The sequence below is a fragment of the Daucus carota genome, chromosome 3, assembly GCF_001625215.2.
Source record: "Daucus carota subsp. sativus chromosome 3, DH1 v3.0, whole genome shotgun sequence".
Taxonomy (NCBI): domain Eukaryota; kingdom Viridiplantae; phylum Streptophyta; class Magnoliopsida; order Apiales; family Apiaceae; genus Daucus; species Daucus carota.
Genome location: NC_030383.2, coordinates 1,541,442 through 1,595,712, shown reverse-complemented (window position 1 = coordinate 1,595,712; position 54,271 = coordinate 1,541,442). Strand labels below are relative to the sequence as shown.

The 54,271-nt window shown below is 34.2% G+C and overlaps 6 protein-coding genes and 1 pseudogene across 10 annotated transcripts; 4 read left to right on the top strand and 3 right to left on the bottom strand.

Annotated features, from left to right (window-relative positions):
• Window positions 1–260: 260 nt before the first annotated feature.
• LOC108214425 (DNA topoisomerase 1) lies at window positions 261–7,453 on the top strand. The gene is made up of 16 exons (XM_017386415.2): window positions 261–477; window positions 1,208–2,376; window positions 2,462–2,656; window positions 3,109–3,189; window positions 3,432–3,491; window positions 3,632–3,726; window positions 3,828–3,984; window positions 4,086–4,211; window positions 4,511–4,591; window positions 4,886–4,976; window positions 5,065–5,198; window positions 5,962–6,030; window positions 6,108–6,197; window positions 6,537–6,640; window positions 6,728–6,896; window positions 7,131–7,453. Exons 2-16 carry the CDS (start codon window positions 1,210–1,212, stop codon window positions 7,197–7,199), a joined length of 2,688 nt encoding a protein of 895 aa, XP_017241904.1. The 5' UTR covers window positions 261–477; window positions 1,208–1,209; the 3' UTR covers window positions 7,200–7,453.
• A 7,658-nt stretch (window positions 7,454–15,111) lies between these two features.
• On the top strand, window positions 15,112–17,194 carry LOC108211855 (WUSCHEL-related homeobox 4). Its single transcript, XM_017383564.2, has 3 exons — window positions 15,112–15,617; window positions 16,276–16,554; window positions 16,837–17,194. The coding sequence occupies exons 1-3, from the start codon at window positions 15,354–15,356 to the stop codon at window positions 17,014–17,016; spliced, it is 723 nt and encodes a 240-aa protein (XP_017239053.1). The 5' UTR covers window positions 15,112–15,353; the 3' UTR covers window positions 17,017–17,194.
• A 4,519-nt stretch (window positions 17,195–21,713) lies between these two features.
• LOC108213289 (polyadenylate-binding protein 8) lies at window positions 21,714–28,668 on the top strand. Of its 4 annotated transcripts, none has more exons than XM_017385068.2 (9): window positions 21,714–22,188; window positions 23,519–23,637; window positions 23,988–24,644; window positions 24,784–24,861; window positions 24,934–25,023; window positions 26,773–26,910; window positions 27,623–27,790; window positions 27,882–28,082; window positions 28,164–28,668. In XM_017385068.2, exons 1-9 carry the CDS (start codon window positions 21,924–21,926, stop codon window positions 28,398–28,400), a joined length of 1,953 nt encoding a protein of 650 aa, XP_017240557.1. In that variant the 5' UTR covers window positions 21,714–21,923; the 3' UTR covers window positions 28,401–28,668. The 4 variants fall into 4 exon arrangements, with proteins under 4 accessions (XP_017240557.1, XP_063946863.1, XP_063946862.1 ...); XM_064090793.1 differs by lacking the exon at window positions 21,714–22,188 and adding an exon at window positions 23,176–23,306; XM_064090792.1 differs by lacking the exon at window positions 21,714–22,188 and adding an exon at window positions 23,350–23,439.
• A 1,398-nt stretch (window positions 28,669–30,066) lies between these two features.
• Window positions 30,067–31,615, bottom strand: LOC108211841 (uncharacterized acetyltransferase At3g50280). The gene has a single exon (XM_017383548.2). The coding sequence runs from the start codon at window positions 31,561–31,563 to the stop codon at window positions 30,193–30,195; it is 1,371 nt and encodes a 456-aa protein (XP_017239037.1). The 5' UTR covers window positions 31,564–31,615; the 3' UTR covers window positions 30,067–30,192.
• A 1,789-nt stretch (window positions 31,616–33,404) lies between these two features.
• Window positions 33,405–35,978, bottom strand: LOC108212013 (subtilisin-like protease SBT3). Its single transcript, XM_017383744.2, has one exon. The coding sequence runs from the start codon at window positions 35,929–35,931 to the stop codon at window positions 33,652–33,654; it is 2,280 nt and encodes a 759-aa protein (XP_017239233.1). The 5' UTR covers window positions 35,932–35,978; the 3' UTR covers window positions 33,405–33,651.
• Window positions 35,979–37,870: 1,892 nt separating this feature from the next.
• Window positions 37,871–42,253, top strand: LOC108213981 (pentatricopeptide repeat-containing protein At1g63330-like; annotated as a pseudogene).
• Window positions 42,254–44,017: 1,764 nt separating this feature from the next.
• Window positions 44,018–49,405, bottom strand: LOC108211896 (protein argonaute 4). Of its 2 annotated transcripts, XM_017383609.2 has the most exons (22): window positions 49,250–49,405; window positions 48,904–49,109; window positions 48,593–48,817; window positions 48,447–48,523; window positions 48,267–48,364; window positions 48,097–48,194; window positions 47,815–47,986; window positions 47,607–47,714; window positions 47,423–47,530; window positions 47,235–47,297; window positions 47,049–47,162; window positions 46,793–46,958; window positions 46,600–46,712; window positions 46,356–46,493; window positions 45,812–45,942; window positions 45,631–45,696; window positions 45,381–45,444; window positions 45,193–45,304; window positions 45,034–45,107; window positions 44,665–44,759; window positions 44,539–44,570; window positions 44,018–44,425 (listed from the first exon to the last, which is right to left on the bottom strand). In XM_017383609.2, the coding sequence occupies exons 1-22, from the start codon at window positions 49,400–49,402 to the stop codon at window positions 44,265–44,267; spliced, it is 2,574 nt and encodes an 857-aa protein (XP_017239098.1). In that variant the 5' UTR covers window positions 49,403–49,405; the 3' UTR covers window positions 44,018–44,264. The 2 variants fall into 2 exon arrangements, with proteins under 2 accessions (XP_017239098.1, XP_063944940.1); XM_064088870.1 differs by having other exon boundaries at window positions 48,447–48,817.
• Between the last annotated feature and the right edge of the window lie 4,866 nt (window positions 49,406–54,271).

Here is a 54,271-nt window from a genome sequence, read left to right as displayed (position 1 = left end):
GTAATAGTTGGCACAAAATATTTGAAGAGATTTTGTGTTTCTTAAGTTTATATAAAACAAACAAACTACATAATCGTAATTTTTATCGTACTACGACATGATATGGTTATGAACGTTTAACTCAAATTTATTTTTCAGATAATTTCACTTTATTTCCATGGTTACTTTTCATGTTTGTAACTCGAAGTCTCGAACCATAAATAAGCGATATCGTATTTTATCGTAAATAAATAAGAGTCCGTTAGTCGTTAAAAAACAGCAAAAAGTAAATGTAAATTAGGTTAGAAGAGTAAGAAAAAAGGGGCATTTATCCAACAAATTTCTCGATTTCAACCCGGTGAATCCAAACACACCAACACTGCTCGTAACGTCCCATCTATTAGCCCTAGCTCTGCTTGCCCCACCCCAATCTCCCCGCCGGCGTTGCTTCTTCACACACATCGTCTCTCTCCCTCTCAATCTCTCTGTCTCTCTCTGGTACTCATCGTCTCTCTCTCTCTCTCTCTCTCTCTCTCTCTCTCTCTCCCTCTCCCTCTCTGTTTGTCTCTCTTTTAATTAGCTGAATTGATGATCGATTAGTGTTGAATTGATTAATCCGTGTTGATTTTGATGACGTTGCAGCGCAATTGTGCTGTAATTGTGTGTTTTGGTGTGGAGGTGATTTCGGTTTCGGATCAATTGTAACATGCTACTGTAAAATTAAATTAGAATAGATTGACGTGGCTATTGATTATGCAGTTGTAGTAGTGATTATGTTTAGGTCTTTTGCTATGCAGTGTTGCGATTTAATGGTGGTGTTGTGCTGTTAATTGTAATTATATGATTTATTATATTTTAAGTTGCATCGATTATTTGCCATGTGGAGAATGTGGTTTTTAATTGCTTAAATTTTTTGATGTTATGTCATATGTGCTTATAGTGTGTTTACATTGTATATTTCAGTGAAGCAACATGGTATCGAATGTTTGCTTCCTTAAAGTTTCTTAATTGTTTAAGCGGAAATATAGGCTTGTAGTCACGGTGAACATCTGGTTGGATTGATTTCTTCTTGTTCTATATACTAAACACTACTTTGTAGGAATTGTACCTAGAGTAGCGAGTATATATTTGTAGCTATAAAGATTGGGATGTAGGCATCCTCAACTCTGTGTATATTATGGAAAGTGATGTTTAGAACTGAATGTCTGTTTTGGTTGGTGACAAACAGAAATGGAGCATGGATCTGATAGCGAGGATGATAAGCCCTTAATATTTAAGAGGAGTAACACGTCAGTAAAGCAAAACCAGGCCAAGCCAGATGTCAAAAAATCATCAGTGCAGAAGCCTGATGGCAAGTCGGGGAGACCAATATCTGATGTACGGTCTACCAATGGTCATGATTCTAATGTTCAAAAAGGTAAAACAGTTCCCTCCACCAAGGGATCACCTGTTGTATCGCCATTGGCCAGCCCAAAAGCATCGGTTTCATCGTCCAAGGCATCACAAGTGAAGCCGCCTGTGGGAAGTACAAAAGCATCGACTTCTGGGGCTGACCAATCCAGACAAAATTCTCAGCAGAACAGAACTGCTATTGTTAAAGCAGAGAGGCCATCTGGAATACCTAAGGAGGAACCAGACAGTGGCTCTGAGGATTCAGATGATGATAAACCATTAAATTCTAGACTCCCGGTTGGAGGATCCAAGGGAAGCATTTCTGAGGTGAACAGAAGGCCCAGCAGTTCTGGTCCTGCTGCGTTAGCAAAAGACCTAGGAATAAAGGAGGAAGATTCGGAGGATGATATACCATTATCACATAAATTTAAACAGAAGTCAAATGCCGGGGAATCTAGCAATGCATATGATTCTGATGAGGGCAAACCTTTTGCATCAAAACCTCGGCAAAATGGTACAAATGTCAAAGATAATGTTAAAAATCCCTCTACTGCAATAAATAAAAGACCCTCTGCTGAAGTCAAATGTTCAGGCCAGTCTCCAGTGAAAAAGGCGAAGCATACAGCTGCATCTACACCAGTTAACGGTAAGAAAGTAACAGTCAAAGCAGAACCGAAAAAAGAAGCTGATGACAGTGACGATGATAATGCTACTATCAGCCAGAGAGTCAAGAAGCCAGCCACCCCAATCAGTAAAGCATCCGATAAAAAGAAATCAGCAGTCTCTGTTTCTTCTTCACTTAATAAAGTTAATAAGAATTCTAAAAAAATCACTAAAAGCACTCAATTTTCGAAGTCTTTGAAGGTCCCCCCTGGCTCTGGTGAAGGTCAGAAATGGACAACCTTAGTTCATAACGGTGTCATTTTCCCTCCTCCGTACAAGCCGCACGGGGTTAAGATGCTGTACAAAGGAAAGCCAGTTGACCTAACTCCTGAACAAGAGGAGGTGAACCTCCATAATTTTCTTTCATGATCCAGTTACTGCATCCTTTGTGTATGTTACTTAAAAGCTGCATACTTATCATTTACAGGTTGCAACAATGATTGCTGTTATGCAAGATACTGAATACATGACAAAACCTGTGTTCAGAGAGAATGTCATGAATGACTGGAAAAAAATACTCGGAAGAAACCACATAATTAAGAATCTGGATGACTGTGATTTCACCCCAATCTATGAGTGGCATCAGACTGAAAAGGAGAAGAAGAAACAAATGAGTGCAGAAGTGAGTGCATTTTCTGCATGTTTTCTAATTTTTAGCTTGAAAATGTTACTTATTAGTTGAAATACCCCATATATGGCAAAGTCATTCTTCAAGAGCCTTGGTTTTACCTGAAGTAGAACATATCCTTGATTCATCTTTTTATTAAAATATTAATAGGTATCATAGATATTCTTGTCCAAGAAACTTTTTTTTCATCTGGACTGCGTAAACATAACTGGTATTTGTAGTAATGGTATCTGTGGAGAGATGCTGCAGCATTCATAGAGCGTGAAATGCAGTCTGCTTTCTAGTGAAATAATTTGTTGCTGTATCATTACGAGATTATCAGAGAATATTTTTTGGGGGAGTTCTTAAACAATAGTTGCTGTTTATCATGTGTTCTTATACCAACAAGGAGCAGTGTTTGGTAATTCATTTTATTCATGTATTGATGAAGAGGTTCGTTTGTGCAGGAGAAGAAAGCAGTGAAAGAAGAGAAGCTGAAACAAGAGGAAAAGTACATGTGGGCGGTCGTTGATGGTGTCAAGGAAAAGGTTACCTAGCTTGGGTGTCTTGTATTATTGTGCAGTGTGTAGTATTTAAGTTTATGCATTAAGTTTCAATAAAAAGTCTGTTGACAGATCTTTAAAACTGTCTACATTTTAGTTCTAATCTTAGAGGAAGGAATCACCCCATTCTCCCATCATATGTTCTTGCATCAGGAAAGGAGTAGCATCATACTGTTAAATAAGAGCCAAATGCCTTGTCTGATACAACTACTTGGACTTGAGTGCAGGTTGGGAATTTTAGAGTTGAACCACCGGGGTTGTTTAGAGGCCGTGGAGAGCATCCAAAGGTTTCTGGCATTATGATTTACCCACTAAGAATATAAGCAGATCAGCATACATACAATATCATGATATAATTTATTCCTTTGGTATTCATGCCTTATTTTCATTATTTACTTATTAAAACACTGAATTATTTTTTTTCCAGATGGGAAAATTGAAAAAGCGTATATCCCCAAGTGACATTACTATAAATATCGGAAAAGATGCTCCAATACCAGAATGCCCAATTCCTGGAGAGAGGTTCCGCCTCTTCTATTATTTATTTGTTTTTCCCCATTGCATCAGAAGCCACTTCAGTGATGTATTTTTTCGTGTAATGTTGCTACTTTGTCGTTTAACAGCTGGAAAGAAGTTAGGCATGATAATACTGTTACTTGGTTAGCCTATTGGAATGATCCAATCAATGGAAAAGAGTTTAAATACGTGTTCCTAGCAGCTAGCAGTTCCTTAAAAGGACAAAGTGACAAGGAAAAATATGAGAAAGCAAGGAAGTTAAAGGTATATTAAACAACTTTTTGATGCAAATTTTTGACAAGCTAGCGTCTACCTGGGTTGGATGAGCTAATCGCCAAACCTAATTTTATATTTGACTTCTCCAGGGGTATATTGAGGGCATTAGAACAGCTTACACTAAAGATTTTTCTAGTAAAGATGTTACAAAGCGACAAATAGCAGTGGCAACTTATCTGATTGATAAACTAGCTCTGAGGGCAGGAAATGAGAAGGTATAATGAATATGATTGTACATACCTGAATTTCTCTCCACTTCCTATTTACCTACAATTACTTTGGCAAATATGATTTTGGGTAACCGTAAAAGTTCTGCTAACTAACTGACAAGGCTTTTTTGAGGACATAATTTCAAGAGAAAATATCTTGGTCCTGAATCACTTTGAGCAAATATTGCAATATACTTAATAGTTAATACATAGTAATTAATTCACCAAAACTTGCTCGCCGCAAGTTATGTTTATATAAAAAATATCAATCTACAAGAATTATACCAGTGTTTGGGGTTCTGCAGGATGATGACGAGGCTGATACTGTTGGTTGTTGTACATTAAAAGTAGAAAATGTTGAACCAAGCCCTCCAAATATTTTGAAGGTAAATGGTTTCTATCCGCTATTACTGTTTTTTGAGTATATACTATTTACTAAATTTAGTGTATCGATACAGCTTCAAAACAGTAAAAAAGGACTCATAGTTTTAGGGAATGTATCTATATCTCTATGTATAATTATGTATTGGGGTTTTGTAGTATCAAAAAGCTAAGCTTCATGTTATATGAGAGTGGATTCGATTTAACAGAATTTCTTTGATCTTTTACAAGCTTTGACAAACTTCTCAGCTCCTTAAACTTGATACATGTTGTCACTAAATATTCCTTTGATGTTCCAGCTTGACTTTCTTGGTAAAGATTCTATTAGATACCAGAACGAGGTCGAGGTTGAAATCCCTGTGTTTAAGGCAATTCAACAGTTCAGAAGTGGTCAGTTCACTGCCTACTTATTGGGACAAAAGTTGTTGATATTTTTTCTTTTCTCAGGATTGCTGATTATCTCATAATGTTGTATCAGGGAAAAAAGGTAGTGATAATCTTTTCGACAAGCTCGACACATCTAAACTGAATGCCCATCTAAAGGAATTGATGCCCGGTCTTTCTGCAAAAGTCTTCCGTACATATAATGCATCCATAACATTAGATGAGATGGTAAGATGCATCTACAATTTACCGAGCCGAGAATCTGGCAGTCTTTACTCTTTACTTTATGTTGCAGATTCTTCTGCAGTCATGCACGATATTTTTGAAAGTTTTCTTTCGTGATCTTTATATTAAAGTGTCCATGTTAGCTGCACATTGTTCTGAAGAAGTACAATTTCTGTAGGGTGGGGAAAATTGAAGTGTCAAAGGAAAATCCTAATGAGGGAAGGATTAAAATATTATGATAGGTGATGGTGGTTGGCGTAAACTGCTAATAGGAAATGCAAATGAGCAAACTTCATGTGCGAATGAATTGATCATAACAGGATATGTGGAATGGAATGAGCTGAGTTCAAATGCTTGAAATATCAACAAAATGACCTAGTAATTCATACTAATATTCCCGTAACTGAAGACAACCAGAGTCTATAGGATTGAGGTTGTGCTTTTCTGAGAATTGTTTAGGCTATAAAGCTTAAGTTGCTTCAGAATTTTAAGCAGTGTGTGATATTACGGGATGTCATACAATGTAGTATATATGGTACTAAACTAGGGGGTAAAACTCATGAAAATTTTATGCAGTGGGCTTTTTTTATAAGAGTCATCATTAACTTGTGAAACTTCTTTACATGCTAATTAATAAATATTATTTTTGTGTAATATGCAAGCAGCTAAGTTTTCATGTATCTTCCGAGAAGATACACAAACTTCAAGTCTTTAGACATATATAAATTTTTGTCTATCTCATGATCTCTTCCCCACCCTGTAACAGTTAAACAAGGAAACAAAAGGCGGAGATGTTTCTCAGAAGGTTGCTGTTTACCAGCATGCCAATAAAGAGGTAAAGGGTGGTTGCAATTTTTTATATGCAATATCTTAATGCTTTGTCAAGCTTCATGTCGTCATGCTTGGTTGCAGGTAGCAATTATTTGCAATCATCAACGTAGTGTCTCAAAGTCCCATAGTACACAAATGATGAGGTTGGATGAGAAGATAAACGAGCTAAAGGTAAGAACCTTTTTATATATCAATTTATCTGCATGACTTACCTTCAAAAATTATGAAAGCAATGTAGCTACCCAATAGTATGTGCTCTCTACCTCGGCTTGATTTCATGATACCGTGTCACTTCAAGAGTTGGTGGTAGTTTGACTTCCCATCTAGTTTCATCTTCATGATGTATGAGAACACTTCTGTCATCTTCTGTTCGTGCATGTTTTTATATTGATGAGTTTAATCATATTACCTATGTACCATATAAAGTAATAGTAAAAATTAAATTACAAGCTGATTATTGTCCCCTTATCATATTCTTTAAGTGGTCAACTGACTTGTTCTTGTTCTCAGAATCTTATTGAAGAGCTGAAAACTGATTTAAGTAGGGCAAAGAAAGGGAAGCCACCACTAAAAGGTTCTGATGGGAAGACAAAGAGGAACATGAATCCAGAAGCGTAAGGGCATTGGTCGTTATATCACGTGCAAACTGGCTTTGTTAGATGATATTACTTAGTTGCTAACAAAAAAACAAAAAACTGCAGGATAGAGAAGAAGATCGCTCAAACCAATGTAAAGATTGAAAAAATGGAGCGAGATAAGGAAACCAAGGAGGATTTGAAAACTGTGGCGTTGGGTACATCAAAAATAAATTATCTTGATCCTAGGATTACCGTAGCTTGGTGCAAGCGGTATGAAGTTCCCATTGAGAAGGTAAAGTTGCTGAAATAAATGTGAATGAACATCTTTAATATTTCATGCACTAGAGTTTTTTTTTCCCTTGCCTGTGAGTGTCAATACATACGTACACACACTTTCAGATCACTGGTCTGTGCTGTGGGCAACTGGGTGTTCCTTACCTATCTTGCATTATAATGTTTTCTTGGTAGTGCTCCTTTCTAAATCAATTGCTCTGGCTGTTCTGTTTTATGCTCAATTTCAATGCAGATGTTCAACAAGTCTCTTCTGGCAAAGTTTGCTTGGGCAATGGATGTTGAGCCGAGCTTCAGATTCTAACTCTGTGCCGACTCAGAACCCCAACCTTTCCTCTTTGACCCCGTTTCCCCCTTATTTTCCATTTTAGTTATACATTTTTTTTAATACATATATTTAACTGCGGAAACTTCGTGTTGTATTGAGTAATCTGAATCAATATGGCGAGTTGCCTCCCTGTATCCGTTTATTTAGATTGCTCAATGTGTAAAAGCAGCTCTGAAGAATTGTCTAATAACAAAGTACTACTTGTAATGACATACAGGGCTATTACCTAATTCCGGAGGACTCATATTTTAGCTGTTCTACTAATATATTAACCGAGGTGCAACTCATCCCAATTCGAAAGCGAATGTAGTTAAGTGTAGAAATAAGGTAATGAGGTTGGTGCCATTCAATATTGGGACCACAAACTACATTGTTTTAACTGCTTGGATGTGGTCTTGGTGATGGTTAATCGATTGTCTGAGTAGTTGCTGGTAAAGAGTTGTATAGTTTGGTTGGTTGTAGCTTGCAAAGGTATGGTTAATTTTCCGAGTGTAGTTTGCTGGTGAAGAGTTGGAGTGGTGTAATTTTTCAAGTGCAGTTTGATGGTGAAGAGTTGGAGTGGCGGTAGAATGAAATGAAATGCGTGTGTTTTAGTGAAGATGGGTTAAACGTATAAGATATTGTAAATTATAGTAGGGCTGAGCATTCGGTTCGGTTAACCGAATACCGAACTGAAATTACCGAAATATTTCGGTTTTAATTCAGTTATGATTTTTAGTGTATTTCGGTTTTTTACCGAATTAACCGAAAAAACCGAAAAACCGAAATATTTAAAATAAATATATATTATATTATATACATAAATGTTTGTGTTTCTATACATCTTAATACTATCTTATATGATATACTTATATTTTATAACTCAGTTCAATTAAAAGTTAAAACACCCCAGCTCGCTCACCAGTGTCCATACCAGACCTCACTCTTTCGAGGAAATGGTTCATTTTAGAGAAACGTTTCTAACTTTCGAGCAACTTTTTTGGTAAATGAAATATCTGATAATCATAAAATTAAATAAATATCAAAAAATTAGAAAAGTTTTTTTTAATAAAAAAAATGCAACAAAAGAATATAATTTAAAATAATATTTCTTAATATTAAATAAATACCATAAATTTCTGCTTACTAATTGGAGCCTTAGTTTTATATTTAGAAACATAACATTTGTAATATCATTAATAGATAATATAATTGTGTTCTATGTGTAATTTATTTTATTATATAAGACAAAATACAATAAGAATGCTCGGGAACTTCTTTTGTAAATATTATTAAAATAATGATGTCTAGCGAATTATAACAATATTTTGTATATCATAAATTTGGATTAATAGTTTGTAGAGAAAAAGAAAGTGCTAAAGATGAATGATAGATAATTACATTGATATATTTGAAGTAAGAGATGATATGTGATTCTAAAAATAAGTTAAGAAATTTTCAGGAGGATTTCGATTGTGTTGGTTATAATGGTTGTCTAAATTAGATTTTTAAGACATTATATAAAATTTATTGAATGCGTAAGAAATTTTGTATTTATGGTATTAATATATTGATTGAATCTATTTTAAAAATAGTATATTATTAATATTTCAAGTAGTTATAAATAAAATATATTATTTTAATATGATAATTGATTAGGTGAAATTTGCTACAAATATGTAGTGGTTCGACAAATATACATACACAGGATTACAAGAGTATGGCTAAATTTATAAATAATGGAAAGTATAGCGTGACATTTTCATGTGATTATCTATTATTTTTTATTTTTGATATGCCAACTCATTTTTGGCTAAGAATTTTTGATGGTTGGAGAATAATATTTTGTAGGAAAATTGTTGGAAATGCTGTAATTAATTCACATCATTTTACTTAAATCAATCAATGATGTTATAACTTATGACATATAATCATTAACCTTCATTTTTCCCAGTTCTCCCAAACTACTTACATTTTGAATTCTTACTTTTCATATGCACACTTTCAACCTCTTTCAGATTCACCCAATATTACCAAGATTAACATGGATACACATAGCTAGTGGGAAAGGACAAAGTAAAAGCAAAGGGAAAGTGATACTCTAGTTAGACTTTGAGAAGGGTCAAGATTGAGATTTTAGTTGAGTTTGTGCTAACACTACCAAAAGTTAAGAAGAATAATAAAGCATGCAAGAAAAAAAGCAAAGAAAAAGACAGAATATTTATGAGTAAAAAGGTTGTTAGTATCATGATCATCAATCACATTCATTCACCATTTTTTCTTGTTACTGTCATCCATTTCACTTCTTCCGAGAAAACAAATCACTTTCCCTCCAAATTTGCACTCACTTGCCCTAGCAAGAAAATTGACAAATTTATCACCACCACTTTATGTTCCTGTTTCTTGTAGAAAATGAAAGGTAAAAGATGGTGTTTGATTCAATCAAGATCTTCTTGCTTTACTGATGCTTTTCATAGCTTAGTTATTATCAAGACAGATAATGTAATTGTTTTTCGGGGTACCAAGTTAAATTCAGAAAGATTTTTTTTTTTTTTTTTTTGATTTTGTGAAAATATTTTTACGAAAAATAGTAAGTGTTTCGGTCCGAGACGAATTTAGTACACAAATATCTAATTAAGATTTTTTTTTGATATGAGTTTATATTTTATTTAATTCAACTATATTTTTTCTCAAATGTACATCTAATCAATTTTAAAATATAACCTTCTGTTTTCTAAAATAATAAATAAATAAATAATTTTTAATATTTAATCAAAAATTGGTAAACTTGACTTTTAGAAAATTAAAAAATATAACCTGGGACGGATGTAATACACGGATTTAACTTAAATTGCATAAACCAATGACGAATTTAAATTTGGACACAACAAATATGAAATCATTGTACCTTAAGAATGTCCATTCCCCAGTATCATTTTTTCACCCCGGTTTCGAAGCTAAAAAGGGCTTCCCCAAAACACACACTAATCTGTTTATCGCCATTACTGTGTGTTATTAAGACATGTTTGGGAATTAAGTTCATGGGGGAGCCCTTTTAAAAGATAAAATGAATCTTAAAAGTAGAATTTGTTCCCACTATAATTTGTTTCCCATGTCTAACATAGCTCCATAATCTAACGATGCAAGTATACATAGTAGTATTTGCCAAGAACAATTCGAATATGCAAGTGAGGTTCATAAAGTTTTCGCCGGAAAATGATTAGTTGCAATTTGCAAATAAGTGCACACTCGCTTAATATATCTACTTAAAATTATTATTGAACGTACAAGAAAAAGATGAGATGCGGCTGGTAAATGCATAAACTCTGATCATGGGGCATGTGTGGCGTTCCGTATAGGATTTATATCTAATACAATATGTTTTTACGGTGTGTGTACTAACAAATTTTGTTGATGAAAATTTTTGTCCATATAAGAGTAATCAGTATTAATAAAGCTGAAATCAATAAAATCTCACGATTTAAATAAAATGTGATTGTTAGTGTGTCCGTCAGACGATCACTAAAAAATCCATTACACATATTTTTAGTAAGTCCTGTCACCAAACTTAACCTCAGTTCTACAGATCGGTCGTTATTAATCTTTGGATGACGTCAATCAAGAGTTTTACAAAATCGATCATTATTAGTCAATGAATTATAACAATTAAGATTTTCAAAAATATATCAAGATTATATACTTCATCTGTCTCATTTTATAAGAATCTCTTTCTTTTTTTGATATTCCTAGTAAAACGATTTTTTCATTTATGACATCGATTTAAGATTATTCTATCTCACGTCCCGTGTGTGCATTTGGAGCCTGGAAATGAGGAGTTCCATAAAATTCATAAAATGAAACCGCGAGGCTCACTCACTCACCTGCGCAATACAAAAGCGAGCACATCTCACTATAAAGAACGTAGACAACTGAAAAGTGTGGAGATGTACGTAGTTATATATCAGCAGCTTTTGTATACATCAGAATGTATGCAAACAATCTGTGGCTGTTCGTTGCTGAAACATGCTGCTGCCTGATTTTATAGTAGTGGTGTTATATCACAACAATTATATAAAATCAGGTGGTAGGATGGTCCATTCACACGTACAAATGATGATAAATTTCTTTGTTTTAATTATGACTTCCCACCGATTGTTCCACTCTTGTGGGTTCCATCTCCTTTCACTTCAATACATTCCTCTTCGTTTTTCTTTTGCGAGTAGCTGTTCCTTTATTCTCGGCCTAGATAAGAAGAGCTCGTCAATATTAGGTTCGGCTCATCGGCTGAATTTTATATTTTACATTTTTTTTGAATTTTACTAGAGATTAATTAAAGTATCGGAAAAAAGATTTATGAACTGTTAATCATTAACTGTAAGTGGATTGGATTAGCTTTTTTAGTTAGGTGTTACAATAACTGTTTTGTTTAGGGGATTAAAAATCATTTTCTTTTATACGTATGAAATTATTCCATAAATAGCTGGTTACATACCTAATTTTTTATTGAAAAACTTTTCATAGCATTTTTAGTATCTCATATAGACACATACCTAATCTCTTGTTGAAAAACTTCTCATAATTTTTCAATCCGTTAACTACTAAAAATCAAAAGTAGATAATTTTCTTGATCAAATCTATGATAAGATCGATCTCTGATTTCTGTTCGAATCTCTAACTTTTCAATATAGTCTATAATTTTTGTAATGAACAATATTAAATTTGGTTGTTAATTTTAATGATTTTTCTAACAATATAGACTTATATATATCTTATAAGTGAATATTTATTTTAATATTTTTGGGGAGAGGGAGTCTTCCACTTCTGTGAGGACTGAATTGATTGGAGCGTGGTAAATTTCAAGGCCGACATTTCATAATTGACAAAGAAAGAATCTTTCCTAAATAACACACTGTCATTCTCATTTTTAACCTGTTAAAAAGTGATTTTTTACTTCTTCTATCTATAATCCCGAACCTCAACTATTATTATCTCAACTACATAATCATTACCCATACTGGACTGATTCCATCTGTGCTTAGAGACTTCTATTTAATGGTAAAGGCTATGTTCGGTGTTTTATATGCATATAGAAGTATAAATTACACATATGTGTAAGTGTATTGAATGAAAGTATATTTGTTTATATTTGTTTTGAGTATATTTGTTAACTAGTCACGGGAACGAAGACCGTATGGAATATGGATTCATGTGATAATATATATTGAGATCATACCTTCATTCATCATTGTATAATCATTAATATATCTTGCCTGACTGCATGTACGTGTGTGTATAACTAACTATTTGTATTGGTTGCATGCATCATCACCTAACATTATTCGACTGAGAATATTTCATTTGTGAGAATAATACGAATAGGTGCTCTTACACTTTCACAAAATGTAAAATAATTAACATGTGAATTATGTCACAATTATATTTAATTAAAAAAACTAAATTAAAAATTATTTTTAATTCTTAAAAATACTTTATATGATAATCTTTTATTCTAATTGTTTAAAATATGAATTATAACTCAAAATAGAAAAAAAGTTAGGAAAGGGAATCCAAATACTTAGTTGGGGGTGGGGAATGAGTTATGAGCAATATTGGGTAAACCCACTACTAAAAACAGGAAAGGGAATCTGATTTTTACAAAACAAACACATACAAAGGAATCAATCAGGCTGATTACCTTTCCCTTTCTTAAATATCGGAATCATCAGGCTGATTATCTTTCCCTTTCTTAAATATCCTTAACCAAACAGTCCCTTAAATATATTATCATACTTTTGTATGATTAAATTTATGAATTTTACAAATTAGTGTCTCCTTACTAAATCAACCAACAAAAATGGAACCAATCGAAGACTAACACTCCACCGTGTACATATTTTATTTGAGAATTATGGTCATGAAATATAGAAATGGACTTTGTTTGTAGCTACTAATAAAATATCGGTTTTTCTAGTGTGTGCCCATGGGCACATGCTAAGCGCGGAATTTTATAAGTTTGGGAGGTTTTGATTGGCTTTTGCATCTTAATAATGGTGGACCCCCCTCAAATGTAACAACCACACCAATCAAAACCTCCAAAACTTACAAAATTCCGCTAGCATGTCCCCATGGGCACACACTAGACAAACCCATAAAATATACCACTGCACTTACTTTCTTGTGAGTACATTATGAAATACGTGAGTGTTTCTTTTTCAACTTCTACCACTACAAGTCTAGAATACGAAGTCAGTCGACATTTTATAGATTTTTGTAAATTATAGTAATATTTGTGGAAGTTAAATGATTGGGGAAATCTTTACTCATTCATTCCATTCATTCTTTCACTAGCTTTATAGAAAATAAAGTAGGGGAAGATTAAAGGGGCCACCGAAAAGCATAGAAACCTTATGATTAAAGCGAAGAAAATAGGCTTGTAATGAAAACCAATCTGATTAGACTACCCAACCACACACATGCACATCACCTCTGCTTATTCACCCGCACGCTTGTGCTTATACTCATCGCTTCGCTCTATCAATTCTACCATCCTCGGCTAAATCTCGATAAATCAATATTAAAATTTAATATAGCGGTAGTAAAGGTTTCTACCAAACCTCAAGAGTTTAAAAAGACAGAGAAAAGTATTGTATGACATAATTTTTACAAGTAATATTTAAAATATAAGAGTTAGGAGAAAAATAATTTTTTTCAAAAAAATAAAATAATTCAATAATAAAAAATTATACGAAATCTAAAAAAGAGTCGAGTCTCGAGCCGAACAAACATAAAACAGATCATATAGCTGATTAATCTTGTATTTATGCAAACACAATCAATCGATTTATTAAAATTAATATATGTACACGTGTCGACTTCGTCACAGCCAGTTTGAGCTATCGGCGTTAATTACAAGCCCACGTAAATCTTTATCAGTGAATCAAACGATTGAAAATCCAGCAGATCTGACGTCTTGGGTATCAAATCATACCAAAACACACAAAAAACACACCAAGCTCTCACAAGGAGAGTATAAATAAAACCCAAATAAATTTAAAACAAAACTCACTCAGAAAAGATTTTATCAAACAAACAATAAAATCTTGAAAGATAAAAATCCTTATCCGGGGAGACGTATTATTGAAAAATAAGAATAAAGTAGGGAGATAACTGATTTGACGCTTTCCACCCGCGAAAACCGATGAAAACCCCGACATCGACTAGGAAAAGAAGAAGATTGTGAGAAATAGTTTTTTAGGTAAAAATACAACTTGTTAATGTTATATAATTCAGCATGTTGTGTTTAGGTCTCAAAATTCATACAAAACATAATACAATCTCACATTTTGACGTGAAACGTAATATAACATATTGTTTAAGATTTTTAAGAAGCTAATGATCTAGAGTTAAAAAGAAAGATGAATGAACGGAGCACGATCTAGCGTTCTGGATTTCAAAATAATATTTGAGATCATGTTCTTTAATTCTTAGTGATATTTTGGAAACTTATCCGTAAAAAAATGGTAGATTAATTAAGACCAACCAAAAAAGATGAAAAACTAAACAATTGTTTTATATCATTGAAAATATTCACAAGTAACATTCATTAATCAAGATTTTATTAAAAATATTGAAACATATATATCTTTCGTGCTGCTAATGAGCTAATCTGACACAATATCGTTATGGCATACGCTAAGGAAGCTGTTTCCCTCCGCGAGGGTTTAAATGTCATGCATGTAACATATGTAAATCTATTGCAACTAATTAACTAGATTAAAATTGCACGCATTTAAAAAACCAAACTTGAGCTGAACTTGAGGTTAATGTTATTTTATACAAAGCCCAAGAGAATGCCATACCATGAAAAATCAATGGCTTGTCATATCTAGAGAAAGAATGTATAGCATGTGTATCAAACTTTAAATCAAACTTTTTTGGTACCAATCTTCTTTTCAGCAAATTGGGAATGTTCAAGTCAACCTCACCTCATCATTCAGTTTGGTCTTTCTTGTTCTTTGCACCACCTCATTTCCCACTTACAATTCCATCTAACTATTAGTATTAGTACTAGCTTATGATACTTGTCTTGGTCTATATATACTTGGAGTTTCTGAGATCAAGAAATTACTAAGCCTTGAGTACTAGCATTTGATGGGTGTGAGTATGAAGGTGCATCATCAGTTTGCACGAGGAATCATCAATGGCTGGGATTATCAGCAGCAGCATGAGCCCTCGTCGTCGCTTACGCTTGGATTCTGCAAGCGGTTGCGGCCTCTTATGCCTAAGGAGCCGGTTGGTGGTGATGGTGGTGGCGGAGATGTTGGTTTTGATCTCAAGAGTTTTATTAGGCCGGATTGTGGCTCGAGAAAATCTGATGTGTCTTCATCAGATGAGAAGAGAGAACCGCTTAACCAGGTATTTGTGAGTTTTATTGCATGCATGAGAAATATTAAGTATATAAAACATGCATTTTAGTTCATGTGTATATTATAACTTGATGTAGTGAAGAATGAAAGATATGATAGACATGATAGACAATAGTTTCTACCAAATAAGAGGACTGTTTTGAATAATTAGATTTGAACTGAGTTAACGGGAATGAGAATGAACGGCGCCCATCTTTGGGGCAATTAATGTCCTCGTGTCCATTTTAAACGGAGAGTCGAACTTGAGACATCCGTCAAACTAGAGCTCTGATACTATGTTGAGAAACGGCCCATCTAAATCTTAAGATGTTAGAGGAATGACCCAAATGAATCTTATGTTATATTTCAACAGACTGACGCAAATGTATAATCGAAGTACAGTGGCGGATCTGACTATAAAATTAAGGGGGTCATTTTTTTTGTAAAAAAAATTAAGAGGGGTCACAAAAAATTTAAGGGGGTCAATTTCAATTTTACAACCTAAAAATATGTATAATATTAAAAAAATAAAATTTAAGGGGGGTCAGTTGCCCCCTTGCCCCTTCTAAGATCCGCCTCTGTCGAAGTATATAGTTTCGAATTCAGTAGAGAGAGAAATGTAAATATAGTATGCTAGAGGGTTGATTGTTATGTGTTTGCATGTGAAGACTCATCCGGGAGGAACAAGGTGGAATCCAACGCAAGAACAGATAGGAATCCTGGAGATGCTGTACAGAGGAGGAATGCGCACCCCTAACGCGCAACAAATAGAGCAGATCACAACACAGCTTGGAAAATATGGAAAGATAGAAGGGAAGAATGTGTTCTACTGGTTCCAGAATCACAAAGCTCGCGAGAGGCAGAAGCAGAAGCGCAGCAGCCTCGGCCTCAGCCACAGCCCCCGGAGCTCTTCCACTTCATTTAGCACCATTACCTTATCCACAAGGGTATGCACTTCTAATTATTGGCGTTACCTTTTTCTCCACATTCTTTTTACGTTACAAATCAGACATTTTTTAAAGAACTGATAACTTAACATGGTTTTAGACGAAGTGATATTATAAAAACCTGAGTTGAATTATCCACGAATAACTTAACATGATTTTAAACATAGCGATATTTAAAAAACCCGAGTTGATTCACACACATGACCCACGATGATGGGCTTTTAGTAAATGACCATGAAAACTATAAAAAAGATATATTGACATTTTTGTATCACTTTGCAGGGTGATAACAAACAAGTACAAGAAAGTAGTCCAATATTGAAGAGGAAGTGCAGGGCATGGTCATTTGAAAAACTAGAAGAAGACAAGAGCTACAGTAGAAGAGAAGATGAGGAGAGTGATAAAATTAACAAGACCCTTGAGCTGTTCCCATTACATCCAGAAGGCAGAATCATAAATTAAGGGTGTAATTTTAGAGATATCATTCTTTTGGTCTCTCGTGACTCTAATGAGTTTAATAACTAAGAAGTGCTTGCTATTTCTGTGACCCAGTTTAGACTGGTCAATTTATTATGGTGTAGCTAATTAGATGTCTTTGTCTCTCTCTGTTTCTTATATAATAATAGTCCAGTAGCCTCAACTTCCTTTTTCCTAAACAAAAACTAAAAATAAATAAATTATTAATGGGTGTACAAAATGATGAAAGATGGCTTAGTTAATTAGTTTAGTGGGGTGGAAATAATCAACAAATTTATTAGAAAAACAAAATAAATTATCTTGTAAGACACGTATCTTATGTAGCCAACGATATCATATATCTAATCTCCAATAGAAAATTTAGAATTAGAATTTATACCATATTAATATATTTGTATAATTTTAAAAATATAGTCTCAATAAAAAACTTCCTGCACCTATTTATATATAAATATTTTAATGATCTTAATCATTAAAATCTTATTTAACATGATCAATAAAAATATATATATTAACCTAAATATATCTATTAATTTAAAAATCCATTTAGTTAAAAAACACATATTATTCAAACATGAATATATTTTTAAAATAAAATTAAATGCTTATAGGCAATAAAAAATATATATTATAAGTCCCCCGTCATTTATAAGCTAGTGCAATTCAAACTAAATTTTTATTTAACTACATAAATCACTCGTTTGTACATCACAAATCACTACTTGTATATAAAACATCTCTCAAATATAATATATAAATACACACATCATCGTCATCTTCTTATTACTTATGGTCATCATGAAAATCCTACAACTATACTTGTCATCAACAATCAAGTGCAAATAGTTTTTTTTTTTTGCCAGAATCAACCACAAATAGTTAACATAAATAAATCTTTTCTATTATGAAAAATAAAATTATTGATTTTACTCTACAAAATAGTGATTAATGAATTATAAACGGGAGATTCCTATAATTTAAAAACCATACTTATTGATTGTTTATAATATATTAATATTATAATCATGAGAAGTGACCCCTTATTCATAAATAATATATATATATAATTTAACATAACATGGAGAGATATTAACTAATATTTACAAACATTTCATAAATTCTTGTGCTATTCAAACATGATGCTTTGTAGATATCACAAAATCTTGCAAATTTTCGTAGATATCGCAAAATATTGTAAAATCAATTGATCGTCGGATCGTCATACACGTGTGATATATAACATAGTTAATATAATATATTAAATATTATAATCATGAGAATCAACCTCTAATCTATAAACAATATCCAATAAACATTTCATAATTTCTGGTGCTTTTTAATCGAGAAAGTTTGTCGATATCACAAAATCTTGCAAATTTTTATAGATATCACAAAATCTTGTAATCATCAATTCATTAGTAATATAATTCAAAATATTAATCCATTTTGACACTCATTGAAATTATATATTATGTGTTTTGAATAAATAAGCAGTCACAATTGTTCACATGTCCGATATTAAGTGTAATAATATCTTTTAACTCTTGATTTTTTCTTAAAATAAAAATCTTATCTTGAATATTTATTTTTTCTTGTAATCTGAACCTTTGTATACTTTTGCAGTCAATGCATTATAATATTAAATTCCTTTTATCATACTATATATATTATGTGTATATGGCAGTAGTTTACATATATTGTATAGTTGCTATTTTTTTATTTATAAACATACACAAATGATATATTTTTAAAGTTAATGAAGTTCTTATAATTGAAGGATGTTCATGATACATCATTATATACGAATGACATTTATAAATATGATGATGTATCATGAACAATCCTTTGATTGTATAGACTTATGTCAGAATTATATGCATGATTTATATTTTCAAAGTAAATCAAGTTTTTATAATTGAAGGATGTTCATGGTACATCATCATATACAAATGAAATTTATAAATATGATGATGTATCATGAACAATCCTTTGATTATATAGACTTATGTCGGAATAATATGTATGATCGAATGATTCAAATCATATAATCGTATAGGCAAGTATGTAGTATAATTTTTTTTGATCTATTGTATCTATACCAAATCGATTTTTTTTCCTGACTCGTTGAATCTTTTTTGTTAGGCAAGATTAGTCTGTCTTTTTTAGTTTTGGTATTAGTTTTTTTTTCGGATCCAAGGATTCCAAGTCTTTTTCGATTTGGCCTTTTTTTTTAGATCTCAATTCTACGGAGGTACAGATTTCTCGCTCTTACAGTGATTTTGTTATCGAAAGTGGTCCGAGATATCTTGTTTTTATTTGTTCCATGGATCTAAGGGTTGCCTTGGTTTAGCTAGTATTTCATTTACGCATTTGCATATTTAAGGTTGCTAGTTTGTCACGAATGCTTTTAATTTTTTTGTTGTCTCACTGTTTGTGTGAGTTTTGTTATTTTCTCATCGTTTGTGTGAGTGTGGTGCTTGATTTAGTAACAAAAGTAGTTGAAGGGATTGCATTCTCAGTCGATAGTTCAAACTGGTTATGACGGAAGCGAAAGTGGTGAAGCATGTGTATATATCATCTTCAATAAATCATGTGATTTTATCTCTAAGAAAAATGGATTAATCAGTGATTGTTTCTGGATTTTGTTTGTTTGTTCGACGCGACTGTTTATGTAGATGACGTATGGTTTTTTATTATTGAATTAACTCATTTATCAAAATAATAATGACATTTTTTTGCATATCTTCATTCTTTACTAAGAAAATACAGATCTTGTGTATATTTTTTCCAGGGATGTCGCAAAATGTTCACATGACCTTTATTGATACACAAGATTTGTAATAATAATATTTAATTTAATTGAGATGTGAGTGAAAAATTATATTTATTTTTTTTCTATAAAAATATATGAGATGCTACCCATATGTTGAACAATATATCTTGCAAATGTTCTAATTGGTCGATTAAGCCACATTTCATAATGGCATTAATATTTATTTATTTTTTAGAATTTCAACGCGAATCAAACTTATATTTATAAAATAAATGAAAAATTATACATTGTATGAATTTGTCAAAATTATATCTTGTAAATTGATAAAAAAATGAATAAATGATCATTTTTATGCTATATTTTAAAATATTAACATATGTTTCTCTTTGTAACGAGACTTCATCTCCGCTCCTTAAACATGTTTCTCACTAATAAATCAAATACTCTTATATTTTCTCTTGCATTACTCCACAAATTTCAAAATTCACTGAATATGACCGAATCGAGAAAATGCCGTGAATAACCAATTTTCAACTCTTCAATGTCCAAAATATTTATTCTCAAAAGAGTTGTCCTTTTCACCTAGTTGAACCTGCATTTTACAAATGCGTGTGCAGCGGTGACATTAGCCGTCACTATTTTCTTTGTGAGTCTAAGGATTTGAGTGGCCATTCGCTGAATGGGAAAGTTATATACATAAAGCGAATTCACATCCACCAAATGTGTGTCTATTGTATTAGATTTGCATTATTGTGTCAACAAAAGAATATGGAGAAAAAGAAGATCCACGCATGTTGGATATGCGTGTGCCAGGTACTCGCATTATTAGAATGCGTAATCGAAGTCAATAATCTGTAATCAAAATCTATTATTAGGCACAGACTCATGTGTTTTAACATTCCATTCACGTGTGTCGTGTGTATACGCATTTCTTATATGTGTCTTCTCATGGGTATTAAGGGCACTTTTTCCGCCCGTGGTTATTTTGGACTCTCTCTCTTGAAAATGTGTTAGAAAAAGCATTCACCCGACCGAATCAAATCCGCCCATATAATTAGTGACCACTATTTTATATTATTTTTAACATTATTTAAATTTTATTTTTAGGACATGAACCACCTAATTAATATATTTGATATACGAAACTATTAATATATCAATATATTCAATAATTGAGGCTCCTTGTATATCAGAATTTGAAAAAAAATGATGATGTTTGATCAAAATATTATGTTTAACTAATAAATTTCAATATATTGATAACATAATAGAATATCTATTAATTGAAAAATTAATAAATTTGTTAACACAGAGCCTATTTGTCTGGGTTTAAAACCCGGTTTTAGATTATCTCTAACTTTAAGTTGAAAAATATCTGTTTTTGTAATAAGTCCGAATTGTCGGCTTAAAGTCAGAAATAAGTTAGAAACAGACTTAGAGCCAGAAGTTAGTTTGAGGTATTTTTTTCTGTGACTAAATTTTTTAAAATCTTTTTTTGATAAAAATTACACCTAAGTCGTAAATTATTTATAAATCATTTTTATTTTCATTATTATTATTATATTTTTAATAAGTCATAAGTCATTGATAACTCAATATTATTCAAACAAAATATTTTAAACTTTTAGTTTATCACGTTAATTAGCCAAGCAGACTCATAATAATTTCACGGGCCCAGCGATATTAATCATAAACGATCCAATAAACAATTAAATCATACAATAAATAACGAAAATCCTTACCTTAAACTAACACAACTCCTGCCTACTCACAAAATGAAAACAATCACAGCCGTAGATGAAGCAACAGATGTACATACGTCCAAACACATCAACGGCCACGATTTCATTCTACCTCGTAGAATCCGACCTATCTGTGTATATAATGCTCAACAGTTACTATCTAAAACGTTGCGGTGCAGTTTTTATCTCTGCCCTTCCACCCCCTCGCACAAAAACACAAAAAACATTAAAAATCTCTCTCATCTCTCTCTCTATCTCTCTGCATTCATTAATCTTTAATCCATAAAAGCAGATCCTGCATCGTTGGTTTTAATCTCGACGTTAAATCCAATTTTTTTATTAAAAAAATCTCGAAAAAAAAGTAGGGTTTGAGAAATATGGCGCAGATTCAGGTGCAGCAGCCGCAGATTCAGGTGACGGGCGGCAATGGGGTGGCGGCGGTCGTGGCGGTGAACGGCGGAGGGAACCAGTTGTCGACGACGTCGCTTTATGTGGGTGATTTGGATCATAGTGTGACGGATGGACAGCTGTATGATATGTTTGCTCAAGTGGCTTCAGTGGCGTCTGTTAGGGTTTGTAAGGATATCACCACTAATCTTTCGCTTGGATATGGCTATGTGAATTACAATAGTCCTCAGGATGGTAATCAACTTCACTTTTTGATGATATGTGCATTTTATTGTATCGTGTGTCTTGCCATGCGGGTGCGATTGGATAGTCTGAGTGGTGTGAGGGGGTATGGTTATCGTCGGGTCTTAATTACGCGGGTTATTATTATTAGAACATTTACTAATTTGTGATTGTGACATGCGAGTACAATGTGGATTTTGGGTATTATGAATTTATTTATTTCGGGAGTTTTTTTTATGTGTTTATAGTGATTGTGAATGTGTAATTTAAGTTTACGTAATTGAAATTCTGATATGTTTGATTTTGAGAAAAAAGTTTGGGGATGATTAACTAACGATGCTTGCTGAAGTGGTAATGACTTTAGACATGCGGATTGTGACTGCAAAGATGTTAAGCTGATAAACTCTCCTAAGACCTTAAGGCGTAGGGAGTTTCATAAGATCATATGTCATATTTGGCAAAACTCTTTTTGAACTACTTCAGATCACTTCATGTCACTTAATATTATGTGATGAAGTTATATTTATTTGTTTGTTTAATGAGTAATGCTGGAGACCAAATTTGGGTCCCAAAATTTTTTCCCTGATGACGTGGCATATGGACTATTTTGATCATCATGATGATGTTGATGTGTATAGAGGGAGTTAGGCTCCATCTTATTCAATTGTAACGCATCGAATCAGAGATTATCACGTGAAACTTGGGATCGTTTTTGGGGTCTCTAGCATTTTACTTGTTTAATTTGTCAAATTATATGTCGTTAATAGTCATCGTTTGTTTTCTGTAGACAACTTTAGTCTACTATAAGCGTAGATGCATATCTTTTTTAACATCAGTTCATTCAGCCAAGGAACATTTTTTAATCCGATACATGGTGATTCTACTGCATGACTACTGATGGTTAATCACTAATGTTATCATTTTGAACTTTTTTGTGGAACTAACATTTGTCTGCACTCAATTATTTGATCATAAGTGAATAAAATTGCTAGTTTGTTTGTGCTTAGAAGACTTATTATGTCATTAATGTATAACTGCTAGTACTTTATGTGGGAATATAGTTTTTGGAATGTTGTTTATGTACACAGGACACTTCATTGGTGTAGGTGTAATGTATGTTTGAATAATAGGTGACCTTGAATGCAGTGATTTGTTTTTAATTTTTGAGAAACGTCTTGACAACAAGCTTCAAATTCATGCAACAGCCTTACCCTTCATCGTATATCCAGTTTTTTTTGGATTTACCAGTTGGATGTATTTACGGTTGTTCAGTCAGCATTTTTAGTACATGTTTTTTAGGTAATTTGATAATACTAACACTCTTTTTCTCAATTGTGTACAGCGGCAAGGGCAATGGATGTTCTGAACTTTACTCCAGTGAATGGCAAATCAATTCGGGTCATGTACTCTAATCGTGATCCCACTATTCGGAAGAGTGGAGTAGGAAATATATTTATCAAGGTACTGATATGATATACAATTACTTAATTTGTAATACTCATCTGTTTTATATCCTAAGTATTTTGATTGCATCTTTTTTAGCTTAGAGATCTCATTCGTCATAGTAAAGGTGATATTGGGAATAATTTTACCTGGTCTGCTCTGTTTGGTTCCTAGTCATTTTGAGTTGTTTCTATGTGCATATAGGCTTTATTCTTTACGCATAACTAGTGAGACATATAACACATTTGTATGCCTATAAAATTCACCAAAGTATTCATGTATATGCATATACTATATGGTTCTCTGAGGTGCTAGTTTTGGAAGTTTATATTCTTGTTTTGAAAACCTTATGTTGTACGTTTGTGCAGAATCTGGACAAGTCTATCGACAACAAAGCTTTACATGAGACTTTTTCGAGTTTTGGCACTATCCTTTCTTCTAAGATAGCGACTGATCCATCTGGGCAGTCTAAAGGTTATGGTTTTGTTCAGTTTGATAGCAAAGAAGCTGCACAAAACGCGATAGATAAGCTAGATGGCATGTTGATGAATGATAAACAAGTTTACGTTGGACATTACATCCGTAAAGAGGACCGAGATGCTGCTTTGAGTAGGGCAAAGTTCAACAATATATATGTGAAAAATCTTTCCTCAGCTACAACTGAAGATGATCTTAAGAAATTATTTGGTGAATTTGGAACAATTACTAGTGCAGTAGTGATGAGAGACGGGGAGGGTAAATCTAGATGCTTTGGATTTGTCAACTTTGATAATCCAGATGCTGCTGCTGAGGCTGTTGAGGCCATAAATGGAAAGAAGTTTGATGATAAGGAGTGGTATGTTGGCAAAGCCCAGAAGAAATCTGAAAGATTGATGGAATTAAGAAGTCAGTTTGAGCAAATCGCAAAGGAACAATCGGACAAGTTTAAAGGATTGAATCTGTATGTCAAAAATCTTGATGACACAATTGATGATGATAAACTGAAGAACTTATTCTCTGAATTTGGAACTATCACATCTTGCAAGGTATGTCAATGGACAAATGAATATCTAGAAATGTTGACATTTTTTTATCATTGTCTTTGCGCATGATGTATTAATTTTTTTGTTCTTCATCATATCACGACTCTTTACATTGCCTGTGTTTTCCTTCTCTTCTTTATAGGTTATGCGTGATCCCAGGGGAATTAGCCGAGGATCTGGTTTTGTTGCTTTCTCAACTCCTGAAGAAGCTACTCGAGCTGTGAGTAATTATTTTCTGCCCATATCATTGATTATTCATCAGAAAATTAATCAGTTTTTTTTTCTGGCGCAGCTCGCTGAGATGAATGGAAAGATGACAGTGAGCAAACCACTTTATGTTGCCCTTGCTCAGCGGAAAGAGGAGAGAAGAGCAAGGCTGCAGGTATAGCTACCATAATTTTTTTTTTTTATCATATCTACTTGCAGAATGAATGTATTTATAGTAGTCCACTTTAGTCACAATGGTTATGATAATGACTACATGTTCTTGTTTCGTATAATTTTGTGGATTGTGCATCTCAATCGACTCGCTCCGAACAAATTTAGGCATTTTATAGTAGGTCCTTACCCATGCCATGTTTTGTAGTAATCTATATATCTAAAAAGATTGGTTCTACTGTTTGTAAATTTGTCACAACTAATAATGATAGGCTACTTCACTGCCAATTGCACCTGTAGTCCTGTACTTGTTATTAAATCATCAGTTGTCAGTGTCAGTATTTTCTTTTGCAATTATCAGTTGTCAGTATGAATACTTTCTTTGTTATCAGCGAGGGAAGTATGTGGAGTGCTTGATTTTTCTGTATTTGAATAGCATGTTAAATAAATTATATCTGATATTTCTGCTCTCCACTGTTCTCGTTCACCAATACTCTCCCCTCCCCAGTGCTCTTCCTGTCACTTATTTTTTCTTTATTTGACCAAATTTCTCATTGGACTCTGATACTCGGTAACACTGCTACTACTTTTAAGTTTCATTTCCAAGTTTATCATTGTTCTTGATTTTTTTTTGAAAAAAGTTACAACTGGTTCTCTTCCATTCCCCTTATCTGCCTCTTGTTGTTTATCACACTCTTCGCTTTCCATTTCCATATATCACTACATGGCTGTTACGTTGCACTGCTCTTCAGATTGGCATTCAAATTTCAAAATAAGAAAAAGGCTACTGATTTTGTTTTTTGTCAGTCCGTACTAAATCTAATTGCTCATTCTGTTCTTTTTGGGCAGCGTATTTCGACTCCTTGGTGGTTGTTATAATCTCCTTACTTCTAAAAAGAATTAATATGTTTACCACAAAGGGTATTATAATCACATGGATTAGATATTGCTATTTTCTTTATCCCAACTCTCCAATTACTATTTATACTGAAAAGTTTGCTGTGCATTAAACCTTTAGGCTTTATCCCACGAGGTTGGAAAATATATATCTATTCCCACACTGGACTGCTGATCCTGCTTTTCTTTATGGTTCGTGTTGTGAAATTTGGCAGGATAATTGTAGCAGATCAGTACTGGAATATACAAGCCAATTACCTCATATGCTATTATTCTAGTCCTACTTTTGTAGTATTTATGTATAAAATTTTGCATCAGGTGTACAAAAATAAAGGCATGGTACATGTTAATAGAGGAAGAGGCGCCGTTTTTTTTTTTTTTTTTTTTAATTTCATGGTAAAAATATTGGAGCCTCCTGAAAGTTTGCATGCAATTTTGATGACTTGGTGGTGAGATGGGGTGGGATTGCCTAAATTTCACAAAAAACCCATCAAACACCACGAGTACAGGAAATTACATGGTGAACATTTCTGGTGGCTGAAAAAAAAAACTCAAATTGTTGAATTCTTTTAAGTTCATGTATCATCAATGTAAGCATTTAAAAGTAGGAGGTAGAGGTGTATCTGTGGTATATAGATTATTAAGAATGTTCTTGGTTATAGTAGCAGAACCACAATGATCTATTTCTTTTGTATACTACTAGTTGTCCAATATAAGCTATTATCACATGGCTAGTGACGTTATGCGGTTAATTCACCCAAACATTTCTTTCTTGCCAATTATAATAATTTATTTCCTCTGCATCGCATGATCATGACTTCTGAAACATGTTTTTAATTATTTGCTTCATTTGCAGGCACAATTCTCTCAGATGAGGCCAGTTGCAATGCCACCTGCCGTGGCTCCTCGTATGCCAATCTATCCACCTGGAGCAGCTGGTTTCGGACAGCAACTCTTTTATGGGCAAGGCCCTCCTGCCATGTTTCCTTCCCAGGTACCAGTTTTTCACTTAACTGGTTTATCCTCTTATGAATGAAGGATATCTCAGTTTAAGAAGTTACAGTTACATTGTTGGTTTAGTTCCTTCATTTTCTATGCTCCTTTTCTTGTTACTATGTGTTGGCCACAAAAAAGTTGAGGTTTGTGTAACCCTATAATTTACTTCTCTTGATTCATCTAGATACCTAGAACCAGTTGATATTATTGATCAAATGAATTTTTGTAATATTACAGAAGTTACCATTTTGATAGTATGTGATATTTGCAGATTTCCGTAACTTTGTTGAAAATTAAAAAGTTAGTATTAATATTTTCTGATCCTTGTTTATATGTAACAGAGTTTTGCTGGGAAAAGTTACTTTTTTTTCTCATAGCCATGTCAATGTTGACAAGGACCATAGAGACCTATATGTGCCATCAGTATACTAATTAAGTTAATTTAAAATAAGTTTGTATCTGACTTAAGTGAATCATTAGGTTGAAACCCGTTCAGTATAGGATTACACAGATATTGTAGCTGTAATGATATTTCTCTTAATCAATATTTGATATTAACCTTTTAGCAGATGATGAATTCGGATAATAAAAATTTTGACCATTACTTAGGCTAACACATCTATGTTTAAAGCTTAGTCAATATGATATCTATATTTTTAAGTGCAAATGATAGTAGTAGATTGTTTTAATCACAAATTTAAATTTTGTAGGCTGGGTTTGGCTATCAGCAGCAGATGGTGCCGGGAATGAGGCCAGGTGGTGCTCCTATGCCAAATTTCTACATGCCTATGGTCCCTCAGGGACAGAGGCCTGCTGGAAGGCGAGGAGCGGGTCCTATACAACAGACTCAGCAGCCTGTTCCTTTAATGCAGCCGCAGGTTAAGTAACTGTACATTCTAGTTATTTTGCTTGTATTTAGTAAAATGTCTGTTTAATAGCATGTATAAAGGTTGAAAACATTTTCTTCAGATGATGCCAAGGGGGCGCATGTATCGTTTTCCACCAGGTCGCAATGTTACAGATGTGACCATGCCAGGTGTTGGTGGAGGAGTGCTCCCTATTCCTTATGAGATTGGTGGCGCACTTCCTCGAGAAGCTGTAACTTATCCTATGCCAATTACAGCATTGGCTTCTGCCCTAGCAAATGCACCTGCTGATCAGCAGAGAACTGTAAGCCTTTCAACATCATGTAAAATGTCGTTGTGATATGCTTGATCTGTGAACTGACACGACTGTCCTTTTTGGTGCCAGATGTTAGGTGAAAATCTTTACCCGCTAGTGGATCAGCTGGAGCATGATCATGCAGCTAAGGTCACAGGCATGCTCCTGGAAATGGACCAAACTGAAGTTTTGCACTTGCTCGAGTCACCTGATGCACTAAAGGCTAAAGTTGCGGAGGCAATGGAGGTTTTGAAGAACGTGTCACAAGCTGCTACGCCAGCTGATCAGCTGGCTAACCTTTCACTCAATGAAAATCTCGCCTCTTAAGTTAAGGGCTGTTTCAGTTGTGGTGGTGTTCTGGATCACCATATCGCGATGTAGTCAAGAAACTAGGTATCTATCATGAGTCAGTTAGTTAAATATGAAGGGTTGGGAACCAAGTCCTTTTTTTTCTAGTTGTCATAAGATTTTTCTCTATAATAAGTATTCTGTTAGGTATGAAATTGAGAACTTAAAATATTTCCGGGTCTTGAATTTGGTAAGAATTTTTCGGCTATAGTTTTGATAATAATATATGGAGACAATTTGAAAGATATTTCTTCAGGTGTTTATAAGGGCTCTAACAGAGCACCTTGATGGTGCAGACCTGTAAACGGTCCAGCTTTTTGGCGGTTTATCATTTTTGCAAGTTTTTTTGTCTGTTTTGTTGGAGGTTTTTCTTTTATGCTGTTGATTTTTCAGAGGTGTTTGAGCTTTTACGGTCAAACTCTTTTTTAGCTTGAACTCGACCTACTCTATGCTAACCAGAAGCAGTCTTAAACGAGTGCTTGTTAAAAGTTCTCCGAAGCATGCTGTAAGTTTTTAGGGGAGTCTGCAGCCATGTTTCAACGAACTGGCTTATAAGTTATAACCTTATTATCATGTTCAACCACAGCTCTGTTCAATTACAGAGTAGCCCATTCGTAATTGTTTGCAGAGTAGATTTTCAGCAGTAGTTGTAGCAGTAATTATTTGCAGAGTAGATTTTCAGAGTTTGCCTTTGCTTTGATACTTGCCAAGGAAATTTATTTCCTTTGAGCTTCGGAGCTTCATTTTTATACCTGCTCATACATGATCAGTATGAGTGCAAGGGAGGCAGAAAACATGACCATATTCGTCAGGAAACAAGCTTTCATGGTTAGTTGGCATCGAATTCTCAGTGATAAGGCCAAATTTGTCTCTATCCTTGACCCTTGAAGAACTCTTGAGAACGTTATAAAACGTGTATTATTGTAAAATTCTTACTTTTCCTTGATGCACCGTGTCCTTATTTATGTTGTTTATGGATTTTTGTCTCCTCATGACACCCGTCTTTGTCTCTCACATGTTTTTCCCTTCATGCCCCGGGAGCTATAACGACACGGGAGCTATGAGGTCTCGCATTCACATGAATGTTTTTTCCTTCACGCCCCAGGGAGTTATAACAACAGGCGACCCTGCGGTCTCGCATTCACAGAATAAATAGCGAGGATGGTACTTGAACGAGTGAGCGGGGAATAAGAGGTGCCAAACATTTTTTTTATTAACATTGACTCCCAATTGTCTATAATTATATATATGATTCGACATCTTCATTATTTATGTTCGATCGGTTTAAAAATAAATTTAAGCGTCACAACAGTTTCTTATTCCGGCTTCAAAAAGAGTTGACCAGCTAACCTTATTCGACATCTTCATTGTTTATGTTCGATCGGCTTAAAAGTCAAATTTAAACGCCACAACAATTTCTTATTCTGACCACAAAAAGAGTTGACTAGCTAGTCTTACAATTAAAACACCTAAGCAAGAACAAAGAGAATTCAAATCTTGTTACAGGCTAAACGATGTTTTTTCAATGTGTTCAATTTCTAACAACTATATGTTTCCACAATGTTAAAAACATTTATCATATGCCCCTGTGTATATCAATCTGAAAGTAAAACGAAGAAATATAAATGAAGAAACAGATCGAGAATATCAAAACAGAACTGCCATAATAAGTCAAAGAAATACATTACAAATTTCGTTACCAACATATGTTTCGACTCTCGCTTAACCCGAGAATTATTGTTAGAACAAGTACCAACCGAAACCAGTACAATTAGCCAGAGAGATTAAGACCATCCAAGAACTCCTCATCACATTCGAAAGCGGTCATCAAATGCGGAAGCAAGCAAATTTCAAGATCCATGCTTCCTCCGCCTTCATGCCCCGGATACAATGAAACTTTTCCATCAAACTTATTAGCATATCCACTCCGAATCGCCACAGCTTTTCCCAGTCCGAATTCATTTCCATACATGTCAAACCGCGGTGAACTCCCCATCATAATGCTGCACGGATCAAAGAATTGCCCGAGTTGATACACCGAGGGCTTCTGCAGCCAATCTGATATGAACTTGTTCAATGCCTTATCATCTTGTGCAGCTACAGTTTTGTGCACTAGCAGAGCAGCCCACTCGAAATCGTTTGCCAGCAGGTTTCCTGCTGTAGTCGTAGCTCTCACCGCCTGGATACAGTTTCCAAAGTAATTCTGTGACAATGGAGGATGCAATCTTGGCCTGTTATTCATTGCCAGTTTACAACCCGTGATCTGATCATGTGGTAAGCCCCGGACACGAGTCATACATCGCCACATTAAGGCAGACAAGGCCTGTAGACTTGAAATTGTGATGCTTTTGTCAATGCAATTGGCGTTGGCCTTGGCTTTGAGCCTGGCCAAGGCTGCGGCTGAGAAATGGAAGACTCTTTCTTTAAGCTCCGGGGCATCGTGCCTGCTAATGAATTGATCAGTGTGAGTGAAGGGGAGGCTAAAAACAGGTCCATATCCGTCAGGAAACCAGCGTTCATGAATAGGTGGCCGCGAGATTTCTGAGCCCTCATCAGGAATATCTTTCATAAAAACTTCTGATAAAGTGTTGAAAAAATGCCAGTAAGAGGTACCATCAACGACAGAGTGGTTAAGCGAGCATCCAATGAAAACGCCATCTTTTAGCTCGGTGACTTGAATTGTTAACAATGACACCTTGTGACCATCATGATTAATAGCCCTGTCATGATCAAAAAATGATTGAACGACTAAAGGAACATAATTTGGTGACAGAATATCAGAAATTGTCAAGTCCAATTTCGCGTGGACAAATCTAGCACCAGGGCTATTAACACAATCTATAAACACCACATAAGACTGCGGTGATTCTTCTTTTTTTGTGGCAAGGCGACCTGCAAGGGGATAAAAATGCGAAAGAGTAACAGAAATAGATTTTTTAAGCTTCTGCAGAAGGGCCTCAACTGGATCTTCTTGATCATTTGTCACTGCAGGTTTCTTAAACAAAAGACCCTTTTGGATGTAATGAACTGAGAGCATGGCAAGGTCAAATGGCCCTAAATGATACGGTTTTTTCGCCTTTTCGGGCAGATGGGATGGTCTGATAAAACATTCTGATACAAGCTCAACCTTTTCAGAGTACATTTTGGTGTCTGAGAATGAGAAAGGGGCTTATGCAGCTTAAGAGACTCAAGCTCTCTATTTATAAATCTAAGATCTTTACTTAATGTTAATTTTGATTATTAAATGCTTATTATTGTAGGACTGCAAGAATATTAGCATATCCGTGTAGGTGGTAGTTGGCGCATGTAATTTAAGGGCGTATTCAATTGAGATTTTAATAGATTTAGAAGGGTGTATTAGATTGAGATTTTAAAATATTTTTTTGCATTCATGAAATCCGATGGGTATCAATTGGGATTGTTTGAAATCCATTAAAATCTTAGGGTATTCAATTGAGATTTTAAATCATGCTACAAAATCTGGTGGGTATTCAATTGGGATTTTAAATTATGCTTTAAAATTCAATGGTATTCAATTGGGATTGTTTAAAATCCATTAAAATCTGATGGTATTCAAATGCTGTTGGATTTTTTTTTCATTTCATAAAATGATGGATTTTGTGGCATTATTCTGTATATTTTAAGTTTTTTGAAATCCCACCAAAATCAATGGAATTTTGAAGCATTGTACCTAAATCCTATCAACTCTGCGACATTTTATTAGGAATCCGCATAAAATCAAAATCCCATACAATCCATTAAAATCCATAGACTAAAAAGAATCTATTAAAATCCCAATCGAATATGCCCCTGTTAATATAATTTATGGAGTAAATGACAAGGGGTGGCCGGAGTTTTACAAAAATTGTAAAAAGATGCCCAAACTTTAAAAATAATGTAATAGCGGTTGAAGTTTACTTCCGTCTTTTAATAAGATGGCACTCGTTAAGCGCTGTTAATATAGATCCGTTAACTCCAAAAAATCAAGAATAAATGACATTACCTAAACGGATATTTTAAACTCTCAGTTTATCACATAAATCAAGGCTCTATGTCATTATTTAAATGTCTTTTACTTGTGATTGCAGACGTGCAGGCTTGCAGGGATGAAGTGGATTCAGTCTTTGCTACTTCCAAGTTCCAACCAATTACAAAGTAAGACTTGGGATGAAGAGTCAAGATAGATTTGATCATCTTATACTCCCTTCGTCCTTTTTTAATTGTCACCTTTGGGTTTGTGCCGGTCTAATTGACCAAAATTTAACTTAAATTTATTAATATTTTATTAAGTAAAAAAATAAAAAAAATATATCACCGGAAATAACTTTTAATCTACTTTAAGATGTAATTTTTAGTTTTTAAAAATAATGAAAGAGTGACTTATAATTTTTAATCAAAAATTAGTCAATTTGACCAATAAAAATAGAAATATGACAACTAAAATTGGACGCAGAGAGTACCACTTAAAAGTCTGATTTTTATGTTTAAATATGTGGTGTTAGAGTTGGTGGACTGCAGTTGGTGGGTCTGCGAAAAATAATGGAGAAAAGTTGGTAGGAAAAGCCGTAAAGTACTCAATGTGAGACCGAACGCAATTGCATGGAAGGAACCACCTGTGAACATGGATGGAAATAGTGAAACACGGTGGGTCCTCAAATTTAAGTACCAAAAACAATCAAAGTAATTATTAGTACTGTTTTAAACTTCAAGTCATATTTATGTTGCATATTCTATGTATTTAAAATTTGAAATTTTGAAGTTCTTAAATTTAAAAATATATATCTAAATTTAAAATATTTAAAAAGGTCCTAGACGCACATCTTATATCTTGTTTAAGTATACAGGCTGAGTCAGCTTAATAATTAATTAACTGAAATTGGCAAGTCTTGACACCCTTTCAGTTGCATGGAAGAGCAAGATATGACTAAAATTGGCAGCTTAAATTGACTTGTTTCATGCTTAATATAACCCAAGTCGTCCAGGTTATTAATTTCTTATTTCTTAAATTTCTTTTATTGTTCCCCTGAATCTTTATGAGCTAATAGGTACTGGTGCCTCCTGGTTTTGGGATGAAAAACATCCTAGTACAGAATGTAACTTAATAAGTTGCACCTCAAGTTAACTGAACTGTGACTTTTCTTATTTAACAAAGCATGATAAATTGATAATGCAGATGAGACCAAGTGTAACCGACACCCAATTTTGTGCATGCAGTACTACTCGTTTCTTATTACCATGCGTCTACCATAGGTGATATCACGATCGGACTCCTGACACTGTATTTTGAGTTCTCGTCAATCCAAGTGAGTGAGCCAAATGTCACAGTTCCGTTCTTGTCACCTGTAAAAGCTATTGCTATGGAGTAACTTAATTTCTCGTACATTTTGCTGAATACTAGTGTATCTGGTGAAACTGTCACAACTGAGCCCTTTGGCGCGGACACTTTAGCCTTGTACGTTGCTGCACCGTCTCCCACATTTGTGACGGTCCTTGAATAATATTGTACCGTTGTTATTCCACCAGTAGCCAGAGTACTGTTATACAAGCTGATAAAGGACGGGTAATTTAGATCAGAAGATGGGCTTGAGCAACTAATATTGGTTCTTGTGATGGTATAGATTTGAGTCATTGTGAAATTCATTGAGCAGAGGAAATTGATGTAGTCATCGGTTGTGGCATCGTAGACAAGCCCTGGATTGAGGGCGCAGTTAGGATCAACCTGACCAGCTCCCATTGCCAGGGGAGTGGCAATTTCAAAATCTGTGCCTATGTCTCGAATTTGTTGATGAGAATTGTCTAGGGGGTTTGCGGTGGTCATCATTGCTGAACGAATGGCTGCAGGGCTCCATTCAGGGTGCGCGCCTTTAAGAAGAGCTGCAAGGCCAGAGGCATGAGGACATGCCATTGATGTTCCTGAAACTGCATTGAAATTGCTAGACAATTGTATGTTAGGGGAAATACTAGATGCAGGAGCATTTGGAATCCATGACGCTAAGACTAATGTCCCGGGTGCCATAATGTCTGGCTTTAAAATACTCGGATTACTAGCTGCAGGGCCTCTTGAAGTGTATGCAGCAACCGCAGGTGCAGGTTTTGTGCCAACAAATGTTTGTTGGAACGCGATGCTAGCGGATGGTTTTGGCGTTGTTTGTGCGTACTTGATCACATCAAGTCCCTGATTCGGTGTAATAACGATTCCAGGATAGGGAAAATCATTAAACTCATATACTGACTGATCATCAGATATTATGATACCAGCAACAGCGTTTGAGTTGGCAACAAAAGACAACATATCAGCAACTGAGGAAAGTTTATTTTCGCAGATGATGATGGCGCTACTTGGAACCTCTGCTAAGTGATCAATTGAATCACAAGTAGAGATGGTTTTGTTGTAGAAAAGAGGGACATCTTCCACGTAGGCGTTTGCAGGGAACATGGTCCAGCCTCTGAGGCTTAATCCATTTCCAAGAACTAAGCTCCCACCTAGTGTTCGATCAATCGAGCCTGCTGCAACTGTTAAGGCCCATGGAATACCATTATGCAAATATCCAAGTCCAGGGCCATCATTACCTGCTGAAGCAGAAACAAGCACGCCTTTTTCCATGGCGCCAAATGAACCGATAGCAATAGGATCTTCATACAAAGGCATACCATCATAGCCGAGGGAAATTGATATGATATCAACACCATCAGCAACAGCCTGATCCATACCAGCAAGAATATCTGAAGCAAATCCTCCCTCATCCCAAAGAACCTTGTACATGGCCAATCTTGCTCTCGGAGCCATCCCTCGTGCAGTTCCTGATGCATAGCCAAAATATGATGCCTCTTCGACATAGTTTCCACCAGCTGTAGATGAAGTATGTGTTCCATGTCCTTCAGTGTCTCTAGCAGAGTTCATGCTAATGGTTATATTAGGATTTGAAGCACGGAGGCCCTTGTTAAAGTATCTAGCTCCAATCAGCTTCAAGTTACAATTTGAAGCATTGAACTCTTGTCCCTCTTCACAAGTCCCCTTCCATCTAGAAGGAATCTCAGACATTCCATCATCCTTAAAGCTTTCACTCTCAGGCCAAATACCCGTGTCAATGACACCAATAATAACATCCTTCCCATAATCTGAAGCCGGCCATAAGCCTGTCAGTGGATTAAGCGAAAGGAATTCATATGTATGCGTGGTATCAACTGTGGCCTTCTTATCACCATAAGCTGAGACAAACCCCGGAGACTTCTTCAACAATTCCAATTCATCTATACTTAGCGACGCAGAAAAACCATGAAATGCATGATCATAAGTATAGAGAAGAAATGGCGAAGATTCATGATTTTGGGACTTGACAGAGTCTATGGTGGCAGAATACCAAATGTCATGGCTAGCAAAAGCCTCTGGCATCAATGATTTGTCCATGTGAACAATGTAAGTAGACCTCTCATTTCCGGAAACTAAGATGGCTTGAAAGGCCAACCATGCAAATAACAGGACACAGCAAACTCCATTCACAAACCCCATCTTTGCTCAACACAGTTTGGATAGTGAAACCAATCTGCCTTCCTAGGAATTTATAGTTTAATTAGTTATGGAAACAAGACTGACAGGCAAGCTTCAGCTATTGGGATTATCATTGATTGTTGTTTTTTGCTCTTTGTCTTAACAAACCAATGATTTTTATCCTACATTCTGAGAATAATACAAAGGCAAATGAAATTCACATGGTGCCAAAAGTTAGAGGCTAAGATCAACTTTGTAATATACATGTAGTCTGTAGATGCAGAGCTGGGATACAAGACAGATTTGTAGTTATTACTTATTACAAGGTAGACATTACTGATGTTCATTCATGTTTATGAATGAATATCAGGCCAGGAGCCCAGGCCAAGCCGCTTATGTTAGCACCTAAAAATATAAATATTCAGGGGGCATATATTCCTTTCCTGTAAACAAAATTTTAAAAATTATATAGGCACTTGGTTTCAAAAAAAAAAAAAAAAATTATATAGGCACGAAAATTTCTTAGGGCCAAAATATTTTTAATTGTTTTTTTAAAAACTCTAAACTTCTTTTGAAGTGTTTTGATAAGATATTTATTTATTTGGTCTGATGGAAATATTATGAATGTCAATTCTTTTTCCTAGTATTATTGTTGGCTGCAACAATATTTTCTGATTGTGGCCCTCTGGGATAGATTGACCCAGTATAATTAAATTAAAAGAAACATGTTTCTAAGTGCAAATGAGTTATACTAGCAATCAGTATAAATTAATAATAATTTTGTAATTATTTGAACAAATTTTTCATATTACATAATCGCCGCCTGTATTTATATTAAAAAAACATTTATACCCACCTAAATTAAGTAGATATGTATTTAAGAGTATCAGACTCATAATTGAATTAATTAACCGAACAAATAATTTAAAAAATATATTTTTAGAAAAATTAAAAGTGATTTTAAAACAAGCCGTCTACAAACATGCACATAGCAAAATACAATAAAACGGTCCTATACATGTATACATGCGGGCACAATATATACTTACACTTCTTTTATATTTTTAATATGATATTTGACTTTTTCCTATATTTCAATGGGTTCTTAAAATTTTTATTATAAAATTTTCTTTTCCCAAATTAAATCATATTTTATTTATTTTTATTAAAAAGATAATTTTGAAAAATAATATTTTTTAGACCCCGTCAAAAACATGTTGATATGTGTTGTATAAAAAAAACCAAAGGAGTACTCCCTTCGTCCGTCCCGTAGTATACATCGTAGAAAGGGACGCGGCACGGACTTTAATGCTTCTGTAAAGTATAGTTGTCTAAGTTATTTTTAATTTTTTTTTTCTAAATTAAAATTTAAAAAAATACGTATCGAAACGTATACAATTAAATGAGAAAGAAGATGTAGGTGTGATATTTTTGGAAGATGAAAGCCAGCACTAGCAGCCAGCTAGTAAACAGGTAGTACAAACAAAATGTGGTAAAACATAGAGGACAGAGGCTAGAGCAGCGAGCATACAGACACAGTGGGTGTTTGGGGATTGAGCTTACGGGCTTAAAAGCCCAAAAAGCCCCCTTCACTTATAAATCGGCTGTTTGGCAAATCGTAAAGAGCGCTTATTTTCAGCTAAAGAAGCTCCAAGAAAAAGCTTCAAAACCCAGCTTCTTTTTTAACTCCAGCTTATTACAAACACTTCCTTTTCCTTCTCTTCGTCGCCGATCTTCTGCTGCAACTCTTTTTCTTTAATTCTTCTTGCTTCTTCTTTAATTAACAGAAAGTAGAATTTTTTCTTCTAATGCATAGTGTTTATATTTTTAATGCATAGTTCTTATATTTTTTATTTATGAAATATTTTGTCTATTAATAATAGAAGGTTTTGTATTATTATAATTTATTTTTAAATAAAACAATTTATATTACAAAATTACACAACTATACTAACTTATAAGTTCAGTTATCCAAACACTTAAATAACTTATAAGAACTTATAAGTCACGGTATCCAAACACTTGTAATAACTTTTAAGTCTAAATCAATTTTTCACTTTTAATCCACTTCTTTATTTTAAGCAATAAGTCACTTCTTTTAAGTCGAGCCAAACGGCCCCACAGTGATTTACCTACTCCAGGCCCAGGTGGTAAAAGAGTTCCATTTCAATTCCTGGATCTCTCATTTCTGCGCATTGTAGCCATGTCTGCCATTTTCTTCAAAACAAGAGCTCAAACACCACCAACCACTCGATTTCATGCTCTCACTTCATTCATGTCAAGGCCTCAAACTGTAAGCACCCCTTCTCTTTTAGTCCATTCTCATTTTCTTCTTTTCTCTACTATACCTAACCCTGATTCACAACCCAAAGCCCCCTTTATTCCTTCTCCATTCACCACTCATCCCGAACTAAAACAGTTACTCTATCATAAATCTAAGGTTGGTTTTGATAAACTCAACGATGCTCTTCTTGTGTTCGATAAAATGCTCCTTCTGAAATCTAGGCTTTCTGTGCTGCATTTCACACAACTGTTAACCGCCCTCGTTCGAATGGAAGAGTACTCTGTCGCTGTCTCTATGTTCAGAGAATTCCGTGTTTTAAGCATTCCTGTTGATATTGTTACCTTTAATACCACCATCCATTCCTGTTGTCACTTGAATACACTTGATTATGCCTTTTCGTTGCTTGCTGGAATTACTAAACGCGGTCTTGTCCCCGATGTTGTGACCTACAGCACTCTCATCAAGGGCCTTCTATCTCAAGAAAGGCCTTTGGAGGCTGAGCGTTTGTTTTCGAAGCTTATCAGATTTCGGGAAATTCAGCCCAATGCAGTTATGTATAACACCATCATTGATGGTCTGTGCAAAACTTCAAATACCTCCATGGCGCTCAAGTTGTTAAGAAAGATGGAGAAGTTAGGTTGCAGACCAGATACTGTAACTTATACCTCGATTATTGATTCTTTGTGCAAAGAGAGACGAGTTGATCATGCATTAGATCTTTTGTCTGAAATGATCGAAAAAGGCATATCACCTAACGTTATAACCTATAGCACGCTATTTCAAGGTCTTTGCAGCTCTGGCCGATGGGAGGACATTGACCCGTTGTTAAGGGAGATGGGTGTTCAGAAGATCCCTCCTAATTTGCACACCTATAATATATTAGTTGATGCATACTGCAAAGAAGGGAGGACAAAAGATTCTCAAGATGTGATTGAAATTATGATCGAAAAAAGTGTACCTCCTAATGTAATAACCTACAGCACACTAATGGATGGATTTTGTTTAACAGGCAAAATGGACAGGGCACTAGAGGTGCTGAATACCATGAGGAATAATGGGATAGCGCCAAATTGTTGTAGCTATAACATTCTGATAAATGGCTATTGTAAGAGGCTGGAAGTAGACAAAGCCTTCAATCTCCTCAGACAAATGCCTGTTGAAGGTTTAAAACCCAATGTTCAAACCTACTGCACCATCATACATGGTCTCTTTCGGATGGGTAGACCTGCTGAGGTGCACAACCTTTTCCATGAAATGCTTAAAAAGGGTAATTAACCAGATATCGTAACATATCGAATTTTGTTGGATGGCCTTTTCAAGAACCGATACATGGACGAAGCAATTTCCGTCTTTCGAATGATGGAATGCAAAGGTATAGTTCATGATATTCAAATATATAATATCCTCATCTAGGAGTGGCAAAATCAGACCCGACCCGAAACCCGACACGAACCCGACTCGAAAAAATACGAATTAGGGTCGGGGTTTTTACATTTCGGGTCGGGTAGTTTTTTACCCGAAAAACTCGGGTCGGGTTCGGGTTGACCCAGTGTACCCGAACCCGACCCGAAATATATATATATAAATATATTATATTAATTATATATATTTATATTTTAAAATTACATATATTTATGATATATTTATATAATATTAAGAATATTTTTGTCACATATAATCTTATTAAATTATTATTAATATATTATTAATATATTATAATTAAATATAATTAAAATAATTAATTTTTAATAAATTTCGGGTCAAAACGGGTCATTTTCGGGTCAATCGGGTACTTAACAGGTCGGGTTCGGGTTGAGATTTTCGACCCATTTCGGGTTCGGGTCGGGTTCGAATTGACCCAAAAACTGGACCAGGTAAGACAACCCGACACGAACCCGACCCATTACCCGAAATTGCCACCCCTATCCTCATCGATGGTCTCTGCAAGAACAGAAAAATTGATGAGGCCAGAAATATTTTTGATAAGCTTGCTTCGAGAGGTTTGCAGCCCGACGTGAAGATATACACTGCAATGCTTCAAGGATTTTGTCAAGAAGGGTTGTTTGAGGAAGCAAAGATATTACTTTCTGAAATGGAAACTAGCGGTTGTTTGCATGACGATGTGACTTACAACACGATCATCCGTGGCAGTCTTTTCAATAAAAGATACGAAGAAGCAGTTGTACTGACTGAGAACATGAGAGCTCACAAATTCTCAGAGGATGCATCTACCACATCCATGGTAGTAGACCTATTACATAAAGAAGAACAGGAAGAACAAGACCCCGTCGTTCTTGCTTTCTGCCAATGGTTTTTGCAATTAGGTACTGAAATCTATGGTTCATTGTTATTTAGTATCATCTCCTAACTTCTTTAAGTTATCTGCTATAGTAATATGTTTTGCTGAGTAAAGAATTATATCTATTACCAACTTAAGGGGTACCATCAGTTTATTTAGAGGTAATAGATAATGGATTAGAGACTGTAATACTATCTCTTCTATATGTATTAAGGACAGTCTCCGCTAATTAAAGGTAAAAGCAATTAAAAGTATTAAAAGTATATTTTATTTGGAGTTCAAAAGAGAATTTATATAGAGATTTGAGCGTTAGAGAGGGTCAGGCTCCGCTAATTAAAATAACAAAAACTCTTAAATGAATGGATAATGCCTACTTTTTTCTTACACTTCCTTTATGTCTCCCCCCTTCCGCTTGCTAGCTTTTCCCTGCTGTTTAACTCCATTATGCTAAGTTGGCTCCTGGAGATGCACTAATATAGAGAACAAAACAGAGATTTGTAAAAATTTACCTAAGGGGTCAACATGGTTGGAGTTAACACATTATCTCCAGTTTTCTAAATTTCAATTGGCACATCACATTTAGCTAACGGGTTATTGTAGTTAAATTTGCTGTGATTGGCATGGAAAGTTGGGAAAATATTATTCTATCTCAATTCTCAAGGATATCCCGTTTGATACAAAAAAAAGTGCTGGATATATTATAATTTCGATCCAGACTGTAAGGATAAAATCAACTGCATGCCGGATTAGCAAAAGTCACTTCTGTGAATCTTCCGGCACTATCAGATTGACTGATGAAATGACTGTTTCGCAACTTTTGTTGTCTAGGGTATTACACGAGATAACAAGTTGGAACATAAAATGAAGTATGAAGGTTGCTTGTTGAATCACAAGGAGCTTACAGCTTATGAGTTATGACATGTTGCTGAGATTTTCATGCTTTAAAGCGTACTAGGAAATGGAATAAGGTTTAATTGAACAGCTATCATATAACAGGTTTTAGTTTTATATAATGGAAGTATTATTGGGATTTCTATATACTGATACTTTTGATTTGATCGCTATTAAAAATGTCGTAAAACTAAATTGTGGTGTATATGTTATAGAATACTAGGAAGCGAGAGTCTGCGTCGATTATCCAGAGATTTGTGTTATAGAGTGTTCGCAAAATTATTGTTTTCTGTGGTTTATGCTTTTCTCTTGTTCTCCTTGTTTTCATCCATGTGGCTTTGGCAGAGACAAAACAGTGATATTTAGGCTATTCGACTTGGAAAGAAAGCCGGCTTTTTGAATAATCTTGTATTTCTCTGGTTCTAATAATTTAATGTGGAAAATTAAGTTTCGGTTTGTTAGGTGAAACTTTTAATGTTTGCGCAATATTTTCTTTCTAATCTGTATAGTCCCTTGTATGTTTATGCTTCCTGCTTGATATTGTGCAGAAAAATGATCACGCTGACAGCTCGAGCACATTCTTGACTTGAGAAGATCAGTCAAATAGATCCGAAGGTCTCTACATCAAATGCTGGATAACTAAAGTCCATCCCCTAGGCCCTCATTTTTGTTTATGCTTCCTGTTTGATATTATCATGTTCCATGTTCCAACAAATTGGCACAAAGTGGCTTATAACCTTATTATCGTGTTCAACTACAGCTATGTTCAACTACAGAGTTTCCCACTCGTAATTATTTGCAGAGTAGATTTCCAGCAGTGGTTGTGGCCCCTGCTGTTTGAATATAATTCCCAAAGTAATTTTTTGACACTCTTAGGTCTAAACTTGATCTGTTTATTCGCAACCAGTTTACAACTTCTGGTAATCCACAAACACGAGTCGCACATTTCCGCATTATTTCGCACAAGGCCTGTTAACTTGATAACCCGATGTTCCTGTTTCCGCGTTTAGAGTTTGCCTTTGTTTTGATACTTGCCAAGGAAATTTATTTCCTTGGAGCTCTGGAGCTTCAACTTCATACCTGCTAATAGATTGACCATATTCATCAGGAACAAGCGTTCATGGATAGTTGGCTTCAAATTTTAAGTGATAAGGCCAAATTTGTCTGTATCCTTGACCCTTGAAAAACCTCCCCCTGGTGTAAAAGCAAGAGTTACTAAAATCCTGTGAGCATGTTTTTCTCCTTCATGTCCGTGAAGTTATAACAACGGGCGAGCCCACAGTCTTGCGTTCGCAGAATAGATAACGGGAATCGTACTTGGACAAGTGGGTGGGGAATGTTTAAAAATGGACCCTATAACTCATATATTTGTTTCCAATTTTTTTCAAAAAAACTTCCTATAGCATTTCGGAAAAATGCCAACAAGAGGTGCCAACACCCACCAAATGGTCATCTCTGTGACCATAACTAATAGCCCTGTAATAGTTGAAAAATGACTGAACGATTGAAGGCATTTAAGTAAGTAAAGAATATCAGGAATTCTCAAGCCCACTCTCAAGGGTTCGGACAGCTTTCACGCACCTCACTAATCTGAAAAACTATTAGCACACTTGTATCCATCAAACATGACAGACTACCTACTTTCGTGCTTACCAGTTAAATTGAACCTATTAAGGTGGTAAGTCCCTGAAGTCGCAATCTCAACTAATTGGGAGACTCATTACTTATTAATAATATAAAATAATAAATCTTAATGAGTTTTAGTGATTTAGGTAATCTATTTTTAGTGTCAACATCAATAGCAATCTCTATATTTGTTCTCCTAAGATTATTTTAGTAATAAATTTGAGTGAGAGAAGAGGAAAAGGAGGGAAAATGACAAATAAAGGAGAGAGATGATTATTTTATTGATAAATATTAAATAGGTAATGGCTAGGGGTCACTTAAAAATAGGTAATGGCTAATAGATTTGAGATTAGATTTGAGATTGTGCTAGTGATTTAGGTAACCACTATGATAGTGTTGAAGCTGCGAGGCCAGAGGCATGAGGACATGCCATTGATGTTCCTGAAACTGCATTGAAATTGCTAGACAATTGTATGTTAGGGGAAATACTGGATGCAGGAGCATTTGGAATCCATGACGCTAAGACTAATGTCCCGGGTGCCATAATGTCTGGCTTTAAAATACTCAGATTACTAGCTGCAGGGCCTCTTGTAGTGTATGCAGCAACTGCAGGTGCAGGTTTTGTGCCAACAAATGTTTGTTGGAACGCGATGGTTGCTGATGGTTTTGAAGTTGTTTGTGCGTACTTGATCACATCAAGTCCCTGATTCGGGGTAATAACGATTCCAGGATAGGGAACCACAAATATTATGATACCAGCAACAGCGTTTATGTATCAGCTCTAAACGGCTCTAAGCCTTTATCTTCAATCGGCCAAGTGATTGTAAGTATGCCAGATAAATGAAATACATAGGATACTTCACTTATTCCATAGCTATTAATCAGGACAATAAGCTTACAAATATGCAAATATATAATAACAGGAATAACAGGTAAGTGAAATGCCACTGAACAAATTGAGTAATTTTAACCGAGTAAATATATATGCACAAACATGCACAGAAACATACTAGAAGATCAAAATATGCGCATTTTTAAAGTTGTCAGTCAATAACCAAAATTATTCAGCATAGCGAGTTCAGCAGCCATATTTGCATAACAAGCAGCAGAAAGTAAAGCAATACTGGCTTGCTGTCCAAAAGCATATGAATGATTCCAAGTTGTTAACACTCCCCGACACTCATTACTCATTAGCGAACTAGACTGACGATAGTATATACACAAGGCTTTCAAGAGTTTAAACATTCTCCGGTCTTAGACAAAGAACATTGAGTTGCACACATCCTCATGCAAACGCGGCAACTGGGGGATTGGAACAGATCCAGCAGTATTGATCACACCATGGCTAGAAGAAATTCCAGGCATGAACTTCGCCATCTGAGTAGCTGCCGAGTGAGCGTAAGATATTGGAGCAACTGGAACAAAGAGAAAATCAACATCAGTACTGGAATGAAAATAAACCAAACATTGCGTTTAAATACAAATTGAGAAAGTGAATGCACAGGGTTAATATGTTATAAGTACATACCCACAGAGATAGCAGTTGTGCTGCTCTGGTACCTGAAATTACCACATATTACTTGGATGTTATTGATCTCCTACATAGACTTAATTAACAGCTAAATTAACTCATAAGAAACACTTAGTCACTTACACATAAGAAAGTGAATGAACAAATTCTTGTAGATCATCTGGGGAAAAACCAACTTGGTCCAACAGAACATGATAATGGGTTGGCCTTGTAATGCCCTATTGACATGAAAAATAATGTTAAGACGCAACACGAAGAGTGTACACAGAAAATAAAGCCAAATGACATAATTATAGTAAAGAGAATAAGATATACTCATGCATCTGACGTTTAGGAGAATCATTAAACTACAATTTAAAAACAATTGAAACCAGTATTGGGAGCAAGTCGGCATACACGGCGTGAGGGAATGACAAAATATATCACAAGAAAATTAATGCAATGATGGCATAAAATATATCAGACATTCAAGTAACAAGTAAAAATACTCACAGTTATACCAGCATGAGAGCACAGGTAAAAATCACTGTTCTGTCCACGACAGATCGTATTGTCAATTACAGTTCCTGCACAGAGAGAGAATTAGCGTTTTATGCAACAAACCATGATATTAAAGCCTATGGAGATATTTAACAATCTTGACCATTTTACCAGGGTGAACATGCTCAGTAGATTCAGGCCGAAAAAACCTTGTATGATGATTCTTCTGTGCGATAATAACAACAAACTGCGGGGACCAATTCGCATCCCAGAACTTACAGGCCTGCGAATATATTTTAGAAGACCCGTTTCAAAAAGAATAAAATACAGATCAAATAATTGAATATTAGTACACATACCTCGATGATTTGATTCAGTTCAACATTAAGAACCTGGTTAAACTGAGATTCGCTGACACCGTCCCTAATCATTATAGTGAGAAAGAAACTATTATTTGAATTCATCACAACCTACTTGGCATGTTTTTAAAAGTTAAAGACAAATCTTTTACATTTAAAGTAAATTATATCGAAGCTAGATAAATAAATCGGGGACAATTATTCAATCAATGAAATAAACAACAAGATATCCTGATGAAATAAAAAGTACCTAAATATAATGATTTGATCAGGTTTCTTGCTTCCCGAACTTGTGTAGAAATCCATCAAAAGTTCCCTGCAATTATGAAGAAGCTATATCACTAATTTATTCAATGCTGGCATTACCTCCAATCACATAATGGATTGTACACAATAGTAAAACACATAATAAAATCAAAATTTAAATCCACCTTATAATCCCATCATCTTTTTTGTCAGAAACTTTCTGAAACAAAGACTCAATCGTTGCAACCTTCGGGGACTGAGTACGGACACATGCCCTATACTTTGAGAACAGTGGCCAACACCTTGAACTGACGACCTATGCAAATATTTATTTAAGAAAATTAGATAAAATGATAATTATTTAAACCCGACATATAATTTCAAACTGTCGGTGAATAAGATCCTAGACTGCCCACAAATGTTGAATCAAATAGTGCACAACAACAGTGGCGGATCTGACTATAAAGTTAAGGGGGGTCAATTATTTTGTAAAAAAATTTAAAAGGGGTCACAAAAAAATTAAGGGGGGTCAATTTCAATTTTACAACCTAAAAATATGTATAATATTAACAAACAAAAAAATTAAGGGGGGTCAGTTGCCCCCTCTTGCCCCTTCTAAGATCCGCCTCTGCACAACAATACAGAATTCTAAAATAATACTTTCCCTAGAATAATAGAATTACTTAAAGATGGAAAAAAGATAGCAAATAATTAAAAGAAGTGATTAACCGCGGCAATGGATGGAACACCAGACTTCCCAGGAGATCCATTGAAAACGCTCATCCCAAGAATGAGCGTCGGTATCTTTGATTCCAATGGATTGCTAGGAGAATGCTCAATTGATAACTTTGAGTTTAAACCACCAAGCTGCCAAGACAATGAAGTAAAATGTCAGAAAATTAACTCATAAGTGTGTAAGGGCAAAAATGATTGTATCAGAATATCACAACCGTAATCCAGCAACAAAGAAAACCTTTGCATTGATTTTGAGAAGCACATTTGTCAAGTATCGACCATTGACTTTTGCTGGAGCAATGCACTGTGTAACAACTCCATACTCAATCAGATTCTTCCTTTTCCAGTGACCTTGCAGAACAATACAGGATGGATTAGCAAATTTGAAAAATCAGTCGAAAATATAAACAAATTACAAGGCACAGGCAAACCATAAAGAGGGGAATTCTTCCTCTCGGGAAGTAAACAGAGGAGAAACTGTGGCTTTTGTTCAATCTTCGAGAATAACAATTTACACATCATCTCAACTCTAACAAGAGGAGGTGAACGCCTGTGCTCTGAACTCTCCTCAAACACGTTTACAGGACGAGCAATGTTCTATTAGAAAAAATAATAAAGAAGAATGCATTTAACATTAGCACTTTACATTTAAATAAATGGCAGATTTAATTAAAGAATTGTACTTACAATTCCTTTCTCTTCTCCACATTTGATGAGTTCATTTATAAGAGAATCAATTTCGCATTGCGCAGAAAAGTTAACAACAGCCCAATCATTTATGGTTGTGGGCTCCACGAGTTTCTGGTCACACACACATCAAACTCTTAAGTTTTTTGGCACATATAAACCTTTAGAACTCTACGGAAACCACACCTTGTTGCTGAAATTCCAGCGCCCGTTGCAGGGAAAAATGTCATCTCCACATCCTGCTTTCAGCTGTAATAATATATACCCCGAGTTCTCCTCATCAAGATCCATTAACTCACAAAACTATATACCTTCTAAAAAAAACCATAGTCAAAGATACCGATAAAAGTATATGATAAGGGGGGAGGGTGTACCCTTGGTGCTGCAAGAATGCGCCCTTTAACTGGAGTAAAGTTATTGCTAATTGAAACACCACAAGCACGCAGCAAAGGCTCAGCAGCATAGTTGTTAATTCCAAGAGCCTACAGAGACCATGAAATTAGTCGATAATAAACGGCACCAAAACTATCTCTCAAAAGGTTGATAAACGAGAACTACATTTGTTAAAACTGTCATCCTATCTCTTGGTTTCAGCCTTGTTATTTCCACCAGTGACCCGGAAGAGTTACATTTTGTATAATTTTCCGAAGAGACTACTGAACAAAGCTACAAACAAATTGAAGCCAGTTATAATGTCAGAAATTCATTATCATCCTGTGAAGGGATATACTGAAATGGTAAATAACAAATGGGGGAAAAGATTCACCTCTAAAGGGATATATGTTGGTCGATTAGGTTTCCCAACATCAATGCATGGAAAATCACCAGAGTAACTCAGCGGAATTCTTCGAATGTCTACAAAATAATCATACACGGTGATTTCAATCATTTGTGGCTTTCCATTCTCATCTTTTTTCCCTTTCTGCTTCGAAAAAAACCTACAAGATCACAAATAGAAACTGAGATTGGCAGGAAAATTATTTTTAAGAGCATCGAAACACCATCAACAATGTAACAAAGTGCTAGATTGAAAGTAGTAGAATAATACATAAGCTCTTTACAGATTTTCTCGCTCAGTCCAGTAATCTTGTACTCTGTGTTAGTTGGACTGGTCCTCACCTTAAAATTTGTTAGCGCTCTTTTGGCCTGCACAGAGGAAAACATGAATCCACAAATGATCATTTATAGAACCAAAATATGTAGTGAACTGTGTTTTACCTTTTCCCAGTCAAGAGAGAATGGATCCTTGGCATTCTGATGGGCTATAAGGAACTCAACAACAGGCCGAGTCCGGATGACGCTCGTGGTGGATACATCTGATAGTCACAAAACAAAATTAGTTAACAAAATAATCTGATGTTTAAGCTATTTCTTATATAGGAACATAATCAAATATACCTATATTCAACGATAAGCCACCCTGCGTGGTACAGAACCTCGAATGAAATCCACGAACAAGGAGGCATCCCCTGCAGCTGCAGCTCTCCGTATTAATATCAATCATGAATGACAAGCCATACAGAAGATAAGGAACAATAATGTACTTTTTAACTAAATGCTGCCTGAGGATAATATCCAGAACCCTCAGAGCCTCAGGAGATTTCTCTAAGTCCTGAACACTTAAAGTTTTGGCAATGGCCTGCATAGGTATCTTTGCAGCATAAGATATCTCCACCTTGTAAGTCTTTGATGGATAAGGATGTTTCCCTCTTTTCCAGTCACTTTCATTAGGACTTCCATGAGCATGTTGACTCCTCATTCCAGTGGTCCTGAAAAGAATTAATGACAATAATTATGTCAGGACAAAGCCACTGAATGTAAAAAAATCGTAGTTATAAGTTTAAGAAGAGGATACCTAGTGGATGAGATATCCTCAAGAACAATAGTAAACTCCAGCTTGTTGCTTGGAAGAGCTCCAACAGTAAACAAACTCTTTTCACCATCATATGCAAAAAAATTCCCATTAAACTCGGCCTTGTAAGTTTCATGAACACGATCAAGTACTTTCCTCCTTATAACTTTATCGTTAAGTGGACGACCGTCTTCATAAAAAATTGAAACCTGGAGACGTACATATGCTTAGATACTGCATACTATTTACACTTAATGCACAACTGTCAGGCAAATAAAAACGAGGAAAAAACACAGGAAGCACACTATCCTATTGTACTGAGTCCCATGATTGAGAGAAACATACTTACATTGTATTTAAAAAAATACCCATCAACATTGGTCACATTCACTTTAAAGTGATTAGTATAAATATAAAGTTGAACTTTTGTTTCTTTCGTTGCCAAGCCGCTGCGAGTCATTGACAATGCAGGCTCACGATCTTGTGCATGAGGAGAAGCCATTATCACTTTCTGCATAAAAAGAAATATTCCATAGACAACATAAGTACAACATAAGTGATTTATAACAGTAATAGCCACTTCAGTGCTATCATAGCAATATAAACAGATGCAAGAATACTATACACAGACAAAAATCTCCCCAAGCACACTGAAAACACAAAAATCTCAAACTGAGTTTTTCAAAACAATAATAAATCTAAACACAACAAAAATCACTGACTAGGATTGCAACAAAATTAACATTATAACACTACAAAAACTCACAAATCATCACTAATTATCAAATTTGAAACAACAAAAACCACGCAAATATCACCAAAAAACTTGAATAAAATAAAGAAAATGCAAGAAGTATCACCCAAAAAAAGCAAAAGTGGCGTGCTAAACAACATAAACAAGATAATTAAGACTAGAGAGACATCCAATGATACCACTGGAAAAATCGAAAAATACTAAGTATATATTAGAACAACTCACAAGTCATCACTAAAGAGTTTTAAAGATGATCAATATCAAGACATAGAATGATACCTCTGGAAAAATCGAAAAATACTATATATTAGAACAACTCACAAGTCATCAGTAAGGAGAGTTAAAGATGATCAAGACCAAGACCTAGAATGATACCTAAGAAAAATAGCAAACTCGAATATATAGTATTCAAGTGCCAACGGACCGAGACAGAGACATCTGTGAGGTGGAGTGTATTATTTATAGTAGGGCTGTCAAAAAAATTCGAAAGATCCGATATCCGTCCGAAAAATCCGTTACCATATTCGAGAAAAAACGGATATAATTCGTATCCGGAATAAAACGGATATTATCCGTATTCGAATCCGGGGTTTGCGGATACGGATATGGATATAGGTGTATCCGTATCCGAAAATATCCGTATCCGAAATTATTATTATATGTATATAATAATACTTATATAAATTTATTAGTTACTTATATTTTTTATTTTATCATATAAATTTTGAAAAAGAATTAATATTTAAAATAAAAAAGAAACATTAAGTATCTTGCAAATGGAGAAAATGGAACTATCTTCATCAAGCTTTTTCTTTTTAAAATTGTTGCGAATAGTGTTGTTTTGTGATTTTAAGTTGTTAAAATTAATATTTTGTTTCAAAATATTTGGTCTGAATGCCCAAACTTCTGTTAAAGTATGTTATTAATTTCTGACTCGGTATACATTTGTTGTTGAACGGTTCAAAATATGTTTTTTTAATTAATCTCAGAATGTATATTTGATTTTTGGTGATGTTTAAAAAAGCGGATACGGATATTATCCGTATCCGGATAATATCCGGCCGGATAAGGATACGGATCTTATTATTCTAAAATTTGCATATCCGTATCCGTATCCGGATCCGATTTTAAGTAGGCGGATACGGATACGGATATGGGCAAATCCGTATCCGTTTTATCCGTTTGACACCCCTAATTTATAGTGCGCAAGTATGTATGTATGTATACCATCGATATGTATTAAAATATTTGATTTGCTTGATTTGTGCTGTATCATCAAATTATGGTAACATATAGCATCTATACTAATTCGAACACAAATCAATCAACAAATATTTTACTACTTTCATCCCAAATTAAATGAGCTAGTTGACTTTGGACACGTAAGCATTGACCGTCTACTTTCGAAATTTATTTTTTATTTTTTTTCTTTTGTAAATGAAAATTTCATATTTTAATTTTTATTTGTAAAAATAAAATTTTAGAAATAAGTCATATAGCTATGGGGTCAAGAATTTTAAATTGTGTGTCCAAAGTCAACGAGATCATCTAATTTGGGATAGAGGGAGTAATACATATAGATTTCTTCTTACATATTTATTAACATAGATTTCATAAACTAGGGAATTATGCCCGCGCTTCGCGTGTGGGTAATATTAAAATTTTCATTAAAATAAAGTCGGAAAATAAATTAAATCAATATTAACATTAGATTTTAAATCTTTATTTAGCATATTATGTTTATTTACAGGTACTGAATCATCAAAAATTAGTTATTTGGGATATATAGTATTCACCGTTAAATATTGAGATTTATGCTAACAAAATATAGTGAAAGTAATATTTGTACCTAAATCATACTTATTAATTTTTATATATTATAGTATTTTTTTTAAAATTCTAGATTCTAGATTCCTGGTTATCAAACGTTAAGTTATGTCTGCACAAAATTTTAAGTTTAATTGTAACGTAAGTGAGAGTTTCATTTTAAGAATTTTGTTAAATATGATAACTAAAATTCTATGTTAATTCTAACAGTTATTACTTAAAATTTAACAATATTATCTTATAATTCTTGATTTTTTATATTTATTGACTTCTATAATTAAATTAAATTTTAAAGTAAGTGAAAATTTAGAATTTAATCACTCATATAACACGATTATATGAAAATTGGAATTTAATGCTAACAAAATATTGGTCGGAACAATCTTAATTTTTTTTTACCTTTTAATAAAAATTTAATATTAGATTTTGGTATTAAATAATATATTTGATATAGCATTTTTATTTTTGATATAATTAGTAATAAAATAAAATATTTAAGGGAATAATATTAGTAATTGGATCATAATTGTAAAATTTAATTGAAAATTACAATTATGATTCTTATCATTCTTGATTATGTTGATTTGTTGGACTTGAGTTATGTTTGCATATAATATTAAATTTAAATTTGAAAGTGAATAAAAAAACTAATACTTATTATATACTTATATATAATAAGCGTAAGGGAGATAATTTGGTCGCATGGTCCTATGGTCCAAAAGCTTATCTTGGATCGTATATTGAATAAATAAGCACTGTTAGATTAGAACAAAATTAAATTCTGTTCTATAAGGAAACTGACATCTACTTACATGTTTATAATTCCTTTTCTGAATCTAAAACAAATTCTGTGTTTCATGTGTTTTTGGTTTTTTTAATCCAAAATAAATATTTCCTACAAAATTTAAGTGTAGAATCGTATAAATCGCACCGTCACAAAATTATCTTTATCCATCGGATCGTATATTGAACAAATAAACACCGTTAGATTAGAAGAAAAATAACATCTGTTTCATAAAACAACTGAAATCTACTTGCATGTTTATAATCCTTTCCTGAATTCAAAACAAATTCTGTATTTCATGTGTTTATGATTTTTTTAATCCAAAATAAATATTTTCTACCAATTTTATTTGTAGAATCATATAAATCGCACCGTCACAAAATTATTTTTATCTAATATATTTTTAAATTAATAAGCCCGATTTATGTGAGGAACGATTACAAAAACTTTTTCTTAATCCAAATTCTACCATGTTATTGCATGTTTATGATTCATCTTCTTGATTCAAAACAAATTGTGTTTATCAATTTTAATCTCGAACCATAAAATTTTTTAGAAAAATATTTAAATCACATTATATAATCTAATAGGAGTTGGCGTCACATATTTTACTTAAAATAATTTAAAATTTGATAGAAAGAATTTAATACTTTGGCATGATACATATAATTTTAATTTATTATTATAAAATAATTTTTTTTACACCATTTAAAATATATTTAAAAAATTTATAAATAATTAAAAAGCTCTCGTGCCTTGCACGGGCTATAAGCTAGTATAATATTAAAAAACTAAAAATTTACGCTACCAAAATACAATTTATAATTCCAATATACAAAAGAATAAGTTTCTTAATATTTTCCAGGCGTCTTTGAAGAAATGAATCTAACGCATTACCGGATGCATGTTCTCGACTACCTGCTAGATTATGCTAACCGTGAGTCCAAAAAACAAACACGCGGTATTCCTAATTCAAGTACAACTCAGTGGCAAATACATGGTTGGTCGTATGAATTTCAGGGAATGGTTAAGGTGATACCAGTGAAGAAGCTCTCTCTACTTGACTTTCTTTATTTCTCTTGTGACCTACACATTAGCATTCAGCAAAGACAATACATTAGAATAGATTTCACAGGTAGCCTAGCATACAGGCTCTCGAATATTTTAAACGCAGGTTTCTCGGGTAGCTACTTGTGCTTGAATGATTATTCATTGCCTGCTGCGATCATGAATCCATATCTGATGAGTCTATCTTCCAAAATCAAATCATAAAACCACAAAGATTACTCTTTGATAAAAATATATAAAACTTTGAATTTGAATTTTGAAAAGAAACAGACATAGCAGATCATATATCCCGGATTACATGCACTTTCCATTGTCTTTGTTAAATTGCCGAAATTAGAAGAAAATGGAATAAATTGGCATTCAATGCCCGTCAAGAAGGCAAGTTTAATACATGGGTTGGGTATATCGGTTATATTTCGGGTATTTTTATAAAACGGGTCATCCGCAACGGGTTTTTTTGAGTACGAATTGGGTAAAATATGGACAACCCGTGGGTAAAAAGCTAAATGGGCATTGCGCTCATTAAGAATGCCCGCGCTACGCGTGCGGGGACCTTCGTAAAAATATATTAATTTTATTAACTTCATTAAATTCAAAAAATTTAAGAGAATTAGATATGTGTGTATATCACAGTGATAAACACTGTTAAATCTTAAGGAATTTTGTGACATGCCAAGCGGTGCTTAGACCCTCGTAAAAATTTATTAATTTTATTAACTTCGTTAAATTTAAAAATGATAAAAAATTAGACATGTGTGTATACTGCTTCGATAAAACACTGTTAAATTCAAAATATATTATGTCGCGCTACGCTTGCTAAGACCTTCGTTACTTTTGAATAGTTTATTATTTAAAAAAAATAAACATTTATCAGATATTAATGATTAATATGCTTACTAATACTTTTTCGTATCATATTTTGTCGAAACATATTAGTC

Excerpts from the sequence above, each read along its gene's own strand:
- LOC108211896 (XM_064088870.1), bottom strand. The coding sequence starts at position 49,402 with ATGGCTTCTCCTCATGCACAAGATCGTGAGCCTGCATTGTCAATGACT. Across the intron at positions 46,959-47,048 it reads GTGGAGAAGAGAAAGGAATT|AACATTGCTCGTCCTGTAAA; the intron begins GTAAGTACAATT and ends TTTTTCTAATAG. Across the intron at positions 44,571-44,664 it reads GTTCATTCACTTTCTTATGT|GTACCAGAGCAGCACAACTG; the intron begins GTAAGTGACTAA and ends TGGTAATTTCAG.
- LOC108211855 (XM_017383564.2), top strand. The coding sequence starts at position 15,354 with ATGGGTGTGAGTATGAAGGTGCATCATCAGTTTGCACGAGGAATCATC. Across the intron at positions 15,618-16,275 it reads AGAGAGAACCGCTTAACCAG|ACTCATCCGGGAGGAACAAG; the intron begins GTATTTGTGAGT and ends TTGCATGTGAAG. Across the intron at positions 16,555-16,836 it reads CCATTACCTTATCCACAAGG|GGTGATAACAAACAAGTACA; the intron begins GTATGCACTTCT and ends ATCACTTTGCAG.
- LOC108212013 (XM_017383744.2), bottom strand. The coding sequence starts at position 35,931 with ATGGGGTTTGTGAATGGAGTTTGCTGTGTCCTGTTATTTGCATGGTTG.
- LOC108213289 (XM_017385068.2), top strand. The coding sequence starts at position 21,924 with ATGGCGCAGATTCAGGTGCAGCAGCCGCAGATTCAGGTGACGGGCGGC. Across the intron at positions 22,189-23,518 it reads TTACAATAGTCCTCAGGATG|CGGCAAGGGCAATGGATGTT; the intron begins GTAATCAACTTC and ends AATTGTGTACAG. Across the intron at positions 23,638-23,987 it reads TAGGAAATATATTTATCAAG|AATCTGGACAAGTCTATCGA; the intron begins GTACTGATATGA and ends ACGTTTGTGCAG.
- LOC108214425 (XM_017386415.2), top strand. The coding sequence starts at position 1,210 with ATGGAGCATGGATCTGATAGCGAGGATGATAAGCCCTTAATATTTAAG. Across the intron at positions 3,985-4,085 it reads AGAAAGCAAGGAAGTTAAAG|GGGTATATTGAGGGCATTAG; the intron begins GTATATTAAACA and ends TGACTTCTCCAG. Across the intron at positions 5,199-5,961 it reads CCATAACATTAGATGAGATG|TTAAACAAGGAAACAAAAGG; the intron begins GTAAGATGCATC and ends ACCCTGTAACAG.
- LOC108211841 (XM_017383548.2), bottom strand. The coding sequence starts at position 31,563 with ATGTACTCTGAAAAGGTTGAGCTTGTATCAGAATGTTTTATCAGACCA.